At 31.3% G+C, this 72,089-nt stretch overlaps 3 protein-coding genes across 6 annotated transcripts; 2 read left to right on the top strand and 1 right to left on the bottom strand.

Annotated features, from left to right (window-relative positions):
* The first annotated feature begins 29,133 nt into the window (after positions 1-29,133).
* LOC131005712 (3beta,22alpha-dihydroxysteroid 3-dehydrogenase) lies at positions 29,134-35,752 on the top strand. Of its 2 annotated transcripts, none has more exons than XM_057932754.1 (8): positions 29,134-30,085; positions 30,677-30,826; positions 30,926-31,183; positions 34,615-34,701; positions 34,857-34,935; positions 35,046-35,152; positions 35,251-35,381; positions 35,469-35,752. In XM_057932754.1, exons 1-8 carry the CDS (start codon positions 29,576-29,578, stop codon positions 35,581-35,583), a joined length of 1,437 nt encoding a protein of 478 aa, XP_057788737.1. In that variant the 5' UTR covers positions 29,134-29,575; the 3' UTR covers positions 35,584-35,752. The 2 variants fall into 2 exon arrangements, with proteins under 2 accessions (XP_057788737.1, XP_057788736.1); XM_057932753.1 differs by having other exon boundaries at positions 35,043-35,152.
* Positions 35,753-43,184: 7,432 nt separating this feature from the next.
* Positions 43,185-49,597, top strand: LOC131005711 (jasmonate-induced oxygenase 2). Its single transcript, XM_057932752.1, has 3 exons — positions 43,185-43,952; positions 44,991-45,321; positions 49,158-49,597. Exons 1-3 carry the CDS (start codon positions 43,453-43,455, stop codon positions 49,392-49,394), a joined length of 1,068 nt encoding a protein of 355 aa, XP_057788735.1. The 5' UTR covers positions 43,185-43,452; the 3' UTR covers positions 49,395-49,597.
* Positions 49,598-60,698: 11,101 nt separating this feature from the next.
* LOC131005710 (uncharacterized) lies at positions 60,699-63,165 on the bottom strand. Of its 3 annotated transcripts, XR_009095337.1 has the most exons (4): positions 62,588-63,165; positions 62,194-62,456; positions 61,086-61,201; positions 60,699-60,992 (listed from the first exon to the last, which is right to left on the bottom strand). XR_009095337.1 is itself a non-coding variant. In XM_057932751.1 (3 exons), the coding sequence occupies exons 1-3, from the start codon at positions 62,877-62,879 to the stop codon at positions 61,136-61,138; spliced, it is 621 nt and encodes a 206-aa protein (XP_057788734.1). In that variant the 5' UTR covers positions 62,880-63,148; the 3' UTR covers positions 60,699-61,135. The 3 variants fall into 3 exon arrangements, 2 of the variants coding, with proteins under 2 accessions (XP_057788734.1, XP_057788733.1); XM_057932751.1 differs by having other exon boundaries at positions 60,699-61,201; positions 62,588-63,148; XM_057932750.1 differs by having other exon boundaries at positions 60,699-62,456; positions 62,588-63,149.
* Between the last annotated feature and the right edge of the window lie 8,924 nt (positions 63,166-72,089).

Genomic DNA, 72,089 nt, shown 5'->3' with positions numbered 1-72,089 from the left:
TGAAGGTATATATTCACCTGAAGTTGCATATTCATGTTTCATTTACTAATTATAATTTGGTTATACGTTGTAGCTTGTTTACGGAAACATTTAATTTGAAAAAAATAATTTTAATACAGAGTTCACATGCAGTTAAGAAGTTTAATCATTGTCATGGCTAAATAATAAGTAACTCGTTCGAATATGTAGTAGCAATGATTACCATCACTAATTTATAGTATCTTTAAATAGAAAGGCTTCAGGAATATGAATAATATATGTTGATGATTTTTCTAATTAAGTTCCATCAAGACATGATTTGCCTCCTTACAATTAATTAAAACTCGATTTGAGATAATGTTTTTTAAGATAAAACCAAAAGAATACTCAACTGCCTTTCAGAATCCAAATGAAATTCTTCGGTACGTGACTGGTGTTGATCACTCGACGAGTTCGAAAAACATTGTTCATGATCATACTTCAAAAAAAAAAAAAAAAAAAAAAAAAACGAAATATATGGTCATGATATTCAAAGAAAAAATTGCATATCAAAATGAGACACTATTTATTAATTGAAATTTTATTAAAAGAAAAGAAAACCTAAAAACGAAACCCATAAATGCACTTATGCACATAGACACAAGCTAAGGGTCGAACCTTGTTAAAACCTCTTTGAGGCATCAAAACGTGACACTATATCATGCATGGTTATGTTATATATTCTTGCACTTATATTTCCAATATATATATTCTACCATTAATGTATATTTGTACCTTTTAACTTTTAGTATTATTATAAAATGTTACAGCTGTACATATGTTTCATTTAATTTACTTCCCCGTCTATTATACTTTCATCGATCAAAAGAATAAATGAAAGTGCAAAAAGTAAAGTATTATTCAGGAAAAAAAGTTATATATATTCGTAATTTTCACGTTTTTTTCGAGCCAGAGAAGCGTAATTTTCATGCATTACTTAAAACAATATCATGCATGGTTATGTTATAAAGGTTAGTAAGTTCTGATTATATTTTCAAATTACATGTATATATTCCGATTTAAAATTATCACTAATTAGTCCTTTTTCGTAATTAATATATTTCAACATTATCCCGGATCTCAACATTACTCGCGCGAGCTAGAAAATAAAAAATTAAATTAAATTAAATCTTCACCAATCTATTACACTTTTACTTCTCACCACTATAAGCTAATCCAATAAGCTTAGAGAATCGCTTATTCTCAAACACTACGTACGCGTAGGTTGTTCCTCAATTTCCCTAAAAATTAAAAAAAAAAAAAATCAATATATCCATAGGGATATATACCATGTTTTATTAATTTAGCCCTAATCTGCAAAATTCTAGGGCAAAACGATGGCTTTGGCGATGGCGACAGCTTGGACCGACTCGCTAACCGCGCGCAATGCTTCCTTGGTGACGTCGGCGTTCTCTCCGGCGGCCGCCTCGTTCTTCTTCAAGGCTTCCTCGCACGCCGTCAGCTCCCTGGTGGCGATGCCCAACATCTTCTCCGGGATGGCTTTGCCCATCTCCTTGGGCGCATTGGCTTTGCCGTCGTAGTTGAGCTCGCGCAGCCCCACCTTGAGGCTTCCCGCGCCGTGGTTCATCTGCTCCACGCACCCCTTGAACGCCGCCTTCACCTCTTTGTTGGTCACGCCCTTCGCGGCCTTCCCGTTCACGATGGTCTTCGCGGCCATCACCTTGCCGATGGTGGCGTTCATGGCGGCGGCCCCCACCTTCTCGGGCTTGCCGTCGGCTAAGGTGGCGGCGCTGGGCTCGAGGAGCGTCGCGCAGAATTTGGGGTCGGGGGTCTTCTTGCACGCCTCTTCCACACCGGCGCCGTGGGCGGCGGAGACGAGGAGGAGGAGGAGGAAGCTAGCGAATACGCTGGATTTGCCCATTTTTGCCATTATTAATTCTCACTTTTATTTGGTTGTGGGAGTGGAGAGGATTTTGTTTTTTTTTTGAGTTGATGGAAATGGAGAGGGTTGTTGTTGCCTTTTATAGTTATATTCAATCCGATTTTTGAGTTGGGGGATTGATGCACCATGTTTCTCGATGCATATATGGCTAAATATGTTTGTGGCAGTTTGTATAATAAAAACAGAAATAGAACGTATACTCATTCAAACTTTCAAATGTCAAAATGGAATGCCAAGCTGTATTTTTACAATATTTACTAAATTTCAATTATATATACAAAGGGTTTGATAGGCTCGATAATTAAGTTGTGAATTGTGATCACATTTTTTCGGTAATTAAGAATATTCATGAGAAATCTAACATAGATCATAATATGTTCAATATCCAATATCACAACAATATTCATAAAAAAAAATACATTCAATTGTTCAAAATAAGTAAGTACTACCAATTTCCAAAGACACATGGAATCAAAAGAAAGATGATGGATGTCCCCTATCGCTATCTGATTTCAATAGAACTCGCTCAAAATCCTCCTGCTAAGCTCGTGGGTGTGCCTAAAACATGAAAAACTTATCTTTATGATAAAATTTAATCGAGTTTAAAATATTTAATGCCATATCTCGGGGTAGTTTATAAAAATAGGCCAATTTTTTTGAGCTTGCAGAATTAGGCAAATTATTTTAAATTCCGGCGTTCTTAAGCCACATTTGGCCCCAATTCAGTGTCTATATGCAACATTTAACTCGATGTTTGAGTCCAAATGTAACTATGGGCCAAATTGGGCTCTAAATAGCTCAATTGGGCCCAAATATGACCTACAGTCACATAAATTTAAAATATTGATCTATTTCTATATGTCCTAAAAGAATTGGACTATTTTTACAAACCATCCTAAAATAGTGACCTAATTAGAAAATTGAACTCAAATATATATGGTTATTTGAGATAGATTCAATTATTCAAGTCTCATATCATCAATTTTATAGTTAAAATTTAAATAGAGAAAACTCTTACTTTAATCATACAGAAAACTCTCAATTTAATTCAGAGTTCACATGAAGTTAAGGAGTTTAATCATAGTAATGACTAAATATTGAGAGCTATTAAGTTATTTGAATATGTAGTAGCAAAGATGCTCGCGTGCTTAATTACCATCACTAATTAATTTTCATTGTGAAAGAGAAAGGATCGGATATGTGAATATGAATAATGTTGATGATATATGTTTAAATTACGTTCCATCAAGACATTATTTGCCTAATTAATTATAATTAAAATTCGATTTGAAGAGATGCTTTTTAAGATACAAAAACAGGCATATGACCAAGAGAATATTCAAATGAAATTCTTTGATACATGATTGGTGTTCACTCAACATCAACGTCATATATATTCCGTGTTCGAAAAACTTTGTTCATACTTCAGAAATAGGAAGAAAAAAAAGTTCATGATATTAAAAGTAGAAAAAATTACATATCAAAATGAGACACTACAAATATAAATCAATTTATGTGCACTTGTACCCTTTTCACTTTTATTATTATAAAATTATAAGATTTACTTATATATTACATCCGTCCCACGAATCTTAAGTCATTTCCTTTTTTGGCAAAAAAATCCTCTTTATTCACATTTTTCACCTACCACGCTTAACACACTAAATATCATTTTCTTAATTTTCGTGCGGAAAAAAATTGACTCAAGATTCGCGGCACGGAGGGAGTAGTATTTATTTGGGGAAAAGTTAAATATATAAATATATAATGTCGATCGATCGGTCTAAAGTAGTGACAGGGGTTCTGTGTCTCCTTAACATTTTGAAAATTCATGTTTATACTTATATAGTATATTGGGCCGTTGAAGTACATAAATGAACTTGGGTGTATTTTGAATTTTTCATAAAAAATATACGAAATATATATACTCCCTCCGTCCGCGATATCGTTTCCACATTGTGGATGGCGCGGGTTTTAAGAAAAGTGGTGGATAGTAGTGGATATGTAGTGAGTGGAGTTTGGGTCCCACTATTGTTGTGAGTGGAAGTTTGTGGACCCTACTTCTATAAATGGAAGTGGAAACGATATCGCGGACGGACCGAAATGGCAAATGTGGAAACGATATCGCGGACGGAGGGAGTATATTGTTCATGTGATTTTTCCACAATTTGAACTTTCAGCTAAATTGAATCCGACATTAACATGATTGTAATGTGGCATAATTAGGATCAAAACGAATTCGTTTAGGTTACGAAATATATTTAAAAAGTCAAAATTTATTTTTTAATTCCACATCATCACCCTATCCTTGAATCCTTCTTCTATTTTTTTTTTTTTTTTTTTTTGAGAGGCACCCTATCCTTCTTCTTCATCTCTCTTCTGCACAACTCACTCGTCGCAAGCCATCATCCATCCCTTCACCCATCAAGAATATTTTTGCTTTATTATATTATTACGCAATTTGCCAAATGGAATTCAACATATGATTATACTAAAATTTTCCCAAAAAAATTCAAATAATGCAACAATATATGCATATTTAATTAAAACAAAAAATATATGCACTCGGATCTCAACATTAATTACTCGATCGAGCACAAAAATACAAAAATTAAATTAAACTTTCACCTATCTATTACACTTTTAGTTCTCACCACTGTAAGCTAATCCAATAGCTTAGAGAATCGCTTATTCTTAAACACTACGCACGCGTAGGCTGTTCTTCAATTTCCCAAATCCTAAAAAATAAAAATAAAAATAAAAATAAATCAATATATCCGTAGAGATATATACCATGTTTTTATTTAGCCCCAAATCTGTAAAATTCTAGGGCAAAACGAGGGCTTTGGCGACAGAGACAGCTTCGACCGACTCGCTAACCGCGCCCAATGCTTCCTTGATGACATCGGCGTTCTCTCCGGCGGCGGCCTCACTCTTCTTCAACGCTGCTTCGCACGCCGTCAGCTCCGTGGTGGCGATGCCCAACATCTTCTCCGGGATGGTTTTGCCCATCTCCGCCGGCGCATTGGCTTTGCCGTCGTAGTTCAGCTCGCGCAGCGCCACCTTCAGGCTGCCCTCGCCGTGGCCCACCTGCTCCGCGCACCCGGAGATCGCCGCCTTGGCCTCTTTGTTGCTGACGGCCTTCGCGGCCTTCCCGTGGAGGAAGCTTTTCGCGGCCATCACCTTGGCGATGGTGGCGTTCATGGCGGCGGCCCCCACCTTCTCGGGCTTGGCGTCGGATAAGGTGGCGGCGCTGGGCTCGAGGAGCGTCGCGCAGAATTTGGGCTCGGGGGTCTTCTTGCACGCCTCTTCCACGCCGCCGCCGTGGGCGGCGGAGACGAGGAGGAGGAGGAGGAAGCTAGCGAATACGCTGGATTTGCCCATTTTTGCCATTATTAATTATCACTTTTTATTTGGTTGTGGGAATGGAAAGGATTTTGTTTTTTTTTGAGTTGATGGAAATGGAGAGGATTGTTGTTGCTTTTTATAGCTATATTCAATCCGATTTTTGAGTTGGGGGATTGATGCGCCGTGTTTCTCGATGCATATATGGCTAAATATGCATATTCTGTTACAATTTTTAATAGTTCTTCTCATGTATATGTTATACTATTTTCGATCATGACGGATGGCTGATAAATATGGTCTAATAGGTTAGGGACTATATTTTCTTTAAGATTTTAAAGATTGCGTCGCACAGTACTCGAATCAAAGCGTTTTAACTTTAGATATTAATCACTTTACAATTAGACCAACACATGCGCATTTTCTCACAATTGTATCTTGATGTTTAATCATCGTTTGCTAGAAAATTGAGACCACGATCGAAATAACTTTTATGCTACAAAAATCCATAAACCAATTTTCTAATTCGAACCAATTTGATGCCGTTGTTAGGATAGTTACGAAAACTTAACTACCTCGCACCAAACCGACGTTGAATTGGAAAATTGAATAGCAGTACGAGTTTTAATACTCCATCCGTTCCATTAGACTTGTCCGATTTCTTTTGGACACGGTTAAGATCAATGGGACGGAGCGAGTATAAAGTTTCGCATACATTAAATTACAATTGGTAAAAAATTCTATCATTATAATTCTCTGTATCACTACAAAAAAATCGTAGATTACCGACGGCGAAATGCCGTCGGTAACAAAAGACGGCCGCCGGTAAATAGTGTTACCGGCGGCGTTACCGGCGGCAACTCGCCGTCGCTAAACGGTTCGTCGGCAACTCCATTACCGACGGCGATCGGCCGCCGCCGGCAATTAACGGCGGCTTCGCCGCCGGTATTTCCGCCGTTGAACGGCGGGAGAGTTGCCGGAAAATTACCGACGGCAAATGCCGTCGCTAATTAGCGGCGGCGCCACCGCCGTCGGTAATTTCCACCGGAGCGCCACCGCCGGAGTTGGTCAAGATATTACCGAGGGCAAAATGCCGTCGGTAATTACCGACGGCAATATGCCGTTACCGACGGCATTTTGCCCTAGGTAATATTTTTTTATTTTATTTTTATTTTATTTTTTTTTATTTTTTTTATTTATTTATTTTATTTATTTATTTTATCGTATATCCACAATTTATTTTCGTATTTATACAGTATTGCATAATTTATACGAACTTCCCAGTAGGTCACCCATCTTAGTTGTGCTCTAAGTCAAGCACGCTTAACCTTGAAGTTCTTTTCGAATGATCACCAGTACAGAACACTCGTATTATTGATATATATAGTATCTATTAATTCATTTAAAGTCTACTTCAATATACAATATCATATATATTCATAACCTTAGTATATGTCGAGATAATATCCAAAAAATATTGTTAATTACGGATTGGGCTCGTTTCCGTTCTTATTTTTATATCAGAAAAATATTTATTTATTAATTTATTATTAATTTTCATTTTTTTTTTTTTTTTATCAATCTAGTTTATACACCATAAGTATTTTATCAATCTAGTAAGAATCTTGAATTCTTACTAGAAATATTATCTTAGATTAGTGATGAGTGAATCACTAATCAAATTAACATTTTTAAGTTATAATTATAAGTTTCTTACTAAGAATCTTCAATTCTTAATAATAATATTAGATTATTATTAGATTAATAATAATATTAGTAATAATATTATATTAGTGATGAGTGATGAGTGAATCACTAATCAAATTAACATTCTTAATTTATAATTATAAGATTCTCACTAAGAATCTTGAATTCTTAGTAATAATCTTGGATTAGTGGTGATTGATGAGAAAATCACTAAGGTAATTAACATTCTTAAGTTATAATTATAAGATTCTTACTAAGAATCTTGAATTCTTAGTAATAATCTTGGATTAGTGATGATTGATGAGTAAATCACTAAGGTAATTAACATTCTTAAGTTATAATTGTAAGATTCTTACTAAGAATCTTGAATTCTTAGTAATAATAATAGATTAGTGATGAGTGATGAGTGAATCACTAATCAAATTAACATTCTTCAGTTATAATTATAAGATTCTCACTAAGAATGTTGAATTCTTAGTGATTGATGAGTGAATCACTAATCAAATTAACCTTCTTAAGTTATAATTATAAGATTCTCACTAAGAATCTTGAATTCTTAGTAATAATCTTGGATTAGTGATGATTGATGAGAAAATCACTAAGGTAATTAACATTCTTAAGTTATAATTATAAGATTCTTACTAAGAATCTTGAATTCTTAGTAATAATCTTGGATTAGTGATGATTGATGAGTAAATCACTAAGGTAATTAACATTCTTAAGTTATAATTGTAAGATTCTTACTAAGAATCTTGAATTCTTAGTAATAATTTTGGATTAGTGATGATTGATGAGTAAATCACTAAGGTAATTAACATTCTTAAGTTATAATTGTAAGATTCTTACTAAGAATCTTGAATTCTTAGTGATTGATGAGTGAATCACTAATCAAATTAACCTTCTTAAGTTATAATTATAAGATTCTCACTAAGAATCTTGAATTCTTAGTAATAATCTTGGATTAGTGATGATTGATGAGGAAATCACTAAGGTAATTAACATTCTTAAGTTATAATTATAAGATTCTTACTAAGAATCTTGAATTCTTAGTAATAATATTAGATTAGTGATGAGTGATGAGTGAATCACTAATCAAATTAACATTATTAAGTTATAATTATAAGATTCTCACTAAGAATCTTGAATTCTTAGTGATTGATGAGTGAATCACTAATCAAATTAACCTTCTTAAGTTATAATTATAAGATTCTCACTAAGAATCTTGAATTCTTAGTAATAATTTTGGATTAGTGATGATTGATGAGAAAATCAGTAAGGTAATTAACATTCTTAAGTTATAATTGTAAGATTCTTACTAAGAATCTTGAATTCTTAGTAATAATAATAGATTAGTGATGAGTGATGAGTGAATCACTAATCAAATTAACATTCTTAAGTTATAATTATAAGATTCTCACTAAGAATGTTGAATTCTTAGTGATTGATGAGTGAATCACTAATCAAATTAACCTTCTTAAGTTATAATTATAAGATTCTCACTAAGAATCTTGAATTCTCAGTAATAATCTTGGATTAGTGATGATTGATGAGTAAATCACTAAGGTAATTAACATTCTTAAGTTATAATTATAAGATTCTTACTAAGAATCTTGAATTCTTAGTAATAATCAATGTTTAAATTTTCACTTGTATTTCAATATATATTTAATTTTAATGTTTTTGTATTATTATCTTTGATCAATTTATTAGATGATAATTGAAAAAAAATAAAAAAAAAATAAAAAAATAAAAAAAATAAAAAAAATAAAAATAAATAAAAAAAATAAAAATAAATAAAATTAATTACCGAGGGCATTTGCCGTCGGTAATTGGAATTTGCCGTCGGTAATTACCGACGGCAAAATGCCGTCGGTAATTTTGGCCGGACGGCGGTGGTGCTATCGCCGGATGGCACCGGCGGTGGTCATTAGCGGCGGCATTTTGCCCTCGGTAATTACCGACGGCAATATAAAATAATATATATTTATATTAATATATATTTAAATTAGCGGCGGCGTAACCGCCGCTAATTAGCGGCGGCCGTTTTGCCGTCGGTAATTCGCCGGTAATAGTCAAAAGGCGGGTCGCCGTTTTTGCCGCCGCCGTGCCGCCGTTACCTACCGACGGCAAAATAGCCGCCGGTAATTTTCGCCGGTAAATACGCGTTTTTTTGTAGTGTATGCCCCATATGTGTCTTGTTTCTTTTAGACACAGTTATTTAGAAATATCTTATATTTAGATTATGAAGTGGTGTGGTGTAGCATTGAAAATATTATGTGAAGTTCAAAGATTCTCACCATTTGAGACTAATTTTTTCTATAAATAAAATACAAGATATTTGAAGTGGGATAGTAAAAAAAAAACACTTGAAATGAGACAAAGCGAGTATAAAATACGCGCAAATGTTGAGTCCATAAAATAATAAAAAAAAAAAAAAAAGAAATAAGCGTAGGCCCGATAAATCATTTTTAAACTGGTAATTTGGGCTCAGTCCATTAGGCAGCCGAAGCATTGCTAAATTGGTAATTTGGGCTCAGCCCATTAGGCCCGGTTTCTAGGGCCTTAATTTTTATTTTTTGAAAGCTAAAAAATAAATCTAGGCCTCGTTTTTTCACATAGTATTGGTGCATTTTTTTTTTCTTGGCTTATACTTTGGCTGTTCTCACGTGCTAGTTTATATAATGTATATCATTATATTCTAATTTTTGAACTTTTTAACATTTTCACTCTACTGTATATGAAATTATAATACTTCATCCGTCTCACAAAAACATGAACAAAGAGAAATGCACGGGTTTTAAGAAATGTTAGTTGAGAGTTAAAGTAAGTGGAAAATGAGTCCCACTTTAAAAGGTATTGTGAGAGTAATGAATTAATTAAGGAAAAATAGTGATGGGTCATGATGTACTAAAATGGAAAGGTTCATGTTTTTGTGAAACATCCCAAAATGGAAAAACGTTCATGTTTTTATGAGACGGAGGGAGTATTAATTAAATGTCAAATCGGGTTTTCATAAAAGTTTAATCCGATATAGCACTACTAATTAATCATTGTGGTTAGTGTTTGAGTGATGAGTGATGATGATCAAAATTATATATCATTGAGTGCAAAATTAATTTGTCAAACATGAATAATCTCATTATCAAATGCCATGGTAAAAGTAACAAATGTAACCAACCGTTTTCAAAAAGCATAAACTTTTTGTCCCCGTATGTTAATGATGGTGTTTATGATAAAATTAAGAAATTATGATTAATGTCGATAAAAATGGAGCATGAGTCCACTGTATTGTCAATTCAAGCAACTTTTTGGCTTCATTTTTGGGTATACAACTTTTACTTCAGTTTGATTGTGTCGGTTCACGCAATTTTATTTAGGAATATTCAATTTAACCACTAGTGAAGTGGACGTGGGTAATTCGGTGATTCGTTGAATTATATTCAAACAGATAATTAGATAATTGCATCATATTAATATAGGTAAATCTATACTATATTTAAAAGGGAGTTCTCAATTTTAAATTGATTTCAAATTAATTTTAAAATTGAGGCGCAAATTTGTAATTATAATAAAATTAAAGGTTTATTTATAAGCTCTACATCTGTTTTTCTTTAACTTTTTTCTTTTTCTATTTTATTTTTATTCTGAAATTGTGAAATTCGACTAATTATAAAATATTTGATATGCATATCAAATTAAAGATCATGACAAGAGCTTTAATTTGATATACGTTATGTAAATATTAGATTTAAAATATAAAAATTATATTTATTTAAAGATTAAAACTTAAGAAAATTCTCTCTCCTCTCTCCTCTTTTTTTTGAATAAATCTATTTTTTTCAATTATCTTTTAACTTAAAGCATTGTTTTCTTTTTTTCACAATATCAATTTTTATTAATGTGAATTATTCTTTAATTTTTATATTAAACTAAAATATTTATCTTAAATTACAATACTTTTATTTATATTTAGAATTTTTTATATAATAATCAAATTAATATAAATTTTATATATAATGAAATATAAAAATATTTTTCGTGCGTCGCACGAGTGCAAATACTAGTAATGGAGATTTTGATCAGGCCCAACATACTTACTAAATCTGCCAACTTATTCTATTATCCTAATGATCTACCCAATTATAATTCAAGTGTACTTGTTTAAAGATATATAGCCCATTTATCTGAAAAATGGATTGGATTTTTAACTTTATTTTATAACAGCTAGCATCACGTTTTTTTCCCATTAAAAACGTTTCTATTTCTACTTTTGTACCGTAATAGTATTTTGTTTAGTTGTTTTTGTACACATTAAAACCATGATAGCTATTTTGTATGATATCTTAATATATATATGTATTGAAAAGTATCATAATTATATATACTAGAACACAGAATATACTTTAACTTAATTTATAGTTAATTAATGATGTTCTTTCTCATGATTTAAGTATATTATGTATGCTAAAGAGCACAAATTATTTTAGGGTTAATGGTAGTTCTTACCCACTTTGAAAATCAAAAGATAAAAATATATAGCATTATAAAGAAATTTATAAAAATTGCACATTTGTTAGCATGAAATGTTAAAATTGCACGCACTTAATAGATTTGAAGCTTCATTTTACTGTTTTATATTACTCGATCGCAAACTTTATTTGACCAATTAATGCGAGTCAAGCACTAGTTGTAAATACGCTAATGTCCGTTATGCTTGACCATTGTGAATTGGACAATCGAGAATGTAATAATACTCGACATACTCGACCACCACGAGTCATGCAGTCGAGCATTACAAGAAAATGCACTAATAGTTTACGTAAGCTTAAAATTTCCTAAATTAATACTCCCTCCGTCCACTAATTCAAGGCCTTCTTTCCTTTTTTGGACGTCCACCAACTCAAGGCCTATCCATTTTTAGTAAGTTTTTATTTATATTCAATTGGTGGGTCCCAAAACAATACACTTTTTCTCCACTCAACTAATAAACAATACATTATGTGTGGGTCCCTTTCTCCACTCAACTAATAAAAATACACTTTTTCTTAAAACCCGTGTTTTGCTACTTAGGTCATGAATTAGTGGACGGAGGGAGTAATTTATGTATGAAAGATGAGTGTTTTTTTATATTTTATCTTTTAAAATGGGTATATATAATTCATATAGATATTACTATATACTTGAACTTTATATTCATTGGATAAAAAGAAATTGTAGTTTATATATAATTGTAATATCCCCTCCGTCCCGTAAGAATGTATCACATAAGGGATGGTGCAGGTTTTAAAAAAAATTGATAGATAAAGTGTTCAGTGAAAATGAGTGGTTATGGTTGAATTGGTTATAAAGTTATGTAAAAATGAATGGTTGTGGTTAAAAGGAAAAAGTGGGATCATGTCTCAAAATGAAAGTGATACACTTTTATGGAACGGACGAAAATGGAAAATGCGATACACTCCTGCGGGACAGAGGGTGTATTATATATCGATATAATTCAACCAACTTCTAACTAGTCTATTAGTTTTTTTTTTTTTAAATGATCTATCTAGTCTATTAATTTGTTAATACAGATTAAATGAGGCCGACAATTTAGTAAGACAAAGTTTGTTACACTCCAAAACTCTATTCCAAGTACAATACAAACAAAACTAATCGAATCTTTTCAATTATTTGGTCCCATAGTTTGCTTAACATTAAACTCCAATTTAATTTACTATATTAGTTGTAGCAATTAACAAATAAAAATGGCGTGTGAACTTTTTGTTTCTTTTAAAAATGGTAAGAAATATTAAAATTACCTGAAATTTGTGAGAATACAAGATTTTAATACTGTTCAAATATCTCACTGGTTTGTATAATATAAACAAAAATACCACGTTCATTTCTATAATGGTTTAATAGGCTCGAGAGCACCCTTTTCTCAATACCAGAATAACACCATGAACTATTTTTTGTTAATTTAAACTCTGAAAGATAAATTAATTTATCAATAAATGATCTAAAAGGTAAGAACGATCAACCAATTAAGGACCTATATAATTCACATTATAAATTTAAAATTCAAATAATCAATTTAGGTTTGAATTCCATATTAATTTTTAAATAAAATAAATAATACTATAATAATAATAATAATCAAAATGTATTATTATTGCGAAAATGTTTGTCGACCACCGAAAAACAACTCTTGATAATAGTGGTATCACAATTCACACACACGTACGTGCACATGGGCAGAGGCCCATTCGATAATTCATTGGGAAGTGGCATATTGCAGTAAGTAAAACATCATAATCAATTCATTGGAGAGAGAGACTCCATTTTATTTTAATTTTTTATATAATATTCGTTCTTGAAGAATTAGGTAGGACTAGATTAGATTAATCTTATCATATTTTGTTTGATTTGATAGATACGACCCATGATTCAATTTAGGGAGAGTGCCATATAGGATTAGAGCATCCGCATTTGAGTTATATGATAGCCTACATGATTTTTTTTTATTTTGATTTTTACGCTTTTCATTTAAATTTAATTGTTCAAATTTAAATAACACATTTTACTAATAAAAATAATTAAATTTTCATTGAAGGAAAAAAGTGAGGAAGAAGAAGAAGAAAAAGAGTAGATAAAGAGGAGAAAAAAGAAAAAAAAAATATGCAAACAGTTAAAAAAAACACGCAAAACGAGGCAATCAAAGCTACCTAATTTTTCAAATTTTGATTTTTTTTTAAATATAGCGCGTGTAAAACACGCGCCGAATTTCATGGCTATCGCCTATCAGGCATACACGATACATCGTGTAGCCCTCGAGTGAGGTAGGGCTGCAACGCCCTACACGATCTCACCGACTCACCCTTACTCGAGTAGGGTGGATCGTGTAGGTGCGTTGCGGGTGCTCTTAGTCTTGGTATATGAGTCTTGATTTACCTCTTATGATAAAATTAATCTTAAGTCAACTCAATCTTAAGTAATATCGGACTAATTTAATCTCGGCAACCAAACTCGCCTCTAATTAACTTGGATTAATTTTAGAATTACATCATGTCCTTGCACACATGTGCATAAGCAGTCCTCGTATCTTGTGCCCCATTCCTTTCCCGAATATCACTTTGACTCCTCTGACATTTCTTTTTCTCATTTTCATCACATTATTTTGGGATAATATCGCCTTCCATGAATCAAAGTTTCACCATTTTTCAAAATCGACTCCATATATAGTATATTGTCCAAAATGGATCCAACATACATACATACTCATATTATTTTTATCTACACCGATCTCATATTTCCAATAACAATCGGAAAAAATGACTGACATTAGACTTGAATTAAAACATAAAATCCACAAAAAAAAAAACATGAAATCTTTTCCCCACCTCCATAGACTTTGTATTATCATTAATATATAATACTCCCTTCATCCTTCAAAAGTGTTCCCAAAAAGAACGACGACGACGCAAGTTTTAATAAAAAGTGATAAAAAGTTATTTGATGGTAGAGCAATGTAAAAGAATAGTGTTTAACGGATTATAATTGTAAAATTGATGATGCAATCATGTGTAAAAATAGAAAGTAAGAAGATTGTGACAAATTTTTTAGGGACACTCGAAAATCACTCGAAAATAAAATTGGAGCAAGCGTTTTTGGGATCGGAGGGAATAATAAATGTCGTTCCCACATGGCGGAGCTCGGATTCTGCCTCAAGACACTCGCCGGCGATGAAAGACTCGCCGATGCACAAAAACCACACATCACTCAACACGTAGCAAAAAGGGAACCCTCAAATCTTTTGTTCGAACCCTTAAACGACGTTGAGTTTATGTGTGATTTTAGATGGTTTCAAAGTCCACTTCATTTTATATAATCCACGTAGGCATGCCATGTCAAAGACTTGAGGCGGCGGGAAACATTTTTTTAGGGCACAAAACAAGATTTTTGAAAAATGATGGGTAGTTTTTTATAATTACTCATAGGTTGGGACGTTTTTTAAAGCAAAAAAACTAAGAAAAAAAACGATATGTAGCGAATGGCATTCCATGCATGTAGGTGTGATGGATTGTGATAAAGATAAACAAGTGTGTGAAATGACAATTTGGGATGAGATCGATGGCATAAAAGAATTGGGCCCATCTCATAAATAGGTTGTTGTAGATATATCTTGTGGTCACGAGAGAGAGATTTTCATGCAAAACGACTTCAACTGTGGTCTACCCCTGCCATCAATGTCTCTAATTCAATCCCTTCCACAAATATATATATAACTTTTATATTTGGTTAATTCAACTCTGCATTACATTTCTGCCCACTTTCTGTTCCCCTTTATTGTTTGAGCTGCAACTTTACCAACACCAACAAAGATGAGTATGAGTTCAAGAACTCTACATTTCATACCTCACATTAATTTTGTACAGTTTTGGTTTAGCTAGTGACTAATACTTTAAAAATAATTAGTGTATTATAAATAGAAAAAAAAGACACTCTCCCGTGTAACCGGTTGTACCATGCACTTGATTTCTGAATGACACTTCTTCAACATACAAATGATATTCAAAATGTCATTTGTATGTTGAAGAAGTGTCATTCGAAAATGTTCAAGTGTCATTTCCCGAATGAAATAGTGTCATTGTAGAAACCGGTTGCACGGTGCAACCAATTGCACAAAAGCATTTGTGATAGAGAAATGATCCTACTTAATAAAAAATACTCCCTCCGTCCACGAAATGAGTACCCATTTGTGGACGGCACGGGTTTTAAGAAATGTATGGAGTGTAGTGTGAATAGTTTAAGGGTCCCACTTTTTGAGTGTATTAATTAAAGAGATGTGTGGGGTACACTTGCCAAAAAGGGAAATGAGTACTCATTTCGTGGACGGACGAAAAAGGAAATATGGGTACTCATTTCGTGGACGGAGGGAGTAGTTGTGTTTAAAATAATAGTAAGTAGTTGTATTGTGAGTGAAGAATAGAACTCGCCATGTGATAGAAAGTTTACAAACATGCATGAAAGGTCAAAGGAGACTAATTAATTTTTGTGGACATTTTAAATTTTAAAATGACAATTTTTTTTTTTTTTTTTTTTTTTTTTTGTAGATGGAGAGAGTATTACATAATGCATAAATTCATGCTGGAAATGCTAACTTATTGAAATAATTGTTTTTTTAATTTTCGTATTTATAAAAAGAAAAAGAGACAAGTAGTAGCTAGATAGGATCCCAGGAAATCATGTTAAAGGAAGGGCGTCCACCCACATTTTGGTATGAATATGACAGTCAAATTAATCGTGGTTATTTAACAGAAGGTTAATATATAAATATTTGGTGGAACTCGTCCCAAAATAATATTGGTCAAAGTGTCCAAACACAGGAGTATTTTTTTATGAGTTTATTACTAATATATTTACATTCTATTGAAAGTCGTGTCATATCAATGTTTGTACGGTTCTAAACCAAATCGATATGATCTTCAAATACAAAAATTATCAATAAATTCACCCTGTTTCTCAATTCTCATAGTGCTGGAGGATATTTTAGGAATTTTTGAGACAGAAGATTTGAATGATAATTTAACTAATCAGTTTTGATAAACTTATTGAGAACTTTTTAAATATATGTCAACAAAATAAAAATATAGCACAGCTTTATGTCAATTTGTGCAATATATATATATATGAAGTCATTTGAAATTATTTTCATCAATTTTCTGTTCTTTTCAAACTAAACCCAAGTATCTTAGTAGTTTCGTTTTACTAATTGACATTATCAGTAGTACCTTTTAAATTTCACTCCCATGTATACTTAAGTTGCGATCGCTTGATTGTAAATTTATTATGAAAAAATAAATATAAATTTATCATATAAAATTAAAGAATAATAAAAGATAGAAAACTATTAGCATTACATTTTACATGTTCCCATCTTTTTTATCTCATGTTCTCTAGGAGGCATTTACTTTGATTAATTTATCATGCGAAAATGAGAAATATCAAATATTTATACCTTTAAATGTCTTTTTTCTTTTCCCACATTTTATACAAAAGAGAAGTTCACTATTTTCCCTTCAAGGAGGGATAATATTATCCCTTCAATTTAAAAACATAAATTTTTGTTATCCCTCATTCTCTCATGATAAATTTATCCATCAAATAAACGCACTCTAAAATTAAAAAACATATATATTTAATTATCCCACATTTACCCCCACATTATAGATGAAAAAAATATTACTCCCTCCGTCCACGAAAAAGAGTCCCATTTGGGACTCGGCACGGGTTTTAAGAAAGTTGTTAAAGTAGGTGTAAGAGGAGAGAGAAGTATATTTATAGGGGTAGTGTTAATATGACTTTTAAAGCTTCTTAATTCTCAATTCATTTAATGTTTCGTATTATTCCAACAATTAAGGGTTCAGACCAACATTTCAGATTATTCTAACTTAATCGAAAAAAAATTAGAATCAAACAATGAATTCCAGCAAATTAAACCAACATTTCATATTCAAGCTCAATCGAAAAGGAAAAAAAATCAGATTCAAACAATGAATTCTAGCAAATTAAACCAACATTCAGATTCAAACTTAATCGAAAAAAAATCAGATTCAAACAATGAATTCCAGCAAATTAAACCAACATTTCAGATTCAAACTTAATCGAAAAAAAAAAAAAAAAAAATCAGATTGTTGCAAGAAATGAATTCCAGCAATAAATTCCAACAAATTCAAAAAATCGATTCCTGCAACAAATTTAAGAAATTCCTAACCAAAATAAAGAAGGGCTAGCTTCGCCTTGAAGCTACTCGCACAGGAGAGGCGTCCACGGCCAGATCTCCCTCTGTTTCAGGCACCACTGTATCAAAGGGCCGGTCTTCTTCATCATGGATGAAGCCATCCACGGCCAGATCTCCCTCCGTTTCAGGCACCACAGTGTCCGGCTCCAAAGCCGAAGATGGAAAGGACAAAGCTTCAAAATGGGTCGCCGTCAAAACGTCTGAAAATGTCGGAGAAGACTCCGTCATTGGCGTCGTATCACCGAGAACCAAAGGGGGGAACAGCAAATCGGATGATTCATCGGTAGAATCACAAGTGGTGCCGAGTTCCATCGGAGATGGTAACAGATCTGGTGATTCTTCGGTAGAATCACCGGTTGAACAGAGACAAGTGAGAATCAGTTCGGAGGCGAAGGGGAAATCGGCGAAGAAAGATTTTCCGAGTGAGGCGGCGCGAGGGGTTTTCAGAGACAAGTGGGAGAAATAATGTTGGAGGGGAGGTTTAATTTCTGACGTTAAAAGGGAGATTTAATTATGCAGTTAATTAGGTCAGCCACACTTAATTAAGGAATAGTTAGGGTGTTTAAATTGGATTTTTGGTGGGCCCAACAATGGCAACTAAAGTAAATTGTCAAACAAAATAAGGGTAAATTTGTCAAAAAGGTGAAACAGGACTCTTTTTCGTGGACAAAAAAAAGAGGGGAATCAGGACTCTTTTTCGTGGACGGAGATTTCTCTATATTTTTTTTATCTCATATTCCTATGAATTGGAATAAAAATGAAGGATAAAGGATTGTTCCAATTCTTTTTACATCTTAACTGGAAATGATTATCCACCTTTAAAAATATGTGCAAACAGTGGGGAAAAAAAATCAACCTTTTTTTCATCAAAGAGAAGGCACTCAAGGTGACTCCAACCTCCATTGAAGAGGAATTGATATGATCATTACCTAACAACATGAGAAAGAGAATATATAAGATATTAATTAATTACTTATGCTCTCCATCATTTGCACAACCTTCAAGATCTCTAGCTATGATGCTTTTTATTTATTTAGCATTGATTTTTTTATTTTATCTTTTGCTTTTGGCTATGTGATTCATTTTCATCATTGTGAAAGAATTTCTTTCTGTATAGATGCATGGTGTTTAATTAGAACAAAATCCCAATCTATTATATAATAGGATTAAGTCTTAGCCTATGTGGCATATCTAAAATCTCACCATTTCAAAATTTTCCATATATAATCTTCATCATTTATTAATTAATTAACTATTACATTCTATATAAAGATTCATTAATCATAATAAATATAACTAATAATAAATGTATATATATAATAATATTAACATTACATATAATCTAAATTAATAAATTTTATTATTTATTTTTTCTAGATAAAAATTAGATTTATATGTCTGATAAGAAAAAAATTATAATCTATATACGATAAATTATTTTAATTGAATGTTAGTGATTAGATGTATATTTGTTATTAATTTTATATTTCTCAATAGCGTACATATTATATGTATATGTTGCAATATATTATATTGTGTGTGTGTGTGTGTATATATATATATATATATAATATTTATATTCTTAATAATTTTCAATAAAATTAATTTTAAATTAAGTTTGAATTGAGACATGCACATATATGTAAATTATAAACGGGTACGGTCATTGATTTACATGTTTGCATAATAAGGCACAAATTCTATAAACTGATTAATTTAAAACAAAATCTTATTTTATGTCTATCAAAATAATTAAATTTTTATTTTTATTTTTTATAAAATAAATCCATACATTTTATTTATATAGGGAAGAAAAATATATTTTTCATTTATGCAAACTTTATTTGTTTCTGTTCGTCCATTACTATAATAATAATAATAATAATAATAATAATAATAATAATAATAATAATAATAATAAATTCTATAATACGATTAGACCTTAGCCTACGTGGCAGGCCTCAAATTCTTTCTTTTCAATCTCAATCTCCAACGTGGCATTTGAGAATCCAATCTATATATTCTCATTCTCACTTTTAAAACAAAAGTCACGCCTGCCTCTTCCTCACCCCATCGCCATCGTCCCTGAATCCGGTCGGTGTCGTCTCCCCCTTCACTGTCTCTCTCTTCTCTCAATCATTTTCTCTCTCTAAAGTCGATAATTCCTTAGTTAAATTCTATAATTGCATACCTAGATTTTTAGCTATAAATTCCTTAGTTAATAATGATTTACACTTCATCGTGTTTTTTCAGCCAACACAACGTACTTTTGTTCTTTTTTTCCTGTGTTTAGGGAGCAAAGCAAACCTTTTGCTGTGTAATTTTAGTGCTTCGTATTTGAATAAAATTTGTTTCTGACTTGTGAAAGATATGTTATAAGCCTTTCGACGGAATATGTAAATTACAGTTGATTGGGTCCATATAATACCATTTTGAGTTGCTAGAGTAATGCTTAAAGAGCAGAGTTGCCATAACAGAGCTTCCAGAGCAGAGCTGCCAGAGCCAGAGCAGAGCTTCCAGAGACGTTGCTAGAGCAGAGATACCAGAGCAGAGCTAGCCAGAGCAGAGATGCCAGAGTTAGTGCTAACCAGAGCAGAGCTGGCAGAGCCAGAGCTAACCAGAGCAGAGGGCCAGAGCAGAGATGTCAGAGCAGAGATTCCAGAGCTAAGTCATTAAAGTCAGAGCCAGAGCCAAGTCGCCAGATCCAGAGTCAGAGCCAGAGCCAAATCGCCAGATCCAGAGTCAGAGCTAAGCTATTGGAGCCAGAGCGCGGAGCCACACGCTAGAGATAATTCGCTAGAAGGCGGAGCTACTTAGCAGAGCGGAGCCAAAGAGTAGAGGTCTGCCCCAAGGAAGGAAATCTAGAGCTACTAGACAGAGCGGGATGATGAGGACAGAATCCAGCTCTGTAATTAGGGGACAACGACCTGACAAGTTATAATCTAATAATAGCCTTAATTAGTTTAATGACGAGCATGCGGAATAGATGACCAGACGAATTTACTACTTTACGCCGACTGTAATGCCTATAAATACCTACGATGATGAAATAAAGCACACACTCTCTCTTTTACTGCTTTAAGAACTCTTCTCTTTCATTTCTCTCTAGAGTTTGAACTAATAAAATTACATATATAAATAAAATATCTAAATTGTTAGAGTTATGTTTGTTAGATAGTTGACAATTGGAGTCATGGTTGAATATAATTTCATATTTGATGATGCTCTCTCAAACTCTAGACGAGATGATGCTCAAAACTCCAGACGAGATGACGCTCTTTCAAGTTTTAGACGAGATGATTCTCTTTCAAGTTTCAGACAAGATGATGCTCAGAAGTTAGAGGTGATCTGTCAAGTTTGCGACGAGCTGATGCCCACAACTTGGTTGGTCTTAAAACTCCAAATGATACGATGTTCGATAAATCAGTTATGGTCTTTTAAATATCAGGCGAGATTATTTTCATAATTAGTTATACTTTTAGAAGTTCGGAATTATATGATACTTATGTCAAATTTATATGTATTTCTACTCTCTTTTTTCTTACGCGTCAACTTTTTATAAAATTTCATATGAAAACTAATGGGTATTTTTATGATCTCAACAAAATTAATAATTTAATTGCTAAAAGTTGTTGACATTAATATAATTTAAAATGTATTACTAATTTAATTAATTATATAAATAATTTACATAAAAAATTATTTTATATAATTATCATAAAAATAATATAAAATATATAAATTACAAGAAAATATGTACCCGTCGAATTTCGACGGGTAATACACTAGTGTTAGAGAAAACTAATAACTGGGCAAAATGATTCAGCCTCCATAAATGCATTCTTCACTTTTCTGTAATATATATTTTCTTCATTTCAAAAATTTATAGTATTAGTTTTTCGTAAATCATTAAATCCACCGATACATTTATTTTGAAGGGGGGCCGTCAAATAGTTTTCGTGAAGAAGAATAAAAAATCCGACAAACCGGCAACAAAAAAGAATTCATATCCAAGGGAAAAAGGAAACACGAGAGGTAACATTAATGAGAACTCAGATTGATAGATACACTAAATTTATTTTATTATTCTATTCGTTCACGAAATAATGGTGTAATTTGGAGGCACGAGTTTTCATCAATACTTAAGAAATTTATTTTGAATAGAGAAAGAGTATTTTTTTAAAAATATGAGCAGTGTTATTAGAACAAAATTTATTTCGATAAAAAAAAAGTTAAGTATTTTAAAATTTTAATTTATTTAAAAAGTTTAGTTCAAATTTTAAAAAACTTTAGTTACGTTTGTTATTTTCTCCACATTGTAATTTTTTAACAAATTTTTTAATTTTAATTCTTTTCTTTGTAGTTTTTATACTTTAAAATAATAAAAATTATTAAAAAGTTACAAAAAATTACAATGTGGAGAAAACTATAAAACTAACTAAATTCTTTTTTACTTTGAACCAAAAAAATAAAATAAATTTATTTTTTAAAATATTTAATTAATCATATTTTATTGAAACATATTTTGTCCAAATAGCATTATATCGTGTAAAAGCTCGAGTTTTTTTATATATACAGAATGTGAATGAGGTTTAAAAGACCATGAAATTTTCGTAGAAAGATAGAGCTGGTATTCATTTTTGCATATCAAATTTCATTTTCTAAAAAGGAAAATTGATTAAAAAAAAACAAACTTGAAATTGGATAGAACATTTAATATTGCCGCAATCCAATTTCCTGCTCAAAACTTGCAGGTCATGTGAAGGATACTATCATTATTATCAAATCTTGCAGACAAGAGAAAGCTAAAACCAAATTATGAAAAACATATAAAATCAGTTTGCTTCATGAATAATTTTGACAAGCTTATATTATACCCAGTTTGTCTCGCTTTAAAGACACAGAAGAAACTCTTTATAGAATCGTCGTTTGTTCCACAATTTAATTAGTGTGTACCACCATGTTCGACTATTAATTTCTCTATTTTATAATTATTTGTTATAAAAATAAAAAATATACCATTATATAATGAACTCTAATTAATATTTATCACTAAAAATTAAAATTTTAAAAAATATATATCCTAACTTTAAATTAATTAATCAAATTAATCCATTATTAATTCAAATAAATATAAAAAAATAAACTAAAAATTATAATAATGTGGAACATGGGATCTCATCTTATTTTTGTCGATCATGTTTTAAAGAGCTTAGAGCACCCACATCGGTGAGGCTCATCGCCGGCTCGACCCGGCTGCTTGAGCTATTCACACCGACGAGATTCAAACTCATTATATTTAAGTTTGCATGCTCATTCACTCTAATTAATGTTTTGAAATATTTTCAACAACAGATTGAACTATATAAACATTTTTTATTTTCTTCAAATATCTCATACAATTCAAATTATGTGAACATGGTATATTGGACACATCACTTTCATTCATTTTCATTATAGGACTTATCTTATCGTTCCATACATATCATGTAAACAATCAAATTGGTTTTTTGTTATTACAATAGTGATATCTAATTGTTTTTATTGGTGCAAGCAAGCATTAGCTAGGACAAAATTGTACTATTATTAAAAAACAAGGAGCTAGAAATCAAGGAAAATGAATGCCCAAAATCAAGGTTTAATTCCACTGTCATTTTTATCCAAAAACAAACCTCTAGCTGTCCTATATTACATATAATATTGTTTTTGAGGATAATAAAAAGTGTAACTAACTTATTATGAAACAATTGTCTCAAAAACTTATTAGTATGAAACAATAGGACTTCCTCCGTCCATAAAAAAATAGTTCAAAAAAAGCACGACACAAGTTTTAATAAAAATAGTTGAGAGTATTGTGAATTGAGAGAAAAGATTCCACCTAAAAAGTAGTGTCAATAACAATAATTAATTGTATTGTAAATAGAAAAAAATGCCCATCATACGATATAATTTTTTTTCCGGCGTGTATATGTGGTGTTTCCGGTTGGTGGTTGGTTGACCATGTGCAATTCCAGAAGAAAAAGAAGGGATATGTATTATGAGGCGGATTTTAAAGGTGACGTGCAATTCCAGAAAATAAGGAAATGTAATGTATTTAGGGCAATTACCCCTTTTTAAATTTTGAAAGAGATTAATTTTTGTGTACGTTTCAAAATGATAAAGAGACTATTTTTGTGGACGATGGAGTATTATAAAACTAACTAAACCAATTTAATATTGCACTACTTTGACTCATTTAGGCCATTTTTCGATTATATATAGTGGCCTACTTTTTTCAATTCATGGCAAATAAAATCAAAATTAATAAACTAAATGTTTTTCATTGTTGTCCAAATCCAACTTATATTAGGCTGGCAAAAGTTTCAATGCTAGCAATAATTTCATGATCTGGATTAAACATAAATTAATGTTTAATTGTCCCATGAAAAGCATGCATAGTCCCTAAGGAAAAATAAAAAAATAAAATCCTCCAACTGGAAAGTGATGATTTGTCCAAATCCCAGAATTGGTTTTGGGTCCTAATCTGTCTCAAATCAACAAATAAATCGTAGTATTAATTAATAAACTTTTAAATCCGCTAAATATCCCTTTTGTAGTCTAGATAGTGACCAAATTCCTCCCTTAATTAACATACATACGAATGTGAGTTTTAGTGGAAGTAGTTGGATTATCTCATCTCCACTTTAAAGATACCATATGGTATCGAAACTATTTCGAACTTTGTTGATTGGTTTCATGGGTTTAATTTAATTAATTAATTGTAATTGATGACATAATGTCTGATGTCTCTTGTTCCACCTAGTGTCTAGTGGAGTGTGTGTATATATATAAAAGTATATATATAAAAGAAACAGATAAGATTGTACAATTTAAAATCATATTTTGTCTCTATTTTTAATTAATGGTTGTATATATATATTTTTTAGAATTACAAGAATAATCTAATATATAATCAGATAAACAATCCGCACACAGGTGAAACTTCTACACTACATAAAGATGAAAAAACTATTCACACACAGACGGGGTCACGGGACCAATACCCACATAAAAGTGTAAAAACTACTCACACAAAAGTAAAAAAATAACCTACATGCAGACGAGATTGAACTCAAGTACTCTCACAAAGAATAATCTTTGGATGCCTTAACATGCTGAAATTTCTATACGTGCATATATAGTTGGTGTAGGGACGCAAGTCACGTAAATGAAATAATGAATCAAATCGAATTAAATTGAAATGAATATCATTATATTTGATTCTTATTGGTAGAATATTTATATATTTAAATAATATTATAGTTATACTCTAATCATAAAATTTTAAATTTAAATATCAAAAAGAATTAAATTAAATATTTAATCGAATCAAAACTATTTCATTCGTATATTCCCTATTTAGGTGGAGTGTGTCACGCGAGAGCCGGTGGGAGCCGGGGGTAATTGTGCCCCTTAAAGCATTCACAGCAAATTTCTCAAAAGTAATTCCAACTTTAAATTTGAGTTAAAATAATAAAAAGTGAGATAAAATGATCATTCAACAGATCACCTATATTAAGTTAGCCCCACAAAAAAATTTACACCCCCACAAATTTAATCCTAAATTTACACCCCCCTTAGAGCACTCCCAGCAGAAATCCCAAAATTATGCTCCTATATTACTCCCTAAAGCTTTCCTATTTAATTTTAGGATCTCGATTTTATAAATGCATACATTAGATCTCCTATTTTCTACATAAAAATAATAATTATGTGTGGGCCCTACTAATTATAAGCTTAAAATAAATTAAGGGTGAGTGTAAATTTAAGATTGAATTTAGTTAGGTGTAAATTTTTTTGTGGGCCCCATCCAATTTAGGGGACCTGTCACCTGCTGGATGCATTTTTTTTTAATCTCATTTTCAATTGTTTTAGCTTAAATTTAGAGTTAGTGATGCATTTAGGTGATCTGCTGGGAGTGCTCTAAGCACTCCCAACATAAATTCCAAAATTATGCTCCTATATTCCTCCCTAAAGCTTCCCTATTTAATTTTAGGATCTCGATTTTATAAATGCATACACCAGATCTCCTATTTTCTACATAAAAATAATAATTATGTGTGGGCCCTACTAATTATAAGCTTAAAATAAATTTAGGGTGGATGTAAATTTAAGATTGAATTTAGGTAGGTGTAAAATTTTTTGTGGGCCCCATCCAATTTAGGGGATCTACTGGATGCATTTTTTATCTCATTTTCAATTGTTTTAGCCTAAATTTAGAGTTAGTGATGCATTTAGGTGATTTGCTGGGAATGCTCTTAAATCTAATCCTAAATTTATAAAATAGATAATGAAAAATAGAAGAGCTGTTGTGTGTAATTGTAAAATAGGGGTTAAAATAATTTAGGGAAGACTTTAAGAATATTTTTAGGAGTAAAATTTTGAGAGATCTGCTGTGCATGCTCTTAGAATACACTTTTAAGGGCCCGTTTGATATGGGTTTAAAAGCATGATAAGTTAAAATAATATGGATTTATGTAGTGTTTGATATTATGTGTTACTAATATGGTCAACTCCAGGTTTATCCCAAGACCCTAGCTTATTTTGTGGGATTAACCCACACTAATTATCCCACCTCCCCCATGGGATTAACCCACACTAATTATTCCACCCCCTCCATAGGCTACTAATTTAGGTATTTGATATGTTAATCCAACATATTTCAATGGAGACCAAACACTTTTGGGGATTAATTACCAATGATATCAAACACCCATATGAGATTAGAAATCATGACTAATCCACACTAAATTATCAGGATAATTTATATCCTGATTAATCCAATACTGAAAATCAAACGGGCCCTAAGAGTGTATATTAATGAGTGCAAGTATATATAATATATTCTGTAAAACATTCATATTTATGTTTTAAATTGTTAAGACGTCTTGGATGATTTATGATCAAGGATATCATGAATCTCATAAATGACAAAATTTCTTTATTTTTTTTTTAATTTATCATTTTTCACTTCAAATTAGTATAATGTTTCATTAAAGCGTATTTAATACGAAAATTTGATTTGATTTGGTTTGTCCATGCGAATGATTTTTAAACTTTGTACGAACATTTATCTTGGTTACTTTGCTGCGTTTTCCAAGTGTTTTCATCACAAACATTTACTTCCAGATTAAGAAGTTTTATTTTTATGACTCGAAGCTAGTGGTAATGAGCTAATTATATTCAAATCTGAAAAAAAAAAAATGACAGTCTATCTTATTTACGGAAACTAAATTTGTGCACGGTCATAAAAAAAAAAAAATTAAAGGTGAAATTTGATTAATACTCGGGTGTCAATTTTAATGATTATAGGCGAAATTGAACCCAAAACCTCAGACAAAAGAGAGTCTTTGGATGCCTCAACTTTGCCACTTGATTTAGGTCTGATTGGCAAACAATTCATTAACCTTATTTATAGTTAAAACTCCATAATAATATATATACGAGTATAATTTGATTTTATTTTTTCAAACGTGATTTTAACACAACGAAGATACATGATCGGTTACTTCTTTCGTGCGTGTTAATTTATCTGCAATTATAATGAAATATTCCCCCTATTCAATTAAAATAGTTTCAATTCTTTTGGGCACGGAGATTAAAAAACTTACTTTTGAGGGAAAAAGTTGTGTCACACCAATTAATCATTTAAAATACATTATTAATCTCTCAAAATGAAAAACATTAAGCCTATTTTAGTAAAACATTTTAAAATGGAAAATGAACATATTCTAGTGGGGGGAAGGGGTATACTTAGTAATTAAAAATTTATTAAAGTTTAATAATTTTTTGTTAAAATATATTAATCTGAAAAAAAATATAGAGATTGAATAGACCATGTCATGTGCTTTCTCACACAAGAGTGTGCCTCTACCGCTTTTTGCATAAATTAAACGTTCACTTTATTTATGTTAAGAACAATAAATTTGATATAATTGAGTCACACTTTATATGAATTATTTACATAACTTTCTCAAAAATAGTATATATTTACATAACATTGTGTCACTATGGATACGCAAAACTAAATAAATACAGTACTACTTATTACTTAAACTTTCTTCATAATCATTTTCCTTGTAAACAACACGTGATTGAGTGCTTTTGTAATGGATTATATATTCAAATCAATGAGTGTGTGACTATTTAATTATTAAGTGTATTTTGAACTTAATCCACAACTTTCTTAACATATATTTTTTGTGAAATAGCTAAAACACAACATCCACTATCCACACAATAATAATAATAATAATAATAATAATAATAATAATAATAATAATAATAATAATAATAATAATAGTAATAAAAATAAAAATAATAATAATAATAATAATAATAATAATAATAATAATAATAATAATAATAATAATAATAATAATAATAATAATAATAATAATAATAAGTTTCATTAGTGAGATCAAACTTGGTAGCTAATATGTGTGTCATAAAAATTAGTGACATTTGATGATGTAGCTAATCACTGATAGTTACACTTTCAAATGCTACTAATTTCTATGACACGGATATTAGAACACTCCCAGCAGAAATCCCAAAATTATGCTCCTATATTCCTCCCTAAAGTTTCCATATTTAATTTTAGGATCCCGATTTTATAAATGCGTACAACAGATCCCCTATTTTCTACATAAAAATAATAATTATGTATGGGCCCTACTAATTATAAGCTTAAAATAAATTTAGGTAGGTGTAAATTTTTTGTGGGCCCCATCCAATTTAGGGGATCTGTTGGATGCATTTTTTTATATCATTTTCAATTGTTTTAGCCTAAAGTTAGAATTAGTGATTCATTTAGGTATAATAAAAAAATTAGTGCTATCAAACCTCGTGTTGTCACTAATAGAATTTTTTTTTACGGTGTAATAAAAAAAATTGTGTAGTATGTATTTACTTATTATATTACTATGATTCCTTGTTTGCATCGAAAATAACATTAATTTATTAATTGTAACTTCACAAATCATAATTGTAGCTTCTTGTAATATCATAAAAATGAAATACTCCCCGAAAACCTACTCACGGTGTCAGCTCATCTAATTAAATAAATTTATTTATATAGTACAATTTGTCACGATTATGTGACTAACTTATGAAATCTGATATCAGTAAATACAAATATAATTTCAATTCGAGGACATTCAAACGATCGTATTCCTGTGTATAAAAGAGTAAGGTCCATAATCCCTCTTCCACCTATTAAAATAATTTAAAATAAATACATATACATATATAATCAATCACACTGATTTATGAGATTGTTCAAATTATACTAGTAATTTACAATTGTACATAACAAAATCACGCTTTTGTATAAAACAATTAGGATTTTACTATATTTACCGAATAATCATATTCGGATTTACTGGTATTGGGCCTAGAAATCACGTTGAGTAATTTCTTCGTAAACCAACATAAATTTTACTTGATATGAACAAGCAAGGGGTAAAATTCACGATTCAACATATGTTAGGCCGACAAAGAAAAATAAAATGATATTGGATATAATGATAATTGGTTGGTTTTAGAAGCATGAGATTTTGGGCATTGCTGGCTTAGATTTGAAATAATAAATAGTATAATAAATTCGGACATTTATTTCGTTCGCATCCCAACTTCCTTTTTCCCTTCTGTTCCTGCAGAGTTTTCCTTTCACAGATATATATACACACACACACATATATATATATATATATATATATATATATATATCCACCCGTGTGCTCTCATTACTGCACACCCCCCACCCCCGTGCAGCGCTAGCCATGTTCGTTTTCACTCTCATCCTCTCCCTCCTCTCCCTAACCATCTTCGTCCTCCTCCGCAGCCGCGCGCGGCGGCGGGGGCGGCTGCCGCCGGGGAATCTGGGGCTCCCCTTCATCGGGGAGACGCTCCAGCTGATCTCCGCCTACAAGACGGAGAATCCGGAGCCGTTCATCGACGACCGGGTGGCGCGATACGGGTCGGTGTTCACGACCCACCTGTTCGGCGAGCCGACCGTGTTCTCGGCCGACCCGGAGGCGAACCGGCTGATCCTGCAGAACGAGGGCCGGCTCTTCGAGTCGAGCTACCCCGGTTCGATATCGAATCTGCTGGGCCGGCACTCGCTGCTGCTGATGAGGGGCAGCCTGCACAAGCGGATGCACTCGCTCACCATGAGCTTCGCCAACTCGGCCATCATCCGCGATCACCTCCTCCTCGACATAGACCGCCTCGTCCGGCTCAACATGGACGCCTGGACCGCCCGGGTTCTCCTCATGGAGGAGGCCAAGAAGGTAATCAAATCAAATCAAATACCTATAAATGCCGCCGTGGCACACGCACGCGCGCGGCGCATGTTAGAACTTGGATATAAAAATCTAGGCGCAGGTTAGCACGCAATCGAGTTAGTTTCATGGAGTGGGGAGGGAATTGTTGAGTGCATGCGTGATGATTTCATGTTAGGAGCACTTTAATTTCTTCTTTAAAAAAAAATAAAATAAAAATTGGAACTGATCTTTACGGTTCAAGTAAGCAACGGATGCAACACAAATCACGCACAAACCCGAGCGGGTGTGTGTGTGTTGATTTCTTTCTTTTGCTTTTTTGATGTTGCCTATATTATTATTGATTTGAGCTTTCGAAGCACGATGAACCCACACGCATGTGCATGTAGTGTGACCCATTGATTCTCTTGGCCTTTTAGCCCATTATCTTTTGTTTTCTCATCATTGTATGGATATGCTAAGGAAGGTTCTATACCCCTATACATGCTTTTTTTTTAGAGATAAAAAAAAGTCATGTGATATATTTATGAAAAAAAAAAAATTATAGTAATTGGGAATTTTTTTCAATTAATTAAATTGATGATGATGTTGAATGTGCAGATAACTTTTCAGTTAACAGTGAAGCAGCTGATGAGCTTTGATCCGTGTGAATGGACTGAGAATCTCATGAAAGAGTACATGCTAGTTATTGAAGGCTTTTTCACCATCCCTCTCCCCATTTTTTCCACCACATATCGAAGAGCTATTCAAGTACGCTTCTTTTTTCTTTTCTTTTTTCATATTTTATTTCTTTTCAATTCAATTTAATTATAATTTTTTTTTTTTAATGTGGTTCGGGTTGATTTGTAGGCTCGGGGAAAGGTGGCGGAGGCGTTGAGTTTGGTGGTTCGGGAGAGGAGGAGAGAGACTGAAAGAGGAGAGACGTCGAAGAACGATATGCTGGCGGCGCTGCTGGATGAGCAAGGCGGCGGCGGCGGCTTCTCCGATGAGGAAATAGTGGATTTTATGCTGGCTTTGCTGGTGGCTGGCTATGAAACCACATCCACCATCATGACTCTCGCCGTTAAATTCCTCACCGAGACCCCTCTTGCCTTGGCTCAGCTCAAGGTAACTCCTAACCTCTCTCTCTCTCTCTCTAATATATTAATTGTATATATATTTATTTTATATTACGGTGAGTTCATAGAATCATAACTTTTTTGGGTATGATAAATATAAATGAGCTGCAGGCGATACGATCTCGGGCCTACATTTCTTATAAATTGAATAAATCAAATTACTACTCACCTAGATATTACTACTATTTAATTTTTATATATATTGTATGCTCATTTAATTTGACTTGTATATTGAGATGTCATATTAATTGTTATGAGATTTAGACTATCCTATATACACACGCCCCATTAATAATCATTCTCCATTTAATTCTTTGAGGTGATCTTTGTTGTCACACACCCCAATAATTTTATGACACATATTTTATTATTCTGTATTTAATAATGAAATAAAAAGTCACACAATAGAAAATCTCCAAAATATTAGCCAACTATGGTAGTTGGTGGACCCAAGCCTCCCAAGGTGGGCATTTCTTTTTTTTTTTTTTTTTTTTTTTTTTGATCAATAAAAAATTCATTAAAAAACTGGGGTGGTACTAGGAGTACCAAAAACATCAAACAAGTGGTGCAAACTCGTTGGAGCACCACAAAGAAAAAGAAATATTGAACTGGACAACAAGGAATATTTTGTTCCAGCTCCAAAGCCTCCCTTTGACCTCATTAACAAGATTGGACACCTCCCAATTCTTGTTCCCAAGGTGGGCATTTCTCTTCAATGGATCATCTCCTTATCCAAATTCTCATCCAACCAAATTCTAACGACACACAAAAAAAATAAATTAATTTTAAAACGAAAAAGACAAAGGAAATAACATCTGTCGATACATAATTCCATATCACTATATTTTCATAAATATTAATATACTTGAATTATTAATCAGTCTGGTAAAAGATTAAAGTAGGTTTAATTGTTTTAGCTAGTTATAGGTGATATATGTGATTCTACATTAATTCGAGTTTGCCATGATTATGCCGGCAGGTTGCAGTGTGCGGGCCTATAGTTTGTTTATAAAATTACTACAACTCACTAAGTTAGGACCAAGAAACATTTCTAATCATAAGTTTTACCTTTTTTATTTCCACAAATAAACTATTAATATTGGTTGAATAGGCCTTGTTGGTAATTTTGAACAAATTTACTTGTTGGGTATGATTGGGATAGTCCTATATATGGGAGTGGGACCAAGCTTATCAGCAAATTTGAAATAAATTGAATTCTACCTCACAATTTTATTCTTTCTATGCATAAAATAAAACACGCCTCTTTCTGAATAAAAGTATGTTTTCAAGATTTTGACACTTTTTTTCTTCTTCATAATTATAAGGTCTCGTATCTCAAGTATAAATTCAATAGATTTTTTCTAAAGTTTCGTTAAGTTAACAGTGTTCTATGCCCTGAACTTTCAATATTTTTCATAAAATATTCTAAATTTCGTTTATACCTAAAAAACTCCAAACTTTCAGTATTTTCGTAAAATGTCATGAATTTTAATTTTCTCCTAAAAAAATTTGAATTTTCAGTGTTTTTAATAAAATGTTTAGTTACACAAAATTCGATAGAATAAGTCATCTTTCGGTCACCAGATTTTGTATAGCAGGACATTTCACAGTTTTTTTAAGATTTTTTTTATAGATATTTCATGAAAATGCCAAAAATTCAAAAAAAAATTAAGAAAAAAATCAAAGTTTGAGATATTTTATAAAAAAACACGTTCGAAACATGAAACACTATTAATCATTTTACTTGTAGTAATTTTAATCAAGTGAATTTTGGAAGAAAAGGACAAACCGACAAAGAAGAAAAATGTTGACATCTACAGACAACCACACGAGTGGCCTGGGATGCTACATGAGCCCAGCTTCACCTTGCCTCTCAATATAATTAAATTTCTGTTGATATAAATAATTAAATGAAAAAATAAAAAAAGAAAACAGTAGTAAAGAAAAGTGAGTGAGAGTTAGAGTAATGTCAATTTCAGTGAAAAGGATGGTTCACCATTCAAAGTCTCCAACTTTCATGTTCACACGTGCGCCTGTTATGTCATATATCAACCCATAACTAAATTACCACTTTATTCATTCCCAAAAATCTCCTTGGATCTTTTCCTTCATCCTCTTTCTCTTCCCACACTTATTTATCTCTTTTTTTCCATTTATTTATACTACTAATATTTTATCGATGCCATTATTATTATATGAATGAAATCATGCTGTTGAACAAGACAAGATACCACCGTACATGCTTTGGAAACATTATATATAATTATTTTTTACACAAAAATAGACTATAGTAACTATAGCAATTTGGGAATTTGATACTCTGCTAGGGTTTCAGGTTTCCAATCTAAATTATTTGTATATTTTGGGTCCAGTGTTAATGCTTCTATCATGTGATTTGGTTGTCATGTCCAAACAAAGTTTATTAAATGTACACGTTTAGTTAGATAATGACTAGGTACTAATTCTTTAGGAGAGAGAATAACATTGGTGGGCGCTTCAACCCCACTATTTAATTAGATAATTAAGTTGTTGGATTCATATTAGATCATCCACATCCGTTCAGTGGGTTGGAGACTCGTCCACGGATGAGTCGGTTATCCGTCAATGCTCTGTATTGGAGGCGCTCATTCAACTGACTCGTATTCATTAGATTTTTTTAAAAGAAGAATGGCGCGTGCACAAGATAACGGATGGGCTCGGCTCATGAGTCGAGCAACAGTCTCCCCCATCCTGCATTGGTCGATTCATCCGTCAAATTGACTCGAGTCGATCTGAGGAATCAATCAATGTGGGTGCTCTTATTAATAATTTGAAGTTGGATTTTCGTATGTATGATGAATTGCGAGATGTGGCATAGTGGTATGGTCAAAAAAATAGCAGAAACAGAGGGTATAGTCAAAGCATTGTTCAGACAGACAACGTTAATGGTCGCCAGCAGAAGACAAACACTCTGCACGCCTATGTCTCAGCCGTGTCAGAACTAACACTCCTAGGGTCACTTTTGTCATTTCCTTTTTTCAACTATATTTTCCACTTTCTTTCATTGGCTTGCCCTTATATCCCTAGCACTTGATAGAGTATTTACTTTATCGTTAAGATTAATTTATTTTAAAGGTGAGGTGACGATGTTTTTTAAAGAGAAATAGTGAAATAAAAGAGAACCTAATTTTATCTCGAGCCATCCTGATTAATCATTTAATTTGGGGTACAAAATGCATAAATCACTCCAGATTATTTATTTGTATAATCTTATAAGGTCTACCAAACGTGCACCTACTCTTTTATTTCGTCATACTATTGAAATAGAATTCATGACGCTGCAATTTATCAAGGATTATGTCTCGTGCACTATTAGTTTCCTTTTTTCCTTTTCTTGAATCACCTTTAATTTGCTCAAATTAAATTAATTTCTCTTGATAGGATGAGCATGAAGAAATCAGGGTAAAAAGGGGAGAAAATGAAGCTCTTCAATGGGAAGATTACAAGTCCATGTCTTTCACTCAATGTGTAAGTTCATTTTGTGACGCCATTTACTTATACATACTATGTATATATATATATATATATATATATATATATATATATATATATATATATATATATATATATATATATATATATTTGTTTTTTTATTGAGCCTCAAAATTTTATATGTTTTTCAGGTTGTAAATGAAACTCTTCGAGTAGCTAACATAATCAGTGGGGTGTTTAGACGAGCAATAACCGATGTCACTATCAAAGGTATATAATATAAGTCAAATTGTTGCAATATTGGAAGCAATTGCAATGCTAGCTAGATTAATTTTCTAAGTATTCCCTAACTAGCTATGATATTAATTTCAAATCAGAAGGTTATACAATTCCCAAGGGATGGAAGGTCTTTGCCTCATTGCGAGGGGTACACATGGATCATCATCACTTCAAAGATGCTCGAATTTTCAATCCGTGGAGGTGGCAGGTATTTTTTTCCCTCCAAATTTTCTCTCTCGATAAATGTAATATCTACACACGCATATATAATACTATTTAAAATTGAATTTGTTCTCGAACAAGCAGAATAGTTCGGGAGCAACTAGCACGATAAGCACGTTCAACCCCTTCGGAGGCGGGCCCAGACGTTGCCCGGGAGCCGAGCTAGCTAGGGTTGAGCTCTCGGTTTTTCTTCATCGATTAGTCACTCAATTTAGGTACGGCGCAAACAATGTATAGATTTAACTATATGTGGCATCATCGAATGTGAAATTAAACGAGACATAAATATTAATTAATTGCAGTTGGGAGGCGGCGGAACAAGACAAGCTAGTTTTCTTCCCAACGACGAGAACTCAAAAGAGGTATCCCATAAGTATTCGAAGGCTAAAACGAGGCGAGGCCGAGGGAGAGAGCTAGCTTTCTACCCAATACTTCAAATTTGTAGTAAGTCAAATAAAAACTTAATTGCTGCTAATAGATTCATTGCCATAAACTACAGATGTAAATTGTTCTAAATTAAATTTTCCTAGCATCAATATAATATTATTTAGCTTTGGGGGAGAGGTAAGAAGCCCTCCCTTCCCCATCTCCCTCTCTCTATACATATAAATAATTTTGATCAAACGCTTGTTATCTTTTAAGTTGGGCTATATGTTTTGGATAGCGTTTAGTAATGAGTCTCATAGTCATAAATTGTACTATGATAAAGAAAATTAGAGATTAGATTTATATATATATGCACGATCGATATATAACGGTCGACAAGGATTTATTCACGTTTTTTATGTTAAGAGAATGGTAAAAGTCAATGTAAACTTCAAATTGTTTTCGTACTATCAATTATATAAAGAATTATTGTAAATGTTATTTAATTATGAACTATCGATCTTGTATCAATTGTACTCCACGTCTATCTTTTGCCGTTTTGATGTGTGTCGCCAGATTGCCATAGTGCATTAAGATTATTTTGATAAATTTTGGGGCTCAAGAATTTTTCTGAAAAACTTTATATAGTGTGGTTCGGCTCAAGAGGCCCAAGAGGATTAACTTCAACCCAAGGTTTTTTATGTGGGCTGTCTCAAATCTTATTAGATTGTAGGCTTAGAGTTTTGGGCTTGAAATATGTTTATATTATGGACAGAGCATATGAAGGGTTGAATTATTAAAATAATTATAATTATAATCTAGGCACTAATTTTACAATTTCGCATACGTTCGAATACAGATATGATAAAGTTTCAAATGTTAGAATATTAATTGGTATTTTCCCTTCCATAAATGCATTGCATTCTTTAATTAACTTATGAATAATAATATTCCAAAAAAATAACGAGGAATAAAAATGAAGGCGTTAGTGAAGAGAATTAAAAAGACTATTTTTAATCTTTTAATTTTAAAATTTCACGTATGAGCATTCTCAAAAAAAAAAAAAAGTTGATGTCGTGAAACTCTATATTTTTCTTTTTTTGATCAATTCTAATTACCAAAACCCAACAATATAGGTATAATTAGAGATCTATCATCGAGAGGCTTCCAATGGTACATTGGAATTGCCCATCGAACTAGACAACTATGTTATTAGGCAGCAATCTTTTAAACTCATGTCATATTCCAAAAATAAAATTACTAAATTTAAATATTTTTTTGACCAAAAAAATAAATCTGATTAAAAATCAAAATTTAGGTATAGCTCATGACTTCATGTATTTATGGGTGATGAACTCTATTTTAAAATTTAATACTCCAAAGTTGTCCTCATTAACTCTCTTCATTTATGTCATGTTAAATATTTTCCACTAGATGACGATGATAATCATTAATTAAAGTTATTTTCTCAAAATAAATTCTTTTTATTAATACACGCTCAAAAATTTAAGAAGACTCATATTATGAATACAAAGAAGTACTTTTATTTCGTATTATGAATACACGCTCAAATAAATTCTTTTTATTAATCATCGATTTTGCATAAAATTTTGTAAACCAAAACAAAGAAACACTTACAGATGCCAAGAGTTCGTTGGTATTTGATTTCTATAAATCCTACAATTTTGCATAAAATTCTGTAAACCAACAAAAAGAAACGTGATAAATGTCAAGAGTTCATTGGTCAGGTAGCAATGGTGTGACTTTGTAAGTTTAATGTCTCAATCTAAAGTTTTGTGTTCAATATCATACCGATGTTACTATAATATTAATTTATTTGATCCATTTAAATTCCAATTATCTATATATCATGTCGACTAATAGTTTTCGCCGACACGTTTTTCTCATCATAATTCAAAGTTCAACGAGATTGTGTCATCTAGCACGTCTATAATAAATTACTTATTACTATAAAATAAAATAATTTATTTTTAACTTTTGTATAAATGTTCGTATTGCAGATTTGATTATCCACTAATTTCATTAATTTTTTTTTTCAAAATTTCTCAAGGAAATAATATTATTTGTTTGAGAACTCGATTAATTTAAATATGTTATGAATCATGTGCTTTGGACAGTTGGAAAATGTCCAATTCGAGCTAATTAATCTCATTTTCTACTTCTTAAAATAAGATGCAACTTGCCTTTTTTTCTGTTTTTGTGTAAATAAATATATACTATGTAGTCTATGTTATACCAAACGCTGCTGGCAAGTAGCGAGGCATAATGAGAATATAATAATATTTTTCATTTTGTCAATGAACATATATTAAACAAATGAAATCACAGGTGGGAAACCATTTTTAGACGATTATTTTAAAAGTATATAATATTAATTTACTATATTAATATATGTCACATTGTGGACGTGGGCCCGACAACCGAACTTATCAATTTGCTTACGACGCCGTAATGGCACAAATCAATCTCGTTTTCTATTAGTATTATTATATAGTATATGCTTTGTGTGTACAATGAATGGCCAAAATCTTACACAGCAATATTGTCAGAATAAAAAAGTAATTTAAATCCAAAACAAGATAAGAACTAAGAAATGGAAAGGGCATATGGGAACAGGATGATGACAGATTCCTTAAAAACAATAATGTAACTTAAATCCAAAATGCTCATCAATTATTGAAAAATATCTAATGCAGATTGTGGGTAAAATCTCTCCAATACCTTTAACAAACACGATGCTAGCAATCTTCTAATTTGGTAGTAATATATAAAAAAAATTGATTAAGTATATATTATGGGATCATTTGATTGGTAAAAGAAAATTAAGTAAGTATTGATGTAATAATTAACAAACACGATACCTTTAACAAACACGATTTTATTTGAGTAATTATTATTTAATTAATAATTCATCAAAATTTCAATTACAATTTACGGAGTATAAATTTTCAGTCAACTTTTGATTAAATTTTCAATTAATGTTATTAATTTTAGTTACTGATCCCTCCGTCCCATAAATAGTATGAAATATTATTGTTAATATAATAAGTTCTTTTACCCCAATTTATTTTCTAATTGTCTTATATTATTTTAATACTCATTTTACAAAAATAACTCAACTATCTTACTTTTTATTTTCATCGTATATTATTCTAATTTCGTCTCTTTTTTTACTTTTCTCTCTCTAACTAAAAGTTGCCTCTTTCTGACTTATAAGTTCAATTATTCAAATATTTTGACAACTTATAAGCTCTTTCAAATAAATTTAGCTAAACACCCTCTTAATTCTTAATTAATAGTGCGGCTATAGGAAACTAGATGCTAGATAGAGCTAGGACCAAGTGTTACAATCTGTGTGGTAATTAAAGGTTTTATTATTAAATGTATTTTTAGGAAATAATTAGGTAGCGGTTATGGTTTACATTATTCCACCTGCACTAGTTATTTAATGAGATCTATAGGAAACATATGACGGACTCCCGTTATTAATTTCTTTATGAATTGAAAATATAGGGACACTTTATTTGTTTAATATTATTTTTTAAAAAAAGACATGCTAACCTAAGGGGGTGTATTCGTTGTGGATTTCCACATACTTAAAAAAGTCCATGGAATTTAAATTCCATGGAATTCACATAGATTCCAGATGACTTTCAAAGAATTCGTGGTTGGATTTCACCCCGATTTTCACTGATTTTCGAAGACTTTACGGGATAATTTTGGAATTGAATTCCATGAAACCAACGCCCGCTGAGTCCCAGCACCGCTGGAAACCCAGCGACCGCTGAGTTCCAGCGAGCGCTGGAAACCCAGCGTTCCAGCGAGCTACAAAAAAACCAAGCCTTTAACAACATATCTCTTCCCAAGAAAGAAATTCTCAAAGAAAAGAAAGAAATTCCAGCGACCGCTGGTCTTTCACATAGTAAATTAATAATTCCCTCACTTGCACCAAAGATAAAATGGCACAACATAAGCATTTTAAATATTCTCGGCCTGATGTTTCGCTCGACCCCATGACTGTTGTCATTTGAAATCATAGATCTGCCACCAAACAATACATGTAAATATATAAAACCTGATCAATATCATCACATATTAGAGGATGCAGATACAAACAAAATAGATAAAATAGGGGTGGTCTACACACTTTTTTGAAATTTCAAGCTTTCGCTTCCCAATTTTCTCCAGAATTGATGATATAGGCTTGTGCACCACTGGTATAGGTTTAAACGACGCATCTCCCGTTTCTAGCCAGCAAAACCATGACCAGAAACACTATCAGTCGAGCGGTGGTAATAATGAAATGATAATTGCTGTCTGCGGTGGTTTCAGGAAGGAATATGAATATATGATCATGGATATACACATTAATGGGAACCCAGCGCCCGCTCAAACCCAGCGAGCGCTGGACTTTCTAAACGGGTGCTGAGTCGCTCGCTTAAAACTTCATGGATTTCAATTCTCGTGGTTCTTGGCCGGATTTCGTCGTGTGTATTTTTTGGATGAAATCCATGAAAGTCATTCCGGATTTGAAGTCAATGGAATAACGAATACACCTAGATTTGTATGGATTTTAAAAAGTCTGAAACGAATACACCCAAATTTATATGGACTTTTAAAAGTCTTGAACGAATACACCCAGATTTCTGCAGACTTTTAAAAGTCTTGAACGAATACACCCAGACTTTTAAAATCCATAGAAATCCATTAAATTCCACAACAAATACACCCCCCTAAGTTTACATTCCAAGTATTTTCTGTTTAATTACTAGTACTAGCATATTTTCCAATTTAATTCTTCACTCTTATACTCCCACCGTCCCACTGTAAGTGAGATTTTTTTTGGGGCACGAGAATTAAGAAATGTGTATTTTGTGTGTAGGTGAAAAAGTGAAAAGGTGTTTAAAGAGAAAAACTTTAACTCAAAAAGGAAAGAGTCTCGTACAGTGCAACGCTCAAAATAAAAAGAATCTTAGATACAATGAGACGGAGGGAGTATTTGGCATAACCGTTACCAAAAATCAAAATCGTCTTTACACATCAAACATTATCATCATCCAATGGACATATGCCTCACGGGATATGGTTTAATTAATCAAAATCGGCATATTCAATCAAGGTTTTATCTTAGGGGTATATAATTAAAATATTAAAATTAAATTTAAATATAAATTTATAATTTTTGAAAAAATATATAGCATCAATAAAAAAAAGCTAAAATATGATTGTCATAGTAATTTTCTTGCATTAAACTTTATATATATATATATATATATATATATATATAACTTTACTGGTAAAAGTTACAAATAGATTTCTTTTGATGTGAAGGTATTAAAGGTTAAGCAAATACCTAATGACTTACATGTTAAAAATTAAAAATATTTAAGAACAACTCTATTAATTTCTCCAACCGTACTAATATTCTTCACATACAAAAAGAAAAATTAAATGTTCATTAATAAAAATAATGTGTATTTTGAAAAAATATCTAGTCGCATAAAATTTAAGCTAACAACTAACATAGATTAAAATAATATTTAACCAAATTATATTAAAAATAATATTTCATAATACACATAATATAAATCAAATATTTTCATTGAGAAAACATATTTAAAAATAAACTAAAACAATCGATCCATTACACACAAAAAATACAAAATTCAACTTTAAAAATTAAAATGAACAGTAAATCAAATATTAAAGAATTTTACATATTAAACTCAAATCTTAATTTCTTTTTATGAATCTCTACTGTAATGAATTTTAAATTCAATCCACTAACTAGATACAGAAAAATTTAAAAATAGTATGATAATTTTATTGTAGAAAAAAGTAAAAAAGTAAAAATTAATCTTCATTTAAAGATTAAATATTAAAATACTTAACATATAGTAGTAGTATTAATTTTCGTTTTAAATTCCAGTGGGGCCAGTGCCCCAATGTCACATCGACGCGTTGACAATGGTTGAGATTCATCTCTTTTCATCTACTGTAAGTGTAACTCCTATTTCATAAATGGGAGTGTAATTTTTTAAATATTTTAAAGTGTATGGTTTATGAGTGGCGTCATTATTTCCGTACAATTTCCAATCTTTCTACGTTTTAGGGGTCATTAGTACGTCCATTCGTGTGCGACAAATATTAAAATTTAATCATATATTTAAATAAATAAATATTAATATTAAACAAAAGTAAAGTATCAACAAGTGCAAAACATATTTTTAAAATAAAATAATTCACGTCAAGCTCAATAAAATCTAAAAATTAAAAATTACTATAAAATTTCAACAAAGTGAAATAACAATTACAGTTACTATATAAATTTAAAAATTATTTGATAATGAAAATTAGCATTACATTATTATTATAATAGAGTATTATGCGTCATAACAAATAAATAAATATTTTCATATACTCCTTCCGTCCCAGCTTTTTGTATCCACTTTTAGTAGTAAATACTACTAAAAGTGGATACAAAAAGCTGGGACGGAGGGAGTACAAAATACAGAAGTTGTAAAATTTTAACTAGGAAAGATAAAATAAAATATTTAAAATTTTAAAATTTTCATAACTTATTCGTTTTCAAATTCATTTTTCATAATTTTTATACTATATTAAATTTAAGATGCATATTGAATATTTTATCATGAATAAAAATTGATGAGATTTAGAAAATAATAATAATAATGAAGAAAGAAAAACTATGATACTGAAGAATATGACTGAGCTTTGAAAAGTGCCAAAAAAACAGGAGAAAAGATTGAAGTTAAAGAAATTCAATCAGATTAATCACCTATCCTAAATTTTATCCAGGAGAGTATTTTTCCATGAGTAATACTCCTCCATCTCATTAGTAATGTCTCATACAAATTTTAATAAAAAATTAACTTTATACACCAACTCACTTAAAATAATTTTTAAATATTTCATCAATTCACTTTATAGACTAACTACCTTTTTAGTATAAATTAAGTTCGAAGAATTACTTATTTGTAGGTGGTCACAATGTGGCTGTATATATATAGAGAGTTATAGTTGGATCATTTTAACACAAGATCTCACATCTTTTATATATATATATATATATATATATATATATATATATATATATATATATATATATAGGGGTAGGGAAGGGCTAAAATAAAAACACTTCTTAAAATATAAAATATAAACAATTTTCAGCCCTTAGATCATCAAGATCTACGGTTGATTCGTAACCTTGTTGGATGAATTCGTGGTCCTGGGTTCGAATTCCAAATGTAGCAAAAAATTATTTTTCACGATTCGTAACCATGTTGGATGAATTCGTAACCATGTTGAATAAAATTCGTACATTAAAAAACGTTTATATTTATATTTTAAGAAGTGTTTTCACTGTAGCCCTCCCCTATATATATTATCTTGATTCAATTTCGACCAATCATATATTTCAAATTTTTATGGGACCTTTCTTTCACTATGTAAAAATCACCATCCATTTTATTAAAATCTGCGTCCACGAGGGAGAGAGCGTATGTATAAGACATTGTAGAAGTATTAATTATTTAAAGAGACAACATCAGAAGCACATGGCAATTGGCAACACACGAAGGCCTCTACACAGTCCCTACACTCCTTATTTAATTTAAACCTTTCGCCATTCATCAAAAAAAGCCACTAAAGGTAAATCGACACACCACAAGAGCCCCTTGTCCGCCACAAGAATATCATACACTAATTTCACGTTCTCTTCTCTCATGTCAACTTCACCACCCATCCTCATCTCTTCTACTCCCTATTATACACATTTTCTTTATTTATATTTAAATCCCATATATTCACTCTAGCTCTATATATACACACACACATATGAAGTCGATTTTTGGTATTGAGATACATACATAAAAGTGTATGCATATGACGATGGCCTGCCCAAGCGACTGGCCGGAGCCCATAGTCCGAGTCCAATCCCTATCGGAAGCGTGCGCCAAGATTCCGGAGCGCTACGTCAAGCCGCTCGAGTCGCGCCCTTCCTTGAAGCAGATCACGGGTGGTGCGGGCGAGGTGAACATACCGGTGATCGACCTGGGCGGGCTCCACCACGACGGCGGCGCGACGATGGCGCGTGTGGCGGAGGCGTGCCGCGACTGGGGTTTCTTCCAGGTGGTGAACCACGGCGTGAGGGCGGAGCTCATGGACCAGGCGCAGGAGGTGTGGCGGCAGTTCTTCCACCAGCCCATGGAGCTGAAGCAAGCCTACGCCAACTCACCGGCCACCTACGAGGGCTACGGCAGCCGCCTCGGCGTCGAGAAGGCCGCCATTCTTGACTGGAGCGATTACTACTTCCTCCACTACCTCCCTTGCAACTTGAGGGATTATAACAAGTGGCCCTCCCTCCCCATTTCCCTCAGGTATATATATATATATATTTTTTTCGATAGAAATTCGTGTCGCCGTACGTATTTCTATTCTTGTACAGTACCCACCAGAAATGGAAAATACTAGGTTTGACATACTCAAACCTATTGAGGTGTCACTAGGATTTTCGATTTAACAGTACCCACTCCACCACTAGGAGAGTGTTGTGCTCAGTTTATTATAAGCTCTCTAAAAGAATTTTATAATCTGTTTATGAGCTTAATTATAAGTTTAATTAGAGGATGTTTAATTGGCTAATTAAGCTTATTTTAAAGAACTTATAAGTTCTTGAAACTTATAAGATGTTTCAAGAAAATATTAAGATGTAGTTTCATAAAAGCTTATAATTAGCTGTTAAATTGTTTGGATAATTGAGTTTATAAGCTAAAGAAAGAGTTTTTTAGTTAGAGAGAAAAGTATTTACCAGAGAGAGAAAATCGAATAGAGGTGAACTTGAGAGGGTGTATGACGAAAATAAAAATTTATAATTAAATAATATTTATAAAATATTTATTACATATAAGATTATGAAAAAATAATTTGGAATAGATTAACTTATTTTTGGGAGCTTATAGCTTGTTTTTAGACATTATAAGCTGTTTTAAAAAATTTATAAGCTCAACCAAGCACCCTCTTATTCAAACACTTTGATAACTTATAAATTTTTGAGACAATACAGACTCTTGGCCAAACACACCTAAATTATCCCAAAGAGATCTAGATGGCTTTTTGCTTGTTTTGTTATCTTAAATTGTCCCCAAACACACCCAAATTATCCCAAACACACCCAAGCAAGTTTCGTGTGCATGAAAATATATATGGTGATGGTGCTACACTCCATGTGGTAAAGAGATATACACAAAACTTTTTTGGATTGTATATTTCTTGTTAGACATATATATATTCACCTTTTGGCACTATTGTCTCTATATTTTCTAGTGCCTTCTTGGGTTGTGAGTGGGATGAGCACTAAAACAATTGATCACGTGGTTTTAATTGTTGATTAATGAGTAATTAATGTTTAATTATAGGGAGGCGATGGATGAGTATTCTAGAGAGATCGTGAGGTTAGGTGGGGTTTTGCTAAAGATCCTGTCGATAAGCCTTGGGTTAAGACAAGATTTCCTGCAAAATTCGTTTGGAGGGGAGGATGTCGGGGCATGTTTGCGGGTCAATTTCTACCCGAAATGCCCGGAGCCGGACCTCACCCTTGGCCTATCCCCGCATTCGGATCCGGGCGGGATGACCTTTCTGCTGCCGGATCGGAATGTTCCGGGGCTCCAAGTCCGACGGGGCAACCAATGGATTACGGTCAAACCCGCTCCGCATGCCTTCATCGTTAACATCGGTGATCAAATTCAGGTTATTATTCTATTTTATTCATCATATATCTAGCTCATTAATTTTATCAACCCACTTATACAAAGCTTGCTCCAATATTTACTTTAGCCTATTACTATATATAACACAACTTTAAAAAGAAAAATATATGAGTATTATAACAGTCGGTCAATAATAGATAGGTTTTGCAGATAAAATCACGAATTATTTCGAAATTGTAATTTAAACGTGATTTTTTATATTTGGCGAATTAAATCATCACATTTTTAGTTTTTGCGATTTCGTCCCTCCCCAATTATTTTCGAGCGCTGAATTGTTGAGTTGGAGCTTGCGTGGTTTAGTTAATTCGCCACGTAATATTCATGTTATGACGTCGCTTGCAATATAATTGCTGAATATTGAAAACTAGCTAGGGTGCAATGCAGATATATATAGGATGCAATTCTTTTATAATTTGAACAAATTTTTAATTGAAATTGTTACAAAATAGTGTTGTTTAGATCACACAAAAACGACGTCATTTTTACTAATCTATATAATCTCGATGTATTTGTATTTGCTGGCTGATAATAATTCATTCGAATACTCTATTTCGTATGTATAATTAGTAATACCTCGAGCACAGTATATTGTTAGTATGTCGTAAATATATCAATTGGAATCCAGTTAATATTAAAATACAATTCTGACGTGCAGAAAGATATCACTTTAAATCTTGTAAATAACATTATATATAATCTCTAAGGTGTAAGTTTTTTATGCTTAGAATTCTTGGTGCATATATAATGATCAAGAAATTATGTATATCTCTCGTTGAATTTGGTTTTATTAACGTCAACATTTAATCTTAAAGTTTCGTAGGGGGTAATACGTACAGAACCGATCACCTACCCACCGTGGGCAAGCATAACGTGCCCACCATTGATGTGGCAATTTTAATTAGGAAAGATAACTAATAAATCTTACTCTAATTAAAATTATCTTACTATAATTACAATTGTCACATTATGGTGGGCACGTTATGCATGCCCACGGTGAGTAGGTGATCGGTTCTGGTAATACGTATACACTGACTCTATATATGTTATTTTCATGTGACTATGCTCCATGAATTATAATGAACTAATTATTTGTTTGGGATAGAAAACTTTTCAATAAAAATCAAAAAATCTATTCAAAATTGCAGGGTCACAGCACATGGAAATACTAGGTAATTTTTTAGTAGGGCCAAAAATTAAACCAAATTGTGTAACCATTGTTTAATTAGTTGGGTAGGTGTAGTTGTTAGTAAAAATTATGTGTTCGAAATTTTAACGACACATAATTACGTACACGAAATGTGTAGTACGAAATGTATAGTACAATTGAGTCTGTCATCTGCGGATTTCTCCTCATAAAAATATAATCATAAAAGAACAATTAATTAAACGTGGAAATATTATAATGATAACCATTTGATTTTTTGTACCTTTTCTACCATCCTTTTCAATTTTCAATCAAACAAATCCAAAACATGAGAAATCAACTCCAGGTTAGAGAGAAAAAGTTGTGGGTCCAATAATGTTTAGCCAAATTGGCCTTTAGTGACTTTTATTTTATGTCCCAAAATATTAAATACTGCTAATGTACAATTGTCTAACAAAAATAATATTTTATATATTTTAATAGAATACTGTAAATATTTAATTTATTAAATTAATAGGACACTTGTATCCTTGTAACGATAAAATATCGTTATATAAATTTGAAAAATTTGTAACGAATCATATCGTTATAGATAATTTACATGCTTTAATAGAATATTGTAAGTATTTTTAGTAAATTAATAGAACACTTGTACCCTTATAACGATAAAATCATATAGTCATATTTTGAGCTAATTATTAAAATAATACCGTAACTTTCAGTGTTCCGCATAAATAGGAATACATGTTACGAAACTTGAAAATGAGAACTATAATTAACTTTCATTTTTTACATTTACACTATTATATATCCTCATTTATCGGAGTGTAAATGTAAAAAATGGAAGTTATATTCATCATTTTCAAATTTTGTAATATATATATATATATATATATATATATATATATATATATATATATATATATAGTCCTTATTTTCAAATTCCGTAAAATATAGTTCTATTTTTGAAAATACCGAAAGTTACGGTCCTATTTTTACAATTAACTCCCATATTTTAATCGAATATTGTAAATGCTAGATACGACTTGTATTCTACAATCATGATATTATTATCTTTAAATTTGAAAGAATAAGTATGTTTACCCAAAAATATATAGGGGCCGAATATGTATATAAATAAAAAATTTATTTTATAATGGGGTATTATTATATGGTAAATAAATTGTTAGTTAGATAGTCACCTTTCAAATCAGCACATCTAATGTGACTAATTTGTGTTCAACTTGCCTTCATAATAGTTATAACACATACACACACAAAATGAGACAAACTAATTATATAATTTACTATTATGTGATTACTCCTCTTAATTACTTTTTTGTCCATGGAAGTGACATGAGATATAGTGCTCTTGAATAATATAAATGGAAAATATAATTGAATGAAAAAATATAATTAAAGTTTATGAGGATAACTCGAAGGGTATTGTAGACAATGCACATACTAAACTACAACTATAGTACTTATAAGTTTTTTTTTTTTTTTTTGGTGAAGGAGGAGCGGTGAGGTTTGAATCTTGAACCTCACTGTTCGTAGATAGGAGTTCGCACCGCTTGGTGTTCCCTCGGGGACCTATAGTACTTATAAGTAAGTAGGTATATTTGCCTCAAAAAAAAGTTATAAGTATGTGCTCATCGTAAACCGGATGTTATGTACATTTCATTCTCAAATTTTAAATGTAATTAATGTTTACATCATCGTCATTTAATTGGTTAGTATATGTTAATCATATAATAGTAAAATTTGCACTTATATCGAATTAGAATTATATAAAACGTAACTGAAAAAATAAAAATAAAATATCTGACGTGGTTATATATAGGAATTCTATACCTTATCTTTATATATGTGTATGTTATCTCAATAATTAAAGAAAAAAGTGGGTTTGGATGAAATTAAACTCTGTGGCTGAACTTGAAAGGCAATATAAATTCCAAAGGATTATTTAACTTGGAAACTCATAGTAATCGTAAAATTTAAGATGGAAAGGATTTAGATAATTTTTTTTCCCGATAATAATGCTTTCTCCTTCATATATTCTCATGCTTACGTGTCATATTTTGAGTTCACATATTCACTCCATGTGAATATTGAAAATGATGTTTGATATTTTTTTTTTCTTAAAAAATAGTTGATCACACACACAAACACACAATACACGTTCTTTTAGTTATTTAGATTTTTTGAGCCTCAATCGAAGTAAATTTATATACGTAACGGCTCTGGGCATTAACCACCTATCATTAGACCAACACATACACATATATTTTTTTTATTACTCCCTCCGTCCCAACGAAAATGGTGCATATTATTTTTTGAGCCGTCCTAATGAAAGTGATGCATTTTCTTTTTTGGCAATAATTTTACACTACAAACAATGTATCCCAACACACCTTTACACACTTTTACAGTACAATATTATTCTCCTTAAATCCCGTGCCGAAAAAAAGCGCACCGCTTTCGTTGGGACGGATGAAATATCATTTATGCATTATAAAGTCCCAATGGAATAAATCCATCGAGCTCAAATTGACTTAATTTTAAGATGCTCCACAAAGAAACTTAGCATTTAACTTGTACGTGTCATTCTTAATTATAATTAATTATCACAGTTAAATTAACGCAATATTCTTTTCTTGAAAATATAATAGGTGTTGAGCAATGCTATTTACAAAAGCGTTGAGCACAGAGTAATTGTGAATTCTGCGCAAGAGCGCATTTCATTGGCATATTTCTATAATCCAAAAAGCGACTTACTCATACAACCAGCGAAGGAATTGTTGGCACCGGACAGACCCGCACTGTACCCAGCCATGACTTTTGATGAATATAGGCTCTTCATTAGGACAAAGGGCCCTAAAGGAAAATCTCAATTAGGAGAATCTTAAACTCTCCAAATCTTTTTTTTTTCTTTTTTCTTTTCTTTTTTCTTTTTTTGATGCATGTAGTTATGTCTTATTTTTCTCTCTCTAGATCAATTTGGGTATTAATCAATATATTTATTATATAGGTTTGTCAAATTAAGTGTATATCTTGTAATGATATGATATGGAAGTGATTCTGAAGTGAATATACACAATATAATTTTTAACTTCTTTTGTTAAAATTGAGCTCAATTTTGGGTGTGATACATAGGATTTCAAGGTGCAATTATTAAAAGTTTGATGTTTCAAGTATTTAATTGTAATTCTTTTAGGTTGAAAAGTGTATCATGAAAATATCAATAATTTAAATATTATAATGTACACCCTGTCGTTTTTATAATTAACTTTATTTACTAGTGGAGGGGACCCTGGGCAACAGCATTCATGGTATGACCAAAATGGTCCATTAAATCGATATAGATTTTGATAGTCTTTTTGATTTGTTTGTTGGTATTATTTTTCTCTTGCAAATTAAATAAATTTATTTATTTCTAGTAGATATCTAAATGGCGTCATTAATTAATGAGAAAATATCATTAGGAAAAAAATTAATAGCAAATTGAAAAGGCACTACAATTATCAGGAAAATAAAAGAAAAGCTAAAATATTCACTTTTTATTGGAAATAAATTATTCATATAAAATAAATTTGTGTAATGTACGTAATTGCGAAAAAGTAATGTGACGTAGTTGTAACTGCAGAAATTAATGATACAGAGTGAGAAATTTAAAGATATAGGAGGAGGCGATGAATTTAAGATTTTCTTACAATTTAGTTACTGATTAATGATAACCAAAGAACCACGAATTTTGGGATTGTTTAAACTAAAAATATGTATATAAATAAACTTTAAGATTCATCTCGTGTTTAAGTTTTGTTTTTTGTAAATACATATATATATATTAAACATAATTTATAAGCTAAAAATCTAAATTTCTTATAATTCAACAAAAATACAAGCATAGTTATATATTTTGGAGTATTTTCTTATATATGATGTTTGTGGTATTGCTACCATCATTTCTATCATCGATAAAACTTAAAATTTTTAGTTACGATTCCATACTTTCGATATAGCCTCTTGCAATTGATGATGTGTGAAAATTAATCATAATAAGAAAAAAAATTACATGAGTGATTGCCAATAATTTTTTATGGTCATGATTGCATAAAAGATATTGTTATAGGAGTTCAAACTTGAATGATAATATTGAATAAGCCGAAGTTGATGACATTTTTAAAATCAAATTTGTTAAACTTAAATAGAAATATATATTTAATTTGACATACTATGCATGATAACTCAGATAATATATTATTTATAATAAATATATATAAAAAAACCATATATAGTTAATATCTTTATGGTTGAGAAATTGAAAAATTTTAAAAATTAAACCTGAGGCACAAATTGGCATAAATTTTTTGTCTTGAAGATATATAATTGGTGTGGAAAGTCTATGATAACTGTTATTTATGAATAATTATATGCAGGGGCGGAGCACTGGGCCGCCCTGGGATTTTAAAAAATAGTAGTAGGTATATTTTCGTAATTTTAGTTTTAAAATAAAATAATATGATTTTATCTTCTTACAGTTTTTGTGAGGCCTAAACGACGTTGTTTCGTACAGTTTTAATTAAAAAATTCTTTAAATAAGCAAGGGATGTATCCTGTATTTGCACCATATTTTTCAATATTTAGTAATTTTATTGCAAACTATTTTCGTAACATGAACATTACGTGGAGAATTAATCCACAAAATTTCCAAGTCAACAATCCGACGATCAGAAAAATTTGCGAGGGACGAAATTGCAAAAATTGAAAAGATGGTGATTTAATTTGTCATAATTTAAAAGTCACATTAAAATTGTTAATTCGAAATAGTTCATGGTTTTATTTGCCAAAATCCCAAGTTTTATCCATCTTGATTTTTTGAAGTTGTTTTGTATGAACGAAATGTATTTTTGTAATTTAAAAGATATTTATACTTGTGTTAATGATTATTATTTATCTTTAATTTAGTTTTAATTTATTTATTATTTTTAAAATTTAATTATTATTTTTATTTAAAAAAAAATGGACCCCTCTGAAACGAAAGTCTGGCTCTGCCCCTGGTTATGAGGCTTTCATTGACTGCGTGCTTCAATCATAGATAAATCTTATCAAACTGTCAATGATTTTGCTTTCATTTCTTCATGTATTATTTAGTCATATATAGCTCCTATGTTTCTAGGCTTTGTCATCTTATGTAGCTCCAACTTATCAGAAATCAAGGGATTTGAGAGCTTGATCAAGAATTTTTGGCTGGTTTTTCACCTTGACAATAAATAAACCATGTAGGCAATCAAATTAATAAACAAAGTTTGGAGAAGTTGAATACGTCTGTTTATAAAGAAGATTGTAGTCTAGAAGAATATTGACAAATTAAATACAATTAGTTTAATCTAGATATATAATTTATATGAGAATATTTTCTTTTTTTTTTAATATAGAATTTTGTTAATATGCTCTACGTTGCCATAAAGACAAGTCGCCATTCAACGTCCAAAATCTGTAACAGTCGATGAATTACTTAAGAAAAAGATTAAATAAAAAAAGGCTAATGAGCCATTATTCAGTGAGTGTTAATAATGAGAACGTAATGCCAACGAGGCCCGACTGAAGTACTTCAAAGTCTTGAGTTTAATATCGTCTGCGTGTGGTGTAATTTTCTCATTTTTGCGTGAGTAATTCAAAGAAAAAAAAATGAGAACATATTAGTATATCTTTGAGTGATTAGTTCCAAAATAATAATAATAATAATAATAATAATAATAATAATAATAATAATAATAATAATAATAATAATAATAATAATAATCATCGTTGAGTGATATACATGAGTAGCATGTAGGTGTGTAGGGGCCATTTCTAAAATGCTTGTCCCAGGTATTAATTAAGCATTTAATAATAGTAAATAGTAATTATTAGTATCCCATGTGATTGAGCATTTAATAATAATAATAATAATAATAATAATAATAATAATAATAATAATAATAATAATAATGGAAATATAATATTTTATCCGTCCACGAAAAAACTTCATAGGAGAGAGGTAAGAAAAAAATTGTTGAGTATATTGAGAGTGGAGAAAAAAAATATTGAATTTATTGAAAGTGGTGAAAAAGTGTTATAATTAGTATTGAGATTTGAAAGTGGCGAAAAAGTGAAGATTAAAAGTAAATAATATATTATAAGTGGTGGGGTATAGCTAGTCCAAAAATAGGTAAGTAGTTGTTTCATGGACGTTTCAAAAAAGAAAAATAAATTCTTTCATGGATAGATGGAGTATCTATCATAACATATTACGTCTTTTTCACATCAGATCTAGCACCACTTGGAATTTTCTTTTGTGAGATATCATTCACAACCTATTAAAATATTATTTGCTAATAGGCCCAAAAAAATTAAAAATTGAGCGTGACACTATAGAAAAAGTCCAAATATGTGACAAAATATGATACATTCCATAACAATGAAAAAAGAAAAATGCAATTTTAGCCTTTAATTATATCTAGGGCAGGTGCAATACTAGTTCTGTCCAAATTCAATTTCTCTTTTATTGTAATTTGCCAATGTTGATTTAATTAAATCATACAGTGCCAACATGTAATTTGCAAATGAGGTGGGATTCTTTTTTTTTTTTTTCCATCTCATTTTTTTTTGCTACGCGATAATGGATTCAGGGGCACTTCAATTCTGGAAAGAAAAAATTCCAGATAAATAAAAAATTGATGTATTTAAAAGTTTTTAAAAAATTAGTGTGCAAATTAAATATTAAAAAATCAAAATTCATATATTTACATATTAATATCTCAATGTTTTACTCTTTCTTTTTATCTAATTATATACACTTATTTAGATAAGATTATTCGAACTCTCAATTTACTAATTAGAAGTGAAATGTCTTTATCCAATTAAATCGTGCTTCACCATGAAAATATGTCGACTCTTAATACACTCACAAATAGCACAAATTTCTGTGTGTGTTGGTGACAGATTACCGAATAAGGTTTGGTGTCATGCTGAATCACATATACAGTATATTTTTTTATTTTATTTTTAGGGTTATAATTTTTTTTGAGGGTATACAGTCTATTTTTATGAGTTAAATAAATGCAATCAAGAAATTATAAGTACTATTATGTTTTTCAAATTTTCTAGTAGTTGATAATTTTTGTGCTCGAAAAAAAAAAAGAACCCTTACCATTGGTCTGAAATTGATATACTCAACCGCTAGATATATATGCATATTTTTCCTTAGAAAATGACATTGTTAATCTACTGATAATTAAGCATGCTCAAAATATTTGTGATAATTCTGGAAGCTATTATCTGTCTTAAACCTACTTTAAAATTTATTAATTACTATTATCGATTAAAGGAAAACAATTAGGTATACGTAATGTCAACATGTACTTCCTATCTCATTTTTCACCAAATAAAAATAAATAAATAAAGAAACCCTAAAAATACACATTGTATATTTTGTTGAGAATCGTCGAATATTTTTTTTTTCAATTTCTGTGATAGAAAGAAGTCTACGTCACATCTTATGTTCGTCGGTGGAATCTACTTTTTTTTTGCAGCAGCAGCAGCACGATTTATTTGCATTTATATATCAAAATATCCCTGAATTTTTATATTTATATTTTTTTTATAAAGTATAATAATGAAGGTGGTGTGCGTGAAACCAGCGATGAAATGAAGTTGATTAGCGAAGCACAATGTGAATGAGTGGTTGAATGTGAAGTTTTATGGGCGCACGTGCTTAAATGAGCTTCCCACGTTTTTTAAATGGTTTTGGTGCTGTCGCATTGTTACTCATTCATTAATTGCTGCCTTTTTCTTCTCTTAAATTAATTAATTTTCGGCTACGTCGATTTCAACTCCTTGAAAACATATTTTCCGAATTTTAAATAAATACTATATTTTTTTTGATGTAGTTATTATTTATTAATGGGTTTATTTCAGTCAATGGCCATAATACGTCTATCTTTATTCTGACCAATAAAAATTCTTGCTTTGTTTTCAGGAATTATGGATGGATGAACCAACAAATGATAATCAAAATGACAAAATGTAATCTTTTTCATTTTTTTTTTGAGGAAAAACGGAGATATATTATTCAACACATGAACATGGGACAAGGAGATGACCCACCACAAAGGACGGGGGTTCATTCCAGACATGATGTGTGATGATATCTCGTGCGGCCTTCGCTAAACAGTGAGCGATTATATTTTGTTCTCTCCTTACATGACGAATACTGAAGTTCGGCAACACCCGCAGCTCAAGACGACAAGCAGTAGCAATAGCACCAAGCTCAAGCAGATTCCTGTCTCCAGAGGTGATGAGATTACACGCCTGTATACTATCATTTTCAATCCAACCTTTAACAAACCCAAGTTCCTTAATCCAAGATAACGCCTCCTTAATGCCGAGAAGCTCTCCCTCCACAACACTCCTACGGCTAGGCAATTTTTCGGTTTTGCCAATCACAAAATGTCCCTCATGGTTCGGATAGCAACACCAATTCCCATTGACTGATCCTCCTCAAAGAAAGCAGCATCGATATTACAGATAAACGACCCAGTGCGAAATTACAAAATACTATATATTAATGATTATCATATTCTCATTTACTAAGCTACTACCACTAATCAATTTACTTCTCATTCTTATGGTCTTTTATTTGTTTTTTTTTTTTGGCATATATGTAGAATAATCTTCCAAATCCCAAGCAATGGTGGTAGTGGTGGCCCAATTCTAATCAATCATTAGTTGATATTTAACTTGTACAATAATATACCAAACAAAATCTATAACAGTATCCTTAGAATAGCTGAATATGAATGTTGTCGCTTTTTGCTAATTATACAGACGTGGCCCACCACGCAACTCCGTGATTAAATCTAGTGCGTTCATGTGACATTATATTCATAATAGAATCAATTAAAAAGTATTCTTATGGCATTATATATATAAGTTTGGATCTAAATTCTTCACCATTATTAAAAAGTTAAACCGCCTTATAAGTGAAGACTAGTATGACCATTCGTGCGATGCACGACGAACATCGAAATCAACCACATGTTTTAAATAAAAATATATAAATATTAGATAAATTATAATTAATTGCAAAATATATTTTAAAAATAAATTAAAGATAAACTCATCAATTAAAAATTTTAACTTTGTATAATGTGTAATGATAATCATAGTTATTAAATAATTTCAAATTTTTTGATAATGAAAATTAACATTACACATTATTATTATAGAGTATTACACGTCATATTAAATGAATAAATATTCTCATGGACTAACATAAATAAAAAAAATTATAAAATTTTAGTGAAGAGAGAAAATAAAATATCTTAAAATTTTCATAACTTATTCATTTTAAATTCATTTTTGATAAAAAAAATCACCATATTAAAAAATTTGTCACAAAATTAAATTTTAGATGCATATTGAATATTTTTTTCATAAATAAAATTTTTTGTTGTTTAGAAAATAATTAAAATTATAAAAAAGAAGAGAAAATATTGAAAAATTTGGTAGAAGAAGAGAGAGAAAAAATAGAGGGAAAGAATGGAGGAAAAAACTCCTCTTTTATATATTATATAGATGTTAAAGTAAGAACCATTAAATAAAATAAAATTGGAGAATTATTTTCAATCATTCGATCAGTAAAATTTACGGTGAATGCATTATCTTAGTGGATGAATGCAGCACCAGGGGATGCATATCAATTTTTTACATCAAATGCAATAATTTTAATAATTCTCATATTCTTATGAAAAATGTAGAACTACACACTATAACGTGAGTATACATAGGTACCCAGCCCATAAATTATTTCAACTGTGAATGAAGGTCCAGAATTAATTAGGCCCGCAATATTTTACTTCCAATATTTCTACCGACATTAAGTGGGCCCAAAACTATTTTGGTGATTTTAGTAAAAAATAATAAAATTCATTATTTCCCTAAACAATCACTAATCTGAAATTTTATTTGCTTCCGTTCCTTCAGTTCGAAAATTTACTTTTCGGTATAAGTTTTTAAATCAAAATGGTGAGTAAGAAACAATTTCTAAGGATGGAAAAAACAAGCAGTTCTCTTTGTCTCACAATAATATTATACCCCAAAATAAATAAATTAAGCTTTCATGTTTCTGAAGAATGATCTGTTGCTAGTGTTATGTATAAATCAAATTAAGAAATTGGGCTGGCCCACCCGGGCTACCGCCAGAGGTGGCCCAAGCTCAGCTCCGTGTAATGCCATATTGGGCTACAATTTTTTCAGTCCGAGGGAGTTCATGTTCGGCCCAAAACGTTAACAACTCTATGTATAAGATAATTTTATTAATAGCTCCTGTTTTATTTACTATAACTATTATATAAATTAGGGTAAATATCATGAAAACCCCTAAACTATACTCACTTTATCAAAAATACCCTGAAACTTTTGAAATGTTCTATAAACCCTCAAACTATTAGGTTTTTATCAAATATATCCTGCATCTATTTTTCGATTACCAGAAATGTGACGTGGCTCGCCGGATGCCACAATGTAATTTATATTCTATTTTTTTAAATGACACGGAAAAAACGACTTCGTTCGTACCATATTCTATCGTGTTTATCCCTAATTATAGGTGATTAGCGTGAATTTCAAACACGATAGGAGTGAATTTTAAATTTCAGAGTTGATTTTTTAAAAATGATATGGTACGAAACGACATCGTTTTTGCCATTGCATTTAAAAAAAATAGAATATAAATTATATTGTGGCATCCGACGAGCCACATCACATTTTTGGTGACCGAAAAATAGATGCTGGACATATTTGATAAAAACCTGATAGTTTGAGGGTTTAGAGAACATTTTGAAAGTTTTAGGGTATTTTTGATAAAGCGAGTATACTTTAGGGGTTTTTATGATATTTACCCTATAAATTAATAGTATATAATAATTAAATACTACCTTATTATGTGAGATTTGTTGGAAGGTTGGTGAAGGTAGAAAGTAATATAATTACACATTTTTACAATAGCTTATTATAAATATAATTTTGATTTTCCTCGAGTATCATTCTTTTTGTGGCGTATTAATTTATTACTATCGTCAAAAATTACTATTTTTGATTGTCTATACAGTATCCAATTCAAAGCACAACCTTGAAATCAAGGAAGGGGCTTCATCATTCAGATAATTGAATAAAGAATTAATTAATTAATTATGTCCCTTTTCATTATCAAATAATTTAGTTTCTAAATAGATTGCGAATAGTGCATTTATGTATGTAGAAGTCTACTTTTTTTTTAAGGGTTAGGCATACCTCCAATCTGTAAAAACATCAACTGTAATTTCATATATGACGCTGCCCAAAAGTGACAACGTTCAACAGAGACCAAAAGAGAAAGAAGAAAGAATCAGTCAAAACAGAACCATACATAAATATAGTCTAAAATTGGCTATCCAGAAGGGGAAATGAGACAAATTAAATCAAACAAGGACAAAACAAAAACAGACTAATTATCAACATGATATATGAATCTAAAGTTAGGATAACCAAGCTGATCCATTCTAACCAGAGCAAGGAAGTAACGTAGAGCCGACTCCAAATCAAACGTAGTCAGCGTGTGGACCTGAAGTCCATGCCACGCCACAAAATCCGCAGGCCGATTTCTCTCTCAGGGGATACGAGTGAAACGAATCTGTCGGTGTCGACTAAGTTGTCGAATCCAGGTAATACTTCACAACAAGTTATCTGCAAAATTACATTTCGCCATTTATTTAATTTCTCAATTTCTGTCTTACAAATATTCATTTATATATGCGTTCCGAAACATACTTTAGTATCCGTTGAAGATATCGATTGCGAATTCTCGTAAACACACCCACACAAAAAAATAAAAATAAATAAATAAATAAATAATAAAATAAAATAAAATAAAATAAAATAAAATAAAATAAAATAAAATAAAATAAAAGAGACACTTGTAAGAAACATGCCTCATTCAATATAGATCAAAGTTCAATAAGCTGGGGAAAGTCCAAATTCGTAACTGCCTCAATTCATCTATTTCAATTTTCTTAACAAAAACTTTTTCAAAGAATCTACCGTTTAAACCCAAAATGGCCACCTCATCAATCAAAAAATATTTATATAATATACTAATTTTAAAATGACAAAACGATTTAAGACAATTTAATATTAACTACCACCACTTTAGTTGGCATTGGTTTGTGCAGCCAGATGCTGCTAATCCTATTAATTCCTTATCTTTATCACTCTCTGTGACTATGCATTTGTTGTCACGATCTAATCATACTACAACATAACAAAAGTAGGTGCAATTTATCTTTTCAATTTACGATGTTTTAATTTATCGTAGGTTGGTGACAGAATGTATATACTACAATGTCATCAATAATACACGTTACATTATAGATTGATGAGATTCCAAAAGCTTTCTAAAATTCTTACCTAAATAAGTACGACGGCAAATGAATTTATACGAATCGTATGCGTATATATAAACTTTGTCAAATTTAAATATATTTCCCTTAAGATGAAATCTCAATTTCAAGTCCACCATTTAAGTTTTTGTTATTCAGACAGCAGACTCCATTGCTAAGTTTATTGTTTCAGTTATAAGATTATGACATCCACATCGAATAAGTAATGAATGTTTAAGCATTATATGTATGGACTCAATGCCAAATCCATGGAGGGCTTGTAGCGTTAACACAGTACAACGAGTTCCGCTAGCAACTACTTGATATTTGTTCTCACATTTTCAAAATAGTTTTCGTTATTCGGAATCTATATGCCTAGGCGCATCTTAATCTGTTATAAGATTATTACATCCATGTCGAATAAGCAACGAGCTGTTAAGCATTATATGTATGGACTCAATGCCAAAGCCATAGCGTGGTGGCTTGTAGCGTTACCACAGCACGAAGAGTTATACTGACTACTACTTGATATTTTATTATCACATTTCCAAATTGATTAACCGAAATTGTTAGATGTGTTCACTGAAAAACTTCCTATGGGCCCCATTCCACTATTACTCTAAAACAAGCATGTACCTTAAAGTTTTCACTAGATAGAATCGAAAAGAACATGCATTTTATTGGTACGAGCAGCATCTATGAAATCTTTTAAACTTTAATTGAATAGTCTTAAACCCCTATCTTTTTAGGTGTGTTTGGATTGGTTCAATTATTTGAATGAAGAGTCACTACCTAGCCAAGTTGGAGTTGATATTGTTTTTTCGTGATTAAAATGCCAACCTTCCATAAATTTGATGGTTGTCATATCCACAATTGAATTGGGGTTCACTGTTGTGATTTCCCAGCACATAGGCAGCTTTTTCCTGGGGACATTAAACCTATTTTTTGGGGCAAACAGTGTATCAATGTCTCTGACCTGTTATGGACATCATCTTTGCCATGATCTGTAAAACATTTAATAATAATATCAAAAAAGGGTAATTAATGACATATGAGTTGGAGGTAGGTGCAATATTTTGCTGAAGTTTGGCTGTCATTTTGCAACTGCCCTGCTTTAGATTCTCTTCTGTATAAAGGTATCTTATCCATGCTCGAATATCACTCGCATTTTTATTTATTCATTTTTATTTTTTGTGTAGCCATGTGGGAGAATTGATGCTTTTTGCTAACAAAAATAAAAATGGGACATGTTAAGGTTTCATTCATTATTTTATTGGGATGTTGGGTGTAAAGAATTTTTCAAAGTTTGCTTATCCGTCAAAGAACAACTAAGCAAGACAAAAGAATACGTCTTGTTTAGAGTTGAGGGGTGTGATGTACACTTTATAAATTTCGATTTTGTTTGATGATTTTTAGCAAGACACCTTAGAAAGAAAGAAAAAGAAAACTATTTAATAGTTTTGGTACAACGGAGATTTGTTTGTATATTTTGTTAGCTACTAATTCATAGGTATAATGGTCCACTATAAAGAATCAACATAGTTTTAGATCATCTCAATCTCAATTTAGGTTTATTTCCTTCACAACAGCTTCTGTTATACAAAAACCACATAAATTTATTTATGTTTTGTTTGTGAATCTATGCAAATTGATTAGCATAAGAAACATGATCTAAACATGCATCTGTCGGAAAAATGTATAAAATATAAGCAATTCTGCAGTGTAGATTTCACCTCAAGAACAAAAACAGAATTTTGGAGCAAATTTCTTTCTAAATAAATTTCACATTCTTGCATAAATGAACTCTGCTGCAGCAAGCACAATCTCACAATAAATTACATGAGAAACACCTGCAGCTGTTCCAGGAAACCACATAATTTCTATGTATTTACATGTGAAGAACACTCCCTATGTTCACTCACCACACTTTACATTCATGCGTATACGCTACACACTATACACGTATGCATATGCGCTATACAAAAATGTCGTATATATACTCTACTCTATAGCTTCCGCGAGGCTACGGTTCTCCTTCGGATGAACCTGTTCGAGAAAAGGCGCAATCAGTTAATTAAACCAACCTCAGAAACAAAGAGAAGATGTATTTGATAATCAAAACTTGTTGTTAGTATTTACCTGAAGCGGGAAGAGATGGTCGGTATCAAAGCGTATGGATTAATTTCTCTTCACTTCGTTCTTGCTTCTTGCAGTATTTTCTGATATCTTGGAAACCCATTCTTGCACGCTGAAACCTGCAAATAAGTCATAACCTTCAATTTCTTGCTCTAGTTTTGGATGAAATTATGAACCACACTAACCACACTAAATTCCAAGAACCATATAGTATAAAATATTCCACTCTCTTTGGCCTTTTACTTTTTGAAATCACTCAGCAAAAATTGGAGGCCCCAAACAAAGTTACATTTCTAGTAAGCAACAAAGCACTCAGATAAAATAGTGGGAATAATTGTAAATAAAGGGCAAGATTTCTCCATCCAAAATTTTCCCAGCTGACATCACTGAAAAATAAACAAATAAAGCTTGTCCTGCAGCATTCCTTCTTCCCTTTTTTAGGTTCCGTGTGACAAATAGGTAGGTTCTAAAATGGGGCATTCATATTTCTATCTCAGCTACTGTAGGGGCCTCTATACACTGCTTATCGCAATGCTTCTTTATTTTTTCCCTTTTTTTTCTTTTCCATTTCTTTCTTCCCCCCAACCACTTGCACAATCATGTCTATTTTTTCTTTCCCCACAACTACTTGCACAATCATGTGCTAGCTCTGTACCTCATATCCGGCTTTGTTCTTTTACATTTTCAATCTCATGTTTTATCAAGGGTTAATTGCCTCAAAATATTTAAACTTAAGGCCATTCTTGATTTTGCACATTATACATGAAAACCAAAACAAAACTAGAAAGTTGATGTATTTTGAAACAAATTCTAAATTCAAGTGCAAAATCAAAAACGGCCAAATGTTCGCAACGAATAAAATCTAATAGATTTTTTGCATGTTATCGATTAGCCTTGCAGAAATATGAAACGTTAGTTTGTCCATTACCATGATCATATTCACAGACACGTGATAGGAGCATCTGAGTTGTTCTTACTGTGTGTTTGCTAGTCTAGAAAACACACAGATTGCACTCTCAAATTCAGAAAAGAGATAAAAAAATGCAGGTGGTGGAATGACGAGAAAGCCCCTAGTGGAAAAGTATAGGTTTAGGTGAGGGAATTGACTTACAGCCTCAATATCGATCTTGTAAACGAGAAGCTTTCTTCTCTCTCTACAGCTAGTCCTGTAGGCCACCACGACGTGCCCAATGGCCAACACCCACGACGATACGAACAGCGCCATCTCCATAGCTCCGGCGCTCCGCCCGCTGATCATGAACACGTACGACGCCTTCAGCGACACGTACACCAGCGACGCCGCCGAGCACACGGTGGCGATCGCCAGGTACGGGCCTCTCGACAGCCTCGGACCGTCGCAGAAGCTGTAAACACCTAAAATCCCCAAATTCGAAACATCACTAATTTTGTAATTTTTTTTAAAAAAATAATAATAATAACGGAAATTCGGAGCTCAAATTGATGAGTGCGATTGATTTTTAGCTGGTAATTATACAGAATCTCACATAGTATGACGGCGGAGCGGACGATGGAGACGAGGGGGATATCGATGAGCGAGTAGCGGAAGTCGTAGTTGCTGAGGTGGGAGGATAGCGTCTGGAGGTTGAGGGACGACGGCGACATGGCGGCGGACAGGAAGGCGGAGGGGAGGAGCGCGTCGGCGACGACGAGGAGAACCGGGGCGGAGAATAGGAGCAGAGACAGCAGCATCGTGATCAGGAAGAATAGGGTTTTGATCCATCTCGGAACCGCGAGCGCCGCCTTGCCGTACGTTTTTTCATCCTTGGAGAATCCCATCGCCGGTGGACTCGCTCTGCTCTCAGTGTGCGTGTGTGTGCGTTGTGAATTGTGATTCCGAGAGGGAGAAAAGGGGGGATGAGAGAGAAGGTGAGTGGAAAGAGGCGAGAGAGCGGAATTGAGAAACGCAGGGAAGAATTGACTGCAAAATATTGTGTGAGTTCGGAAATGTATTCGCGAAAGGGAGTGGTCAAATAGGGGAGGCTACTTGGTCTTCTTCTCTCTCTAGGGTTCTCTCTCTCTAGAAAAGCTTTTTAACTGCAATACCGAAAAACTTGAGTGTGGTGTGGTGGGGTTTTAATTAGAAGATATTATTCGAATATTAGTCAAACTAAGAATTATGCACGCAGTGGGTTTTTTCCTAATTATATTCGGGTATTTGTTAACATTGATTTGATTTTTACTAGTTTAGAAGTTGGCTCTTATTAAATCACATTATTATTCTGTTCACAATTACTTTTTTGGAATATCTTTCTGTGCAAATAAAGGGAGGGATTTGTTAGATTCCTTATTTTAGAATATTACATAATTAAATTTAAATCACCACCTGTTACTTGATTGGTAGATACCCAGAGATAGTACTCCTATACATACATGAACTCTACCAAATCTTTTTACATTGAGATAATTCTAATTCTAACGCACTGCGATTTAGTAGCGTCGTAGCCAATTTAAACAAAAAAAAAATATCTCAAGATAGGTGAGACGAATGAAGTATAATTTATTTTACTCGAGTCTTACAAGACTTGCTCTTCATGCCACCCATGGAAGTGTAGACGGAATTTATTCTTATGTATTAAGTTTATATCAATGGGAAATAGTTGTGATCGAAACTTTACATCAAATAAAGTAATCTCTTAATTATATTGAAGCAGTATTTTATAATTATACATGGCTAATTCTTCTCTTGATGAGTTATACCGTACAATTTTAATTTTATTATAGTTGAAAACTTGATTTTATATTATTAATCAGGCTTAACCGAATTCAACACACACTAAGCTTACACAATGTGTAAAAAAATCCAACGAGTGTTCAAGTTTAATTTCCTCCCTAATTTCTTATGCAGCAGATTTGTGAAACAACATAAACTATTTCTTATTTCGAATATAAAAATTTGGTGTACAATTTTTTTTTTTTTTTTGAGAATAAAATTTGGTGTACAATTGATATGTCCATTTCTTGGTATGATGATTGATGCATGAACGTGTTATTGAAGAACTCTAATCCTTTCATATTTGTAGGCTAACATAATGGTATGGCAGAACGTATATATATATACAACTAAAAGACAGCAAACATGATATGACTTATTTTCTTATTGATCATGTGTTTAATTTCCTTGTTTATGAAAATCTTCACATATATAGATTGGTGCTTAAATAAAAATAATAATATATATGAGGTCTAAAAGAGGTACCAGCATATAGTGAAAAATAAATTGTGGTATCTTGTATAGTTACTATTTTATAAGAGATGAGTTAGGCGTCTCTCCAAATGAACCTTGTTCAAATGTTTGGCTAATTATGAGGTCTTTTCAAATGGAATCTCATCAACATTTAATGTTCAACCTAACGAAAACCAAATAATACTTATTTTTTCTTCAACGAATTAATAATTTTTCTTTTGATGTTCTCAATGTTTGGCTTATAGCTTCAACACCTTAGATCATACATGTGTGTGGTATAGTTGCACTTGTTAGATTCCACCACAGATATATAGGATATAGATGTTAGGTGAGTATGACTGTATGAGATTTTTATGTGAGAAATGAGAAGACATGCACAAACACCTAACTTATGAGAAAAAAAAAATGCACATGTCAAGGAAGGATGAAATATTATATTTGTACCCGTATTTATTAATTCAAAGAATTTGGAATGGCTCTTGCACGAAAATAAGGGCCACAACACCACCGCACATAGGCGAGAACGCTTTACGTGTGGAACCACAACACCAAACAATATAATACAACAACAATACATGACCAAATAACGTGGGAAAATATCGTCCCCAAGCGGGATTGAATTCAATACCTCTCACAAATAAGAGTCTTTGAGTGCCTCGGCTTTGCCACCAGAGCAAGGCCTCATTGGCAACTTAGGGGCCGTTTGATTTGCAGTTTAGGATTGATTAGGATTAAAATTATTTTGAGAAATTAGTGTGGATTAGTGTGGATTTATATTATTTCATGGGTGTTTGATATCATGGCTACTTAATCCTATATTGTGTTTGATATCCATAGGATTATGTTGGATTATATTATCTAATACCAAAACTATCCTCATATAATTTTAAAAATATCATGTGTGTCCACCATTACTTGGGCATTTGCATCAATATGCGTGAGGAAGGGTAGCTGAATTTTTATCCAACTTCGCAGTATTAAAATTATCCGAGGGGGGAGGCCGGATTATTAGTATGGGTTATTCCAACAAAATAGCATGTAGAAGTAGGATTAAGTAGGAGTTGACCACATTAATAGAACATGATATCAAACATCACACTAACCTGTATTAATTTAATTTATCCTACCTATAAACTCATATCAAACAGGCCCTTATGATATTATATTATTATTATAGAAAATATGGTAAAATAGGGAAATTCATCATTATTTTCATCTCAAATTATGAAATGGACACTAAAAGGAGTCACATTTTTTCTCAATATACATTATAACGGTACTTGAAAAAGAACAAAGAGACTTCTTTTATGTTCACAAATAATTCTTTCTATGATCATACAGATTGATTTCTAATTCTTACATAATCCTCTTCCTATTATCCTATATAAATATATATATCTCAATTATCTTGTTTTACATAAATCAAATTATATATCTTATCTGATGATAAGGTAAACAAATTGCACCCAATTTTGTTAATTATACGTCTAAGAGTGAAAGATACTGTAGCAACAAATTAATTATTGTAGATAATCGCCTGATTACTTCCATGAAGTTTTTTTTTTTTTTTTAAGATTGAATTAATTTTGCAATTAAGACTCCTTATAATTGAAGATAACGAAATATGGTTCGTGGACTTTTTTTTTTTTTGAGGAAATATGGTTTGTGGACTTGATTAGACCACTAATATATTATTATTGGAAGGCTCTAATCAATTAAGCGGGTAAGGTGGAACCGACCCGAAATAAACCATGTGTACGCACATGCGTCATAGTGTCGCACCCAAATCTTAAACTCATATTTTAACCAAACAATTAATTACTGCACTATTAATTAATTTAAAAGTTCAATTCCTAACGTGTGGGTGCGATGTAATTTTTCCACCTCCATATGGTGCAGGTAACTTATTTGGTTATATTTAGATATGTCATATAATTCTAATACAAAAAAGAAAAAAAAGAAAAATCAAATCCTAGCTGGACTATTAGGGGAAAATAGGTTGTAATTAGGAAGTTAATTATCCTCATTCATCAGCGAAGTGATTTTTTTTACTGTTACAGTTCTTGTTACCACATCTCTTGTTCCAAAACCGTCTATACAACTATGTATATGTAATGTCAATCCAGTACATATAATCAATGTGAGTTTAATTTGTGATATTTAATACTCTCTTCAATTCAATACTATATTTTCATTTTGGGTTCGCACACAAAAAAATTATCACTTTCATTTATAATAATTAGATCCACACAACTCTATTCACATTTCAAGTGAAATTATTACTCTACTAATACCTACACTCACATTTTATTAAAATTCGTGTTATCCACAATGTGACAATTTTTTCGAACGAATGGAGTATGTGCTATAATAAATCAAAAAATAATGTAATAGAAAAATCACATATACCTGAACTTATATATATCTGTATTTTGGCCTTTGCAATCGGTCAGATTCTCTAAAATATTCTCCGTTGTATTGTATTTGTACTCTATTGGAGGTGTTTCCTTTTGAGAATTAATTTTGATGGATAAAAATAATAAGATTTTTTTTTTTTTAACTTTGATGGGTTAGAACATTAAAATATCCCAATGTCCTTGATAATTTAGATCATTTGAACTAATTTTAATTACTTGATTCATATCCCAATAAAATGGTGGGATATTATAAAAATACTCAATCATGCCATGCAAAATAAATGTCCCTTAAAAGAAATTTACTTGATATAATTTAGTATATTTATTTATTTTTTATTTCACCTTTTCATTAATTAATTTAAATAATAAAAATAATTAAAAGCTTCGGAATGTTCTAAACCCCTTAAATGAAATTATATGGCTAGAATACGAACTAGGTCTAATGGGCGTTATTTCTCCCACATTTAGGTGAAGTTTCTAGCATCCTCGGCCAAGAAATAGATGCGGCGCAAGATTTCTATTTCCTATTTTTCTTCTCGAATGTAACAATCATAATCTTTCTAGAAGTTGACAATTTGGTAATAGTTTTCATTGTTTATTTCTTTTAAAAGAATATATTACTCTTTTTTTTAAAACCAAAACAAGAGACTCTTTATTAATCACACGAACATGAAATATGGAGATGACCCACCACAATAAACGAAGGTTCATTCCAAACATGGAATGATGTCAAAATAAATCTCTTGCTAACTTCGTCAAACAATGAGCGATAACATTTTGATCCCGCTTGACATTGCCATGAGACGAATATGAGGCATTGGAGAGTATTAAGTTGAAATGGTTGAAGTCACACTATCCATCATCCTTTTGTGTTTCTTTTTATAATTAGAGTTTACATCCTCTCGCTTGTATGTCGACAGATCTTTTAATTTTCTTTTCTTGTATGTTAGTGGTATCAAAATTATAAGATACTCCCTCCGTCCCTAAAATAACTTCCTCTTTTTCCATTTTGGGACGTCCCCCAAATAACTTCCACTTTCTTTCTTTCCATTTTTGGAAACCTACCCCACCACTAATAATATTTTATTTATTCTTACTTTTCACTTTTCACCATTCCCAATACTAATTATAACACTTTTCACAACTTCCAATAATAATTATATCACTTTTTCTCCATTATCAATACACTTTACAACTTTTTATTAAAACCCGTGCCGTCCCCAAATAGGAAGTCATTTCAGGGACGGAGGGAGTATTAGATATTAGATATGTATATTTTTTATCAGTACTTTTGATATTCTTTACTCTTGAATGATAATTTTATTTTTATTTTTTCTTAATTCAGCGTATATGGCATTCACTTTAGGGGTTTGGGGTGGTTGGGGGTATGCATGAATCATGAGCCCGTTGACTTTGACTAGATTAATTTCCATTGATATGTAGAATGGAGAAGGAAAAGAAAGAATCGAAATTAGTGGTCGATACTATCCTCAGGGGCGGATTTACCTTATGGTTGTGACCCAGGGCAAGCCCAAATTTCCTTTTCTATGTATATTAAATATATTTAGTCTAATATCTATATAGTTCATCTTAGAGTTTAATTTAATTTTTAGAAAGGATAAAAACTTTTAAACATAATAATAAAGATTAATTAATTTTGTAGAAGATAGATTAATTATTTTAAAAAAATATAGAAGTAGCTTTTTATGTGTTTTCCATGTATCTGTAGTTGAATTAATATAAAGAGAATAATTATTTATTATGGACAGTGCTCGAATTATAATCCTAAGTTCATTAAAATTTTATTTGAACACAAAAATGAATTATGCTAGCTGCTCCAAAAAATTGGCTAGGGGCTATCGCCCTCAAACACCAGTGCAATCCCTTCAAGTTCAACCCACTATAGGCAAATCCTCACAAACTGTAGCATATCGCTTTCTAGATAATATCATTGGAGTCGCCTTCAAGATATTTTCGCATGATAATATTGTCGAATCATAGCAAATCGTCTTCAAGATATTTCGGGTATGGATATATATCATAAAACTCGAACTACGCATTGTAAACTTCAGACTTATATATATCTTAAATATGAATAAATATACTAAATTCATTTACTCAAAATATAGATTCCATATATTTAATTCATATATATCTTTAGGCTCCATATATATATTTCTAATCCATAATTTTTTTCTGGGGTGGGTACTGACCCATATTTTTAAGTGAAAAATATATTATAAATTAAGATATATCATTCGAGACAATAACACCTAGCCAACTAGGCAAATCAACAATCCAACACATCGGACTTAAGATATTACGAGCAAATTGAGCTAATTTGTGGGCAATTCTATTGATCGATCGATACATGTGAGAAACACGAAAAATAAAATTATCCCTAGCAACATGAAGAATCTCTATATTTAATTCATATTCTTACTATAAGACGGGGAACAAAAATCATTGCTCATGTAACTGATATATTCGTAAAAATGTACAAAAAGAAGCGCCAGTATTGCTCTTCTTTTCAATTTTTCCACTCTCTTAATATAATTTGACAAATTAAAATCAGTATGTTGCTAATTCAATTAAAATATCACGTGAAATTCAAGAGCATTGTGTTGTTGATTCAATTCAATATCACGTGATGTTACAAAAAAGATTCAATATCACGTGAAAAATAAGAACAATTTAATTTATTGTGTAGTTAATTAAATTCTGCTGACACCTGGATTTTTCCCAATATTAATTGACGTAGCTCCAGTTAAAGCTTCCAGAAATTCACAGTATATTGGCGGCAAAATTGAAGTCAAAATCGTAAGTCATTTCAAATTTTGTCTTTGAAATCTATGCAAAGTGGTCAAACCTTTTCAGGTGATCATGGTGGCCGCCGTTGATATATACACTATTTATTTTTTAAAAGCATGCTTAATACTACTATATTGGTCGCACACTGAAGAATTTTTAAATGAGTAGATAACTTTTATATATTTTATTTTGTAATCGAAATTGTCAAAATGCTCAGGTTTAGGTTTAACCACAATGAGTAAAGAATCTTCAAATTAATTATTAGTACTAAATTTTTATCTGACCCACGCCTATTTTCTTGAAATTTTTGGGCAACTTTTTTTGTCTAAGGAAAGATACTTCTAAATAAAGGCAATTAATTATTCTACGCGGGGCTCCATTGAATTGCCGCGAAATGCTTTGTCATTTTCTAATTAAATTTCATCAAAATATCGTCGTGTTTTCATATTTGATGTTTACGTTGGAAAATCAAGTTGAAGTTTATATAGTTTTCTATATTTATGTAAATATAGAAGGCAATTTTGACCTTATAATAATAAAAAATAAATTAACCTTTTTCTTACATAAATAGATTTCATTGCTTCAAAATAATCTAAAATTATTAAATTTGTACAATCTCAGTTATTAACCTTTTTTTTTACATAAATAAATTAACCTTTTATTCCATAAGTAAAGAGGCTCGCTCTTGTTCATCGTCGACCCATATTGGACAAAATTAAGTCGTATATCTATATAATTTGAGTTATAGTTAAAATAGTGTAAACAAGGTGACATCACATGAAGTTCTAACCAAAAATTGAATCTAATTAATTTTCAATTTCATCATAATTTACGACCTTGAATATTGTTTGCTTTTGGAAGAAGTTAAATACTCCCTTCGACTATCTCAAGACTTTTTTAGCACGAAAATTAAGAAAATAGTGTTTTGTATGTAGGTGAAAAAGTAAAAAGGTAAATAAAGGGTAAATTTTTTGTCAAATAGGGAAATGTCTCAAGATAGATAGGACGCCAAAAATAAAAGTGTTTTAAGATAGATGAGACGAAAAAAAAATGAAGTTAATTGTGTTATATAAAGGTTAATTTAGTTTTGTGGGTGCTAATGAAAACCTCGTTGGAAGTACTTTGATTCGTTAATTTTTTAAAAAAAACCTTATGAAACATTCATCATTTTTTTAAAGCGGCACTAGCAATCTTCATAACTCTTTCTACATGAGAGGTCCATGTATTCAAATAATTTCATATTGCTGCTGGAAGGATCAAGTATTCAAAATTTATATAGTTGATGAGTTTTAATACTCGCAGATAAATTTTCGATTTTAATTAAATTAGCGTGTGGATCATAAAAAAATGTGGAAAACTAAGATGACGTGTACATGTATGTGATCAATCAAGTACCAGTTGCTGTTTGGAAGTATTTTGGATATGATATTTATATATGAAGCTTTTTAGGAAAGCAATGTGAATTACTCGAATTTGCCGGACATATATCAGACGCTCATAGACTTTAATTTATTTTTAATATTCCATCCGTCCCATTGTATGTGAGACCTTTTTTTTTATACGAAAATTAAAAAAAGTGTATTTTGTTTGTAGATGAAAAAGTGAAAATATGTTTAAAAGGTAAAAATTTGGTAAAAAAAAAAAAAAAGAGTCTCACTTACAGTAAGACGCCTTAACTAGAAATAGTCTCAAATACAGTGGGACGGAGGGAGTAATATCTATTTCTCTCTCGGTGTGAAGGAGACAAGAAAATTATTTTGGGAGGCATAAACCAAATCCTTATCTTGAATTAGAGGGCCCTTTCGGTGATTGCAAGTTGCAAACCGATAAAAAAATGACGGTTTGATTCTCTTACTACAGATCTCCCACGTGCCATAACTGATTGATTGCTTATTTAATTTTTATATATTCAAATTATATTTTTTTTAGATAATTGAACTTATAATTTAAAAAAAACCTTTAATAAAGAGAGAAAATTGAATAGATATGAACTTGAAAGGGTATCTAGCTTATAGAAATAACAAATCATGAAAAATATTTGTAAAATAATTATTGTATACATAAAGTTATGAAAATAAATTCAGATCCTGAGTTCGAATCCCAAAGTTACACAGTCAATTCATATGTGTTCTACATAGAATTCATACGTTTTAATTTGTTTATAGTTTATACAAAAAAATATGTTTTTATTCTAGCCCACCCCATATATATATATATATATATATATATATATATATATATATATATATATATTGGTGGGTAGAGAATTTATATTTTTGAGGAGATTATTTTTATAGCTTATAAATTGTGTATTCACTTATTTTATCAAATATTTTGTAAAAACTTATAAATTCTTAAACAATAGTATATAATATGCATCCTCATTGAAAGACGTAGCTGCCCATATAAAATGATGTTCTTGTAAGCCCCAACGCGCGAGCTTCATAAAAGAAACAATTAAAATTCATAATTTTCTCCTATGTGAAGCAAAATAATTTTTCTTCAAAAAGAATTTGTTTCAACTTCAAAACCTTCTTCTCAAATTTCAGAAATGGAACTCAAATCCGAACTCAA

Source organism: Salvia miltiorrhiza, chromosome 1 (genome assembly GCF_028751815.1).
Source record: "Salvia miltiorrhiza cultivar Shanhuang (shh) chromosome 1, IMPLAD_Smil_shh, whole genome shotgun sequence".
Lineage (NCBI taxonomy): Eukaryota > Viridiplantae > Streptophyta > Magnoliopsida > Lamiales > Lamiaceae > Salvia > Salvia miltiorrhiza.
This window is presented reverse-complemented; position numbering and strand designations above follow the sequence as displayed.

Bases quoted from the DNA above. Each gene is read 5' to 3' on its own strand.
- LOC131005711 (XM_057932752.1), top strand. From the start codon at position 43,453: ATGCATATGACGATGGCCTGCCCAAGCGACTGGCCGGAGCCCATAGTC. The intron at 43,953-44,990 runs GTATATATATAT...GTTTAATTATAG, and splicing joins TCCCTCCCCATTTCCCTCAG to GGAGGCGATGGATGAGTATT. The intron at 45,322-49,157 runs GTTATTATTCTA...AAAATATAATAG, and splicing joins ACATCGGTGATCAAATTCAG to GTGTTGAGCAATGCTATTTA.
- LOC131005712 (XM_057932753.1), top strand. From the start codon at position 29,576: ATGTTCGTTTTCACTCTCATCCTCTCCCTCCTCTCCCTAACCATCTTC. The intron at 30,086-30,676 runs GTAATCAAATCA...TTGAATGTGCAG, and splicing joins TCATGGAGGAGGCCAAGAAG to ATAACTTTTCAGTTAACAGT. The intron at 34,936-35,042 runs GTATATAATATA...ATTTCAAATCAG, and splicing joins AACCGATGTCACTATCAAAG to AAGGTTATACAATTCCCAAG.
- LOC131005710 (XM_057932750.1), bottom strand. From the start codon at position 62,879: ATGGGATTCTCCAAGGATGAAAAAACGTACGGCAAGGCGGCGCTCGCG. The intron at 62,457-62,587 runs GTGAGATTCTGT...TGGGGATTTTAG, and splicing joins CCGCTCCGCCGTCATACTAT to GTGTTTACAGCTTCTGCGAC.